Source organism: Xenopus laevis, chromosome 3L (genome assembly GCF_017654675.1).
Source record: "Xenopus laevis strain J_2021 chromosome 3L, Xenopus_laevis_v10.1, whole genome shotgun sequence".
NCBI lineage: Eukaryota > Metazoa > Chordata > Amphibia > Anura > Pipidae > Xenopus > Xenopus laevis.
Genome location: NC_054375.1, coordinates 141,613,945 through 141,682,212, shown reverse-complemented (window position 1 = coordinate 141,682,212; position 68,268 = coordinate 141,613,945). Strand labels below are relative to the sequence as shown.

Below are 68,268 nucleotides of genomic sequence, written 5' to 3'. Positions count from 1 at the left end.
TTGCTACACTGACCGTATCTCTATTGCTATTAAATTCCATAATAGACTCGGGGGTTTGTTTTTCCTGTTTTTCTACATTTAACGCTGCTATATATAGCCTGCCTGTAATCTCTTGTTTTGTACAGCCACAATAAGACTCTTCTGCCTGGAGTGTCTGATACCATATGAAGTGGTTTAGCTGGTTAACCTGGAAAAAGCTCACCTTTACTTTATCACTGGTCTGAACTGAAAATGTCTCCTGTTTGGCAAATGTATTTGTTTTAATGTTCCATTTCCTTTGTTTCAGTTTTGCAGAAACCGTTTGCAGGCCCTTCATCTAGTAAGAGATTAAGTCACATTTGCCCAAACGATCACCGCTCTTTTCAAGGAATAATTATAAAACCTCGGGTAGCTTGTTGTAAAACCCACCTGCATTATTTCTATTGGGAAGAATATGTGCATTTTAGCATTGTGATATCAATCTGTATTTTTATTGCCAGAAGACTGGCGTCTCAAAGTCGTACTAATACTTTATACTTAAAGGGATACTTATGGGAATTTATTTTTTTTTTCAAAATGAATCAGTTAATAGTGCTGCTCCAGCAGAATTCTACACTGAAATCCATTTCTCAAAAGAGCAAACAGATTTTTTTATATTCAATTTTGAAATCTGACATGGAGCTAGACATATTGTCATTTTACCAGCTGCCCCCAGTCATGTGCTCTGATAAACTTCAGTCACTCTTTACTGCTGTACTGCAAGTTGAAGTGATACCTCCCTTTCCCCCCAGCAGCCTAACAAGAGAACAATGGGAAGGTAACCAGATAGCAGCTCCCTAACACAAGATAACAGCTGCCTGGTAGATCTAAGAACAACACTCAATAGTAAAGACCAGGTCCCACTGAGACACATTCAGTTACATTGAGAAGGAGAAAAAACAGCCTGCCAGAAAGCAGTTCCATCCTAAAGTGCTGGCTCTTTCTGAAAGCACATGACCAGGCAAAATGACCTGAGATGCACCTACACACCAATATTACAACTAAAAAAAATACACTTGCTGGTTCAGGAATGACATTTTATATTGTAGAGTGAATTATTTGCAGTGTCTCATTTAGAAATAAAAAAATCATAAAAACCATGACAGAATCCCTTTGATTTAGATATGATGCCACAGGCACTTTTGTTATGCTTCTACAGAGGAGTTTTGCCAGGTCCTATTTTATGTATAACATAAGCAATTTTATCATGGGGAAAAAAAGACACCTGCCACTCTATCTTACTGACTATCTCTATTCCAAAGCTGGCTGTACATTATAAGCTGCTAAATCTTTTCCCGCGTTGGCCACCATATTGGGAGGATCCAGTTGTTTGACCTTCCTCAGGCCATTGATCACACCATAAGGGGCAGACTTGTTGGGAGAGGATCGTGTTCATTCTCGCCCAACAGGATTTTCGAACCTGTCTGGTATTTATAGTTTTGTGCCTGTATGGGGGTTAATAAGCTGTTGACTTGGTCTGGAGCAGTGATCCCCAACCAGAAGCTTGTCGGTAACATGTTGCTCTCCAACCTCTTGTTTGTTGCTCTCAGTGGCCTCCAAGCAGAAGCTTATTTTTTAATTCCAGACTTGGAGGCAAGTTTTGGTTGTATAAAAACCAGGTGGACTGCCAAACAGAGTCTCAATGTAGGTTGACAATCCACATAGAGGCTAAATGGCCAATCACAGCACTTATCTGGCACCACAAGAACATTTTTCATGCTGTTGTTGCTCCCCAACTCCTTTTACTTCTGAATGTTGCTCACGGGTTCAAAAGGTTGGGGATCCCTGGTCTGGAGGGACTAAATCCAGCCATGCATGGGCCAACAGAGTACACTCCCTGCCCAATCTGTCCATGACCCAATCCGATGGAGTGTGTATGAGAAGCCACATTAGGGCGGACTAATTTCTTTTATTCATACAAAGGGCACTGATAATCAGAATAACAGAAGGTGAAGAGGAGCAGCCACTCTTTTTCTTCTTCTGATGTACAGTTATCCAGAATGCTCTCACCTCCTCCCCCCAGCCTAGCAAATGTCCCTAACTTTTTACTTACCCCTCGGTGCAGATTCAGGAATTGGAGTTCACGGCAGCCATGTTCTGGGACTTTGGTAATCTGAGACTGAGACCGGCATGGTGGCGCATGTGCAGTTGGAGCAATTTCCAGCTTTGCGACAATTGCGCATGCGCCAAAATTGATGAAAGTGCAGAATCGCCGGAAGAAGACACGAAGACCCGGAAGATGACTGTCGTAAACTCCGATCCCTGACTCTGCACTGAGGGGTAAGTAAAAAGTTAGAGGCATTTGCCCGGAGTAGCAGTTAGGCTGGGGGGGAGGAGGGTCTATGTAGGGTAGGGGGTAGGGTTTTTTTTAAGAAGGGGTTTGTTTCTCCTTTAAGGCTAAAGCCACACAGGGCTGAAATCAGCTAGCAGAAATACACTGGTCAATTGAATCGCCTCCTACACAAACAGACAATGTATTTTAGCGGAAACCACAAATCTTTCCATTATGAGCCAAAATCTGGCGAAGTCTGTGTGCGCAGGAGCTGATACAACACTTCCGAGTGAGAAAAAGAGAGGAGGCTGCTGCGCACTGTAGGGGCTGAAACGAGGCAGCGTATTTCATCTAGCTGATTTCAGCCCTGTCTGGCCCTAGCCTAAACCTCAGTTGAGATGCAGCTGTGAAAGCAGTGAAATAGTAATGGTTTCTTTACAAATAGTCTCTTTCTGCTAATGCCGCAACTGCCTTTTTGTAAATCTTTAAAAATTTTGGTAAAGTCCGTAGCTAAGAAAATGTTATTAAAAGATTTCAGTTGTCATTAATATCCCACAATTGTCATGGCATTTTGGTGGTTTACAACCATGCATTAATGTGAATAAGAGACTGGGATATGAATAGGAGAGGCCTGAATAGAAAGAGGAGCAATAAAAAGTAGCAATAACAATAAATGTGTAGAGCATTTGTTTTTATATGGGGTCAGTGACCCCCATTAGAAAGCTGGAAAGTGTCAGAAGAAGGAGGCAAATATTTTATAATGATGACCAATTGCAAAGTTGCTTAGAATTGGCCATTCTAGACCATATTAAAAGTTAACTTAAAGGGGTGGTTCACCTTCAAGTTAACTATAGTATGTTATAGAATGGCCAATTCTAAGCAACTTTTCAATTGGTCTTCATTATTTGTTTTTGAATTATTCGATTCTTTCCAGCCTTCAAATGGGGAGTCACTGTCAACATCTAAAAACAAATACTCTGTAAGGGCTCTTACACACGGCCGCTCCGACCTGCGCTCCCCTGCGTTCCGTTTTTTGGCGTTCAGCCGCAGGGGAGCGCAGGAATAGACGCAAGTAATGATTTGAAATGGGGCTGTACTCACTCAGGCGCGTGTAGGCGCCGAACGCAGGTTCAGACGCAACATGCTGCATTTTTCCTGCGTTCGGCGCCTACACGCGCCTTCGTGAGTACAGCCCCATTTCAAATCATTACTTGCGTCTATTCCTGCGCTCCCCTGCGGCTGAACGCCAAAAAACGGAACGCAGGGGAGCGCAGGTCGGAACGGCCGTGTGTAAGAGCCCTTAGGCTACACTTATATTGTTACTGCTACTTTTTATTACTCCTCTTTCAATTCAGGCCTCTCCTATTCATATTCCAGTCTCTTGTTCCAATCAATGCATGGTTGCCTGGGTAATTTAGAACCTAGCAACCAGATTGCTGAAACTGCAAACTGGAGAGCTGCTGAATAAAAAAACTAAATAACTCAAAATCCAATAATAAAAAATGAAAACCAATTGCAAATTGTCTCAGAATATCAGTCTCCACATCATACTTAAAGTTAATTTAAAGGTGAACCACACCTTTAAAGCACTGGCAACACTGCAAAGGCCCCTATTATGATCCAGTCGTTCCACTCGATTGGGCCCATTACCTGGATGGATACATTGGGCAGATCTCATCCATCTACCCCAGAAGGGGAGGCTCATTCCACATAAGATTAGCTTAGACCATATGTGATGCACCAGCAGTTTAACTGATAAGTTCAGCTGCTGGCACCTCAGGACTTGCCTTCAGCTCACCTAAAAAGTAATTTAGATCATTTTAAGGATAAGCTAAACACGAACGACTGTAGCATGTGCGTAATAGGGCCGTGTGTTTACCCCTCTGGATGTAACTTGAGCTCACCTGATCTTCCTGTTATTTTGCAGGTGAACAGAGTGAGAATGTTTCATGCTTAACATATTTCTCTTTCCTACATAGAATGCCTGGCCCAATCTTCTCCTGGCATCACCTCTTTCCAAGGATTAGCTTCATTGCCTGATGTAAGCACTGTGTGTTTTTAAATCCACCCTGTATTATTCTGTTGATCTCTCTTTCCTTCTGCCTGGCCGAACTGAATCTGAATCCTAATTTGCATATGCAAATAAATTAGGGGCGGGGAGGGAAATCGCATAACTTTTTGTCAACAAGGAAGTAAAAAAATTTTCCGCTTCCCACCTCAAATTTACATATGTAAATTAGGATTCGGTTCGGTATTCGGTCGGGTCTTTCAAGAAGGGTTCGGGGGTTCGGCCGAATCCAAAATAGTGGATTCGGTGCATCCCTAGTTTTTCAGTTATTTGGATTTTTGTTCAGCAGCACTCCAGTTTGGTGTTTTACCAGCTATCTGGTTGTTACGGTCTTATTTACCCTAGCAACCAGAGAGAGAGAATATGAATAGGACAGGGTCTGCATAGTAAATAGTAGCCTCATAGAGCAATTGTTTTTGGCTGCTGGGGTCAGGGGCCTCCATCTAGAGCAGAAGAGGAAAGCAAATAATTTAAAAACTATAAAAATGAAATACTTGCTAGGAATAGGCCATTCTATAGCATACTAAACATTTACTTCAAGGTGAACAACCCCTTTAAAGCGATTCTGTCGTGATTTTTATTATGTCGTTTTTAATTTCTAAATGACACTGTTTACACTGCAAAAAAAATCACTCTACAATATAAAATGTAATTCCTAACCCAACATGTTTATTTTTTTAGTTGTAATATTGGTGTGTAGGTGCATCTCAGGTCATTTTGCCTGGTCATGTGCTTTCAGAAAGAGCCAGCACTTTAGGATGGAACTGCTTTCTGGCAGGCTGTTGTTTCTCCTACTCAATGTAACTGAATGTGTCGTAGTGGGACCTGGATTTTACTATTGAGTGCTGTTCTTAGATCTACCAGGGAGCTGTTATCCTATGTTAGGGTCAGGAGACACAGGCAGATTTGGGGAAATTAGACCAAAATTGCCTCACGAGGAAACTTCGCCGTGAGTGCCATCCCGCTGGCGATTTTTCATTATAGCCAGCGGGAAGGTAGGGGAAGGTAGTTCAGGGAGATTGTCACCTTGAAGAAGAATCTTCCCGTGTGCCCCAACCTTTAAGGAGCTGCTATCTGGTTACTTTCCCATTGTTCTGTTGTTAGGCTGCTGGGGGGGGGGAGGATGAAATCACTCAAATTTGCAGTACAGCAGTAAAGAGCACAAGTCACTTGACTGGGGGCAGCTGGGAAACTGACAATTTGTCTAGCCCCATGTAAGATTCCAACATTAAATATAAAAAAATCTGTTTGCTCTTTTGAAAAACAGATTTCAGTGCAGAAGTCTCCTGGAGCAGCACTATTAACTGATGTGTTTTGAAAAAACATGTGTTCCCATGACAGTATCCTTGAGACATATTTGCCACTGGTTCACATGTTTTACTACTTGTGTTTTTTTAGTTTTTTATTCAGCATCTCTCCAGTTTGCAATTTTAGCAAATCTGGTTGCTAGGACCCAAATTATGCAAGCAACCATGCACTGATTTTAATTAGACACTGGAATATAAACAGGAGAGACCCTGATTAGAAAGAGTCATACAAATTAGCAATAACACTAAAATTGGAGCCTAAGGGCTCTTACACATGAGCGTTCCGACCTGCGCTCCCCTGCGTTCCGTTTTTTGGTGTTCAGCCGCAGGGGAGCGCAGGAATAGACGCAAGTCATTATTTGAAATGGGGCTGTACTCACTCAGGCACGTGTGAGTGCAGCATGTTGCGTCTGAACCTGCGTTCGGCGCCTACACGCGCCTGAGTGAGTACAGCCCCATTTCAAATAATGACTTGCGTCTATTCCTGCGCTCCCCTGCGGCTGAACGCCAAAAAACGGAACGCAGGGGAGCGCAGGTCGGAACGCTCATGTGTAAGAGCCCTTACAGAGCATTTGTTTTTTTAGATGGGGTCAGTGACCCCCCATTTGAAAACTAGAAAATGTCAGAAGAAGAAGGCAAATAATATAAAAACAATAAAAAAGAAACTATGAAGTCCAGTTGAAAAGTTGCTTATAATTAGCCATTCTATAACAGACTTAAAGGGATCCTGTCATCAGAAAACATGTTTTTTTCAAAACACATCAGTTAATAGTGCTACTCCAGCAGAATTCTGCACTGAAATCCATTTCTCAAAAGAGCAAACAGATTTTTTTATATTCAATTTTGAAATCTGACATGGGGCTAGACATTTTGTCAATTTCCCAGCTGCCCCCAGTCATGTGACTTGTGCCTGCACTTTAGGAGGGAAATGCTTTCTGGCCGGCTGCTGTTTTTCCTTCTCAATGTAACTGAATGTGTCTCAGTGGGATATGGGTTTTTACTATTGAGTGTTGTTCTTAGATCTACCAGGCAGCTGGGGAAAAGGGAGGGGGATGATATCACTCTAACTTGCAGTAGAGCAGTAAAGAGTGATTGAAGTTTAGCAGAGCACAAGTCACATGACTTGGGGCAGCTGGGAAATTGACAATATGTCTAGCCCCATGTCATATTTCAAAATTGAATATAAAAAAATCTTTTTCCATTTTTGAGAAATGGATTTCAGTGCAGAATTCTGCTGGAGCAGCACTATTAACTGATTCATTTTGAAAAAAATGTTTTTCCCATGACAGTATCCCTTTAAAGCTAAATTAAAGGTGAACTACCCTTGTAATTGTCTTAAACCCAATATAATGCATCTGGGGATGGTACTTAGTTTTGTCAATGAACTTTACTTTTGAAGCTATTACAGACCTGAAATACAGAACTGACTGTACCATTACACTCAGTTTTAGTATCTAAAGGTGGCCATAGACGCAAAGATCCGCTCGTTTACCGACATCGCCAAATGAGCGGATCTTTCCCCGATATGCCATTAACGAGCATGGCTATATCGGGGGTAATCTGAACGTTCGGCCATATGGCCGAACGATCCGATTACGATATGCAATGGGCTCCGGCAAGATCAGTCGTGTCACAATCAAACCTGTCCGACCAAATAAACGACCGATCTCCGTCGGACGAAAGATGTCGGCACTCTCCACACACGATCCGAAAATTGTACGATCCTCGATTCGTACAATAGGATCTGTGCGTCTATGAAAGCAAAGTAAATTAAAAGCCTACACATTTCAGAGTTGAAATGTCCAACCTGTAATTACCAGCATCCCAGACTGACCAAAGGCTGTTAGAGAGTTACAGTTCAGCAAGAGAGGAAGCTCACATGTCCAGCTTTCTGTTCCAGGTAGAAAACATTGGGATGATGGTCGGAATTTGGATGATAAGCTCTCAGTACACGCTAGCCGTGCTGTTATTTCTTTGTGTGATTCTGAATCTTACACTGCTGAACCCAATGGAATACTGTGCCATATAGAAAAATAATAATTAGAGAGCTCATTAGAAAGCCTCTAGAGGACAGTTAAACCCATGGGTTGTACTTGGGTTGCAGGCAGTCGTGCGCAGTAATGAGCAAAAAAAAAATCACAGTTTAATTGCAATGAAATTTAAATTGAATACAAGATGTTCTCTGATGAAAGAATCTAATTTAGGACACAACAAAATATGTTTAGGGGGAAAACGATACCAAATTCAATAATAATAATCTTCTTTCATTTATTATTTTCCAAAGAGGTTGAAGCTCATCTTATTAGGGAGGCACTGAATCCAGAATTTGGTTCATGATTTAGGATTCAGCCTTTATCACTAGGATACGGATTTGGCTGAATCCAAGTGCCTGGACGAATCTGAATCCTTGAAATCTGATCACAACTTGATAATTGAAAATAGACATTTTTCCCATGTACTGCACGTAGTTTTTTTTTTTTATCCTTCCATGCCCTAATTTGCATATAGGGGTCCAATTTGGTTCACCCGAATCCTTCATGAAAGGTCCAGGAATTGTTTAAATCTTATGATTTGGTGCATCCCTATTTCTGCCTCCATTTAGTTTTTTTTTGTTTCTCTGATACAGTTATGGGACCTGTTATCAGGAATGCTCAGGACCTTGGGTCTTCCGGATAACGCATAATTTGGATCTTCATACCTTAAGTCTACTGGAAAATCACTTAAATATTAAATAAACCCAATAGGCTGGTTTTGCTTCCAATAAGGATTAATTATATCTTAGTTGGGATCAAGTACAAGCTACTGTTTTATTTTTACAGAGAAAAAGGAAGTAATTCTTTAAAATTTGGATTATTTGGATAAAATTTACTCTATGGGAGATCGCCATCCCATAATTCAAAGCTTTCTGGATAACGGGTTTCAGGATCACAGATCCCATAACTGTACTAGCATCTGAAATGCAGCTCCTTTAGGTATGTCCTTGTCTAGCATGAAGCTTCAACTATGAAGACCTCAAAGAGGTGCCTGCTGAGCATGCCCAGTAGGCACCTCTTTGAGGCTGTCATAATAGGAAGAAAGATTTGTTATTCTGGGGAGTAATTTTAGGGGATTTTAAAATAAAAGGTTTACTTATCCTTTAAATAAAAGAAATAAAAAAAAACGAACATGTGCAATGCAAAGTTTCAGAGTAAAGGGAGTGGAGTGGTGTAAAGGGGCCTTTGAACTATAATTCTACGGAAAAGTAATAAATGGCATATCTTTACCTGGCAGCCTCACAGAAAAGTCTGGGTTTGGCACATGCCAGGAGAACACTACCGTTCATGGTTTGGTCTAAGAATGCAATGAATCCCTATTTTGAGGGAAAAAAAACCCATGCACTGGAAAATGTTCTTAAATGTGTACAGGGTCGGACTGGAGCCTTCGGGGCCCTCCGGGGCTGCACAAAGAAGGGCCCACCTGGCAGTCCCCGGGGGCCCCCTCTGACCGTTAAATTCCTACCATGCGCAAAAAAAACGCGCCGACGTGCATGTGCAAAAAAACAGTGACGAAAGTGCAGTGCATGCGCATAAAAATGTTTGCGTAAGTGCACAAAAAGCCAAAACAAGCCCAAAAGCGAAAAAGCAGACCAGCTACGGCGGGGGCACATGAGGGCCGGGCCCACCGGGTTCTTTCCCAGTCCGACTGTACTAACTAAAAGTCACATGGTATTTAGGGTTTGGCCAGGCACTTTGACTGAATCCTGCTGAAAAAGGTGGACTTGGCGCATCCCTAGTTGGGTCTAGGCCTTTAAGTCCAGGGAAAAAACTCCTTAAAGGAACAATAACACCAAAAAATTAAAGTGTTTTTAAATTATTTAAAATATCATGTATTGTTGCCCTGCACTGGTAAAACTGATGTGTTTGCTTCAGAAACCCTACTATTGTTATATAAACAAGCTGCTGTGTAGCAATGGGGAAATTGAAAAAAGTCTATATGGCACAGGTTAAATAGTGGCTAAGAGATAACACCATTATGTTCTACAGAGTTTATATGCTGTGTAACCTGAGCCTTTTCTCCTTTAAATGGCTGCCCCATTGCTACACAGCAGCTTATATAAACAATAGTAGTGTTTCTGAAGCAAACACACCAGTTTTACCAGTGCAGGGCAACACTGCATTATATTTTTATTAGGGATGCACCGAATCCACTTTTTTGTATTCAGCCGAACGCCTGAATCCTTCGTGAAAGATTCAGCCGAATACCGAACTGAATCTGAATCCTGATTTGCATATGCAAATTAGGGGTGGGAAGGGGAAAACATTTTTTACTTCCTTGTTTTATGACAAAAAGTCACGCAACTTCCCTCCCGCCCTAATATGCATATGCAAATTAGGATTCGGATTTGGATCGGCCGGGCAGAAGGTTTCGGCCGAATCCTGGCTGAATCCTGAATCCCTAATTTTTATTACTTTAAAACACTTTGATTTTTTGATGTTACTATTAAGTAAGGTATATAGATCTTCTGGTTACTAATGTTCAGGTAAACCTCACTTCCAGCTTTGCTGAAGGATTCAAACAGCAAGTATCTGGTACATTTTTTTTCTTAAAAAACAAACAAACAGAGGTCTGCCCCCCCTAAAACTGCTGCCCTATCCCACCAACATTGTTCCAGTAATCCAGGGAGGATTTAAAGAGAGGAACAATAGAAAGACAAGTTTATAGAAAGACAAGGAGAGCGATATTCACTATGGGGTGTCAGGTTGTTATACACCCCCTAATGAATACAGTTACTTACTTTTTTTACTCCCGGCTAGTGCTGCTTTTGGGAAAAAAGGCCCAATTAAGTACATAAGGATGCTCTATCAGTGCTGCAGTTCTGTCTGGTACTGATTTGTTTTCTGCCTGGCTTCATATTAGCTATGATGTACTCTTTATTTTTAGTCCCTAATGGAGCAGTTTGGTGGGTCCTGCTCTCCCAATCTCAGTAGGCCCCCCATAATCATCCGATTGTAAGCCTGGTGGCTCAGCCATCAGATCATTCCAATATGGGCTGCTGTACTGGTGTCCAAATCAGGTAAAGGTCCACTAAAGGTGGCCATACACAATAAGATCCGCTCGCTTGCTGAGGTCGCCAAACAAGTGGATCTTTCCCCCATACTCCCACCAATGGGCGATATTGGGGTAATCCGAACGTTCAGCTCTAGGGCTAAACGATCTGATTATATCATGGAATTGGGTCGTAGAACTAGCTGGTGTGGTCCTCCATTGCAGGAAAAATCAAACCTGCCCAATTTTTGGCCTGATATCGATCTGGGAGACCCGTTGGGTGCCCCACACTGGCAGATAAACTGCCGAATCTGTCTAAAGAACCAATATGGCCACATTTAACTTGGCTATCTCTCCATACAAGTGTATATATTCGTAATAACAGAAAGGAAAGAACCCCTCTTCTATCCAATAATCCTATGGTTCATTTCTAAAAAATCAAATTCATCAACTTGCTTAATACATATAATTGAAAGTGATTACACCTTAACTGTAGGATTACGTGATCTTTAAAAAATATAAATAGTGGATATATCAATTCTCAAGAGAAAGCCTTACTTGCGAAACACGCGTTGGCGAACTCTGCTATTCTAAAGCTTTTTAAAAACACTTTTTTTAAAGCCTTAGCTTCAAGCCTTCTTTATTTAATTATTAGAATTGGTCAAGGGGGGAGGTTGTTTGGTGAAATTCGGCACTCAAACCCCACTCTTTTCTCTTCCCTTCCTATTGTATCCCGGAGAATCCCCCCCTGGGATTCTCAAGGGGGCCAGGAGTTGTGTAGACAGTTCTTTCAATAGATAGGGCCAGTTTAAAAACCGAGACCACAGTCCTGGTTTTCCTGCCTTTCTTTGCTTTGTGGTGCCCCAGGGATAGTAATTGCAATAGGTAGAAAGTTTTGGGACAACTCCACCTTCTTATATATCAATTTTCCTACTTCTATATCGGGTTGAGTTGCTGGGTAATTGATTTATCGTTAATTTATTTGGTTCATATATTAATTCTTCACATATTCTTCTAAGTCCTATGTTGGACTAATGCACTTGCACTTTAAGTACCTTAATTAATTTATTTTTTAACACCTATGCACTTTAGGCATGAATTAATTTTATTTAAATTGATTTAGTCTGCCCTTCTTAAAAAAAGTCAATAAATTAGCACTTTCATTTAAAAACTATAAATTCTGTAACTTACGAATGAAATTTTAATGAATTGATATATCCACTATTTATATGTTTAAGATCACGTAATCCTACAGTTAAGGTGTAATCACTTTCAATTATATGTATTAAGCAAGTTGATGAATTTGATTTTTAGAAATGAACCATAGGATTATTGGATAGAAGAGGGGTTCTTTTCTTTCCTTTCTGTTATTACAAAGCTGTACTGATTGAATCAGACCTCTCTGTCTACCGAAGCGATAAATTAGTATTAAGGGCATCTTCTCTTTCAATTAAGTGTATATATTCACCACTTTACTGTACGGCAGGCAGAATAATTAAAGCAATTTCACAAGTGAAAGGATAAATCATACAGCAACCCACAGTATAAGGGGTAACATGAGACTAGCACCCCAGAGGCAGTATTTGAGCCTTGCTTTGAGGACACTGTGGGAGGTCCTGAGACATGGACACGTGAAATAAACTCAGAGAACGAATCATTTCATCTTTAGGACCATGGGCTGTCCTGCCTGTAACTGTAACTGACTCGCATGTGTTTATAAAGCACTAGATGAAACTTACATTTTCTGTATCATCACTTGGTATTCATGTGTAGACTGTGCACTCCTGCTGGTGTAAGTCCCTCATCAGTGTGTTTACATTTCTATTGTTGCCAAGCTGTGCGCACTTTCAGTCCTATTGTGCTGGATGTTGATTCTTTTCTGAGCAAAGGAGAATGAAAGTGAGCAGGCGGTATCAGTCATTTCTATTTAATGGAAAGTCAATCTCCCTTAACCCCCTTAACACTACAGTAATACCAGACAAAATAATCACATCATTTCCCTTCTCTTTCAGGTTTTGATCCAGTAATCTCCTCTATGGGCACCTCTTTATAAAAGTCCTGAGACTTGGTCCCACCACTAGGATTGGCAGCTTTTCCAGAAAAAAATAACGGCCTTCCTATTTATGTATCTTACTTTGCTATAAAAGGGATTATTCAACACTTTTTTCAGTTCAGTTGGTTTCAGACAGTTCAATAGAAATAAAGACTTTTTCCAATTTTCTATGTGTGACTGTTTTTCTAATATTGAAGTCTAAAGCCGCTCTTGGAGGGGGTCGCCGACTCTTTAACTGTTCTAAATTGATACATTTACTCGATACATTTCTTATCTTTGTCCCTGCTGAACAATAACCCTGAGTTTCATTAAAGGCAGCTGTTAGAATTGATACAATAGTATCACAGATGCCGCTGAGAAATATATCAACTAATTGTATTAACTAAGGGGCCCATTCATTAAGTTCGAGTGAAGGAATAGAAGAAAAAAAAACTTCGAATTTCGAAGTGTTTTTTTGGCTACTTCGACCATCGAATGGGCTACTTCGACCTTTGAACGATTCGAACTAAAAATCGTTCGACTATTCGACCATTCGATAGTCGAAGTACTGTCTCTTTAAGAAAAAACTTCGACCCCCTAGTTCGCCACCTAAAAGCTACCGAGCTCAATGTTAGCCTATGGGGAAGGTCCCCATAGGCTTGCCTAACTTTTTTTGGTCGAAGGATAATCCTTCGATCGTTGGATTAAAATCCTTCGAATCGTTCGAAGGATTTTGCGTATTTGCCCAAAATCCTTCGACTTCGATATTCGAAGTCGAAAGATTTTCATTCCCCAGTCGAATATCGAGGGTTAATTAACCCTCGATATTCGACCCTTGATGAATTTGCCCCTAAATGAAGCAAATTGTAACAGTTGAAAATGTTCCTGGATCACTGAGCTGCCCGATTGAAACACTAGAGACATGAACAATAACTTTAAAGGAGACATATAGGATAAATTAAAAAACCCTAATTTTGTAGGCAATTGTAAGTAATATATGGTGCATGGTGCTAAAAATTAATATTATCTTTAAAAATGGCCCCTTTATTGGAGCTCCCTATAGATGTTCTCTAGTTCCTGTTTCAAATGAGGGGTGGGCGTGTCCTAACGGTCCCTGCCAGAAGCACAGTAGGAGGGGGACAGCCAATCACAGCCCTGCAGTCACACAAGCACAGACAGGCATCAGTTCCCTATCAGGTCCTGCTAGCTGCTGATTGGTTCCTGTCCTACAGTGTAGTGAGCTGAGAGCCGCCAGCTCCCCTGCACAGCCTGAGGTACAGACCTGCATCGGGTCAGGTACCTGCAAAAACCTGCGGTACCCTGCGGGTTGAAGTTCCGGGTGCGGGTATAGATGCGGGTCGGCACTGGTACATTCTTGTTTTTTATACAAAATCTCTCCTTTAAGCTTTTGGGAAAACTAAAAAATAAAAGATGGAAAGTAAAAAAAAAAAAATCTTTATTTCTGGTGAACAATCAGAAAACAACTGAACTGAAAAAGTGTTTGGAAGGTGAACAACCCCTTTAAATTGGTTCTTTATTGTTGAGTTAGCATTTCATATGATGTAGAGAGTGATGTTCTGAGACAATTTGCACTTGGTTTTCATTTTTTATCATGTGTGTTTTTTGCGTTATTTCCTTTTTTATTCAGCAGCTCTCCAGTTTGCAATTTCAGCAGTCTGGTTTGTTAGGGCCCACATTACCCAACATCTGATTTGAACAAGAGACTGGAATATGAATAGGAGAGGGACTGAATAGAAAGGTGAGTAATAAAAAGTAGCAATAACAATAAATGTGTAGCCTTATAGAGCATTTGGTTTTTAGATGGGGTCAGTGACCCCTCATTTGAAAGCTGGAAAGAATAAGGCAAATAATCTGAAAACTATAAACAAAAAATAATGAAGACCAATTGGAAAGTTGCTTAGAATTGGCCATTCTATAACCTGCTAAAATAACATTGGGATCAAGCATCATTCTATAGGCCAGGGGAGAAGCCTACCTACCCCAAGGCCCAGGTAAGAGCAGATGATGAAATGTAAGTTTTTCCCATACTTTACTTTCAGAACACAATTAAGAAAGAAGTCTGGGGGTCCCACTGGGACCCCAAATAATGAATAATAAAGTTCATAAGGAAAGCACATTTGCCGAGAGAGGGGATATGAAATCAGGGATAGCTAAACACATACAAATGGAACATTGTGATTTGAACAAGCGTCTTTTTTAGATTATATATATATCTTTTTTTTATAGCTTTCTTCTTTGATATCTCCTTTTTCTTGATATATTTTGTTTACAATTTTGAGTTTGAACTATTTGCTACATTGTGACATTATATGTATTATTTTTAGATGTCCAGTTAATTGATACATTGTATATGTTGATAACTCTGAATTTGAACTATTTGCAACATTGTGACACTATGGGGCAGATTTACTAAGGGTCGAATTTCGAATTACAAAAAACTTTGAAATTTGACCATCGAATTAAAAAGCTTCGAATTTGAATATCGAATTGAAAGTTTTTTCAACAAATTTGGCAATCCTGCGGTCGAATAAAAATCGTTCGATCAAACGATTCGATCGTCCGAATCGAACGATTTTAGCGATCGAATGGTTTTATTCGATGTGTAAAGACTTAGAAAAATGTTGTAGAAGGTCCCCATAGGCTAACATAGCACTTCAGCAGGTTTAATTTGGTGAAGTATTGAAGTCGAAGTTTTTTTTAAAGAGACAGTACTTCGATTACCGAATGGTTGAATATTCGAACGATTTTTACTTTGAATGGAAGTCGAAGTAAATTTGAAGTCGTAGTATCCTATTCGATGGTCGGGGTATCGAAAAAAGAACTTTGAATTTTTTTACTTTGAAAATTCCCTCGAATTCACTTCGACCCTTAGTAAATCTAAATTTATCTTTGGAAATGTTCAAATAATTGATTGTATACGCTTTCTTCATATGCATTAGTTAGACGCTTTTCTTCTTAGCCCTAATGGTATGTTGCAGTTGTTCAAGGGTTCATGTTTTTATGGGAGGGTACCTTTCAGGATTTAAAAAATCTTGGATTAATAGTAACCGTAAGGGTAGAACTACATGAACGCTTTTACCTGCGATTGCTTCTGTTCCTGAGATGAATCGCAGGCATCACATCAGATGTGTCGAATGTAAGGTAAGTAATAGGAATGTCGGATGTTGTCGCTGCATGTTGCGTCTTCATCCGACAGTCGCGTTGTGTCGGACCAGATGCACGCAGTGACAACTTCTGACATTCCTATTACTTACCTTAGATTCTGCGCATCTGACGCCTGCGATTCATCTCAGCGCATCGGAACTAGTGTTGCCATCTTTACTTGAAAAAAATACCGGCCTTCCTATATATTTATGTTTTTTCCCAATTAATAACATTGGGATCAACCATTGTTTTTACTAACCAGCAGGGCTGTATTTAGGTCTGATGCCGTCCTAGACATTAGACCTAAACACGCCCCTATGTTGTGTCAGGCGTTGTGTGCAATGATGTCACATGACGTATTCCGCGGAAGTGATAAAAAAAAAAAAAATTAAAAAAATTAGAAAAATATGCACCGAGAGAGCCGCCCCAAAACCATGCCACCCTAGGCACAGGCCCTCGGAGGCCTATATATAAATGCGGCCCTACGGCAACTAGTGATGCACCGAATCCACTATTTGTGATTCGGACTAATCTTCCGAATCCTTTTCGAAAGATTTGGCCAAATACCGAACCAAATCCTAATTTGTGTATGCAAATTAGGGGTGGGAAGGGAAAAAATGTTAACATTTTTTTCACTTCCATGTTTGTGATGAAAAGTCACGGGATTTCCCTCCCCGTCCCTAATTTACATATGCAAATTAGGATTTGGTTCGGCCAGACACAAGGATTCGGCTGAATCCTGCTGAAAAAGTCTGAATCCTGGATTTGGTGCATCCCTACTGGCAACCCTAATTGGAACGGATGCTATCGCAGGTAAAAGCGCTCGTGTAGTTCTTCTTAGGGCAAGGCCAGACATGGCGTTTTTACGTTGCGTTTTTAAAAAAGCTCAGTTGGGCACTGATACGTCCCAACTGAAAACCACACGCGACTGTCAACTTGCGTTTTTCAGCATGTAGGTTTCTTTTCCCAACATTCACTTCTCATTGTTCTCGTTTCCCATAATTCCACTGGCTGGCATTTGGTTTTTAGATGGGGTCAGTGACCCCTCATTTGAAAGCTGGAAAGAATGATAAGGCAAATAATCTGAAAACTATAAACAAAAAATAATAAAGACCAATTGAAAAGTTGCTTAGAATTGGCCATTCTATAACATGCTAAAATAACATTGGGATCAAGCATCATTCTATAGGCCAGGGGAGAAGCCTACCTACCCCAAGGCCCTGGTAAGAGCAGATGATGAAATGTGAGTTTTTCCCATACTTTACTTTCAGAACACAAGTAAGAAAGAAGTCTGGGGTTCCCGCTGGGACCCCAAATAATGAATAATAAAGTTTATAAGGAAAGCACACGTGCCGAGAGAGGGGATATGAAATCAGGGATAGCTACATACAAATGGAACATTGTGATTTGAACAAGCGTCGTTTTTAGATTATAGACAAACCGATTGGAAAATAGGAAGGGAGACATGAGTAGGAGATTGGATATATCACCTCAGAACAACAGAGGATTGATCGTAAATACACAACGTAATTACGTCACCGGCCGTAAAAACGTATATGCGTATTTATCTCGCGAGAATTTGGAGGCCATATTTAAAATATGCTGCGTATTTACGTAAAGTGTTGTTTCAAACTTGCAGATCCCATAGAGTCTATTGATTCGGTAGCTTCTTGACGTATTGACGTTTCTGCTAAAAAACACCAATACTGGCGTCCCGTTTGCGGATTTCATCTTGCAAGCGCCCTGTGAGAATTGCCATAGTGCGTTTTTCTTTAGTTTCAGTGGTAGTGACGTTTATGCGTATTTACGCCCGACGGAGCTTTTTTTTTAAAAACGCAATGTAAAAACGCCTTAAGCTTTTGAGAAAGTGGCCGGAGAGCTGCGAAACGCGTGAAGCGCAATGTTTCTAAAGTTTTGTAGTGATTTTAAAGGACAAATAAAGTATTGGAATGGTTCGACTTGATTGTACATGGGGCTCCAGGCTACACACAAGCAAAGGACAAGCCTGGGGTTCCCACATGAAATAAGGAAAGTTTTAGGTTGCAGAAGAATGTTTTTGTAGGATACACAGTAATATCAGTGGATACAGGATGTGCAGGAGGACAAAGGAATGACCAATTTACTAGACTGCACCCAAGCCTCTAATTAGTGCACAACTACCGGAAATCACTTTCATTCTTTCGTTTCACCAAGACCGGTCCTGCCGCTCCTTCCTCTGCTCCTCGAATGAATCAGCCGGCGAACCACAACTCCCAGAGGCGCATTGCGCGACCCGCGTGACGTCACGCCAATGTCCCCGCCCTCCTTCTATAGGGGGACGCTGCGTTTTCCAGCCCTTCTGATTCCCAAGACTCCGCCTCTTTTTAGAACGTTGTGTATCCTGCCCTCTAGTTCCATGTTACTTCCTGCTGTTGCTTCCCGAGGGCTGAACACGCGTGGGGGGGAACAAGCGGAGACATCCCCAGGGCCCGATACTATCACTGGGCTGCTCTGATCCTTTGGCCCTGCGAGGGATCGCCGACCCGCTCTGCTGCCTTTGGAGCCCATCTTGTCTGCTTGAGAGGGGCGAACATGTAACGGCCATCAGTCCTGTTCCTGCATCCCCTCCCCCTTATGGATGGATATGGAGGGTCCCAGCTTGTAGATACTCGTGCTCCAACCAGCAGTTTGGAAGCCTCTTAGATCCGAACCTCCCATAATATGCCAGTGAGCCAACACACCCCTTCTTGGGATTTGGGGAGAAGCTGTGAAGCCTTCCTATTTTAACTAACTCTATTTATTTCTATTGCTTTCCTTAAAACCCAAACTGATGAGTTTCTGGAATTCACACTGTTTTGGACCAGTATTTCCAGCCTCACACTATTTTATAGCATTTCATTTTATTAACCTTCAGTATTTAATAACTGTGAAATGAAAGGGAATCTTTTAGATGGAATTTAAGTATTTATATTTCGGTTGATCTACAGCCCCCGCTCTATTTCATTTAGTGGGAAAACTTGGATTTTATAATCGGATTATTTTTATATTGCCGGCCATCCCCTGTAAAGACTTGCATGTATATGGCATTACTAGTGCACCCCTGTATTTAGGCGAAGTCTTCTGAACCCGGATAATAATGGAACTTGAGAATATCGTAGCGAATACGGTTCTGCTAAAGGCAAGAGAAGGTAAGTAATCCGTTTTTATGTGTATGGTGATAAAAATGTTCATTTTGCCTTCTGGGGATTTTAATCAAATATACCTTTAGACCACGGCTGTCCGACTGGAGGCCTGTAGGTTTTCTGTAGGGTTGCCACCTTTTCTGGAAAAAAAATACCGGCCTTCCTATATATTTATCTTTTTTTCCCTATTAATAACATTGGGATCAACCACCATTTTTACCGACCAGGCCTGTAAAATACCAGCCAGATGGCAACCCTAGTTGTATGAGAAGTTTATGGTCCTCAAAATTCTTTGGGTGAATAAGAATGTGGTCCTCGAACATGTTTGTGGGTAGAACTCAACGGGCGTTTTTTAATTGCGATAGAATCTGTTCCGATGCGCCGAGATGAATCGCAGGTGACACGTTGGATGCGCTGAATCTGAAGTAAGTAATGGGAATGTCAGACGTTGTTACTGCGTGTAGCCGTCACGACACAACTGTCGGATGAAGACGCAACATGCAGTGTCCGTATCCGACAGTCGTGTCGGATGCATGCAGGGACAACCTCCAACGTTCCCATTACTTGACTTAGAATCGGCACATCCAACTTGTGATTCATCTCAGCGCGTCGGAACAGGAGCTATCGCACTTCAAATCGCCTGTGGAGTTCTACCCTTAGGGCTCTTACTCACGCGCGTTTTTACCTGCGCTCTGTTCCGTTTTTCGGCGTTCAGCCGCAGGGGGGAGCGCAGGAATAGACGCATTTAATTTTTTCAAATGTGGCTGTACTCACACAGGCGCATGTAGGCGCCGAATGCAGGAAAAATGCAGCATGTTGCGTCTCAACCTGCGTTCGGCGCCTACATGCGCCTGTGTGAGTACAGCTCCATTTGAAAAAATGAAATGCGTCTATTCCTGCGCTCCCCTGCGGCTGAACGCCGAGGGAGCGCAGGTAAAAACGCTCGTAAGAGCCCTAATAGTCAATAATAGGCCTACCCAGTTTCCACAGGTTTCGGCATTTAAGTAATTTTTTACTTCTAGGAAAGGAAGCAATCATTTACAATAACAACGTTTATTTGCATTGTCATGAGGAGTCACTTGGGACATTGTATGGTGGACAGTTTGTGTATAGTGAAAAGATTTGGTTGGAAATTTGGAATTTAATCGTGATTTAATTTTTTGTAAAATACTTGATACTTGGTCTGTGTCGGCTTTTATTCTAATTGGATTTTATTCCTGGGGGCTGTCAGATTTGGCTCAGGATATGTTCTTTAGAGTGGCCAGCTGCCATCATCTTGTCTGTTCCACTGCTCCAATTGAAGTTGGGCACATGCACTGTACCGAAATAACCGAAGACAATCTGTGTGACCAAGGGATGCCTGGGAATAGGCTAGAACAGGGGTGTCTTAAAGGAGATCGGGATCTACCAGTAGACCTTTAGTTGGTGATCAGTAGATCTCAAGGCAATGACAACAAACAGCTTGACTAAATCACCCTTCTGTTTTATTCTTTTCATTCAGATATTTATTATGTTAATATTTAAGGATTTTTTTCCATGGCACAGAATGCTAACAGTTATATTATGGATGTAGATCATAATGGAACAACATCGCTAAAAGTAGACCCCAGTAAAGTATGGGCACTCCTGGGCTAGAAGATGGCAGCTGCATACCCTGCAAACTGTGAAGGAAAGGTGAAATATCCGGGGGGGGGGGCAAAAGTTTTGCACCCCTACATGCAAAAATTTCTCCCCCCTCCCCTGTGTAGGCCCTTCTTCCCCCCGGCCTACCTGCCCCCGGGCAACTGCCCCTAACTTATTTACCTCTCCGCGCAGGTCCTCTCCTGCTGAGTTCACAGCAGCCATCTTCTCCTGAGCGCTCTTCTTCCTGGATTCAGCAGCGTTTTGTGGCACATGGGGAGTAGGAAAAAAATAAATCAGAATCTTCGTGACTTTCGGGTGAATGCGCAGTAGCTCCGTACCGGCAAATGCCTCCAATTGCGCATGCGTCCAAAAGTCACGAAGTTTCTGATTTATTTTTTTGAAACTTCGTGACTTGCGGCGCATGCGTGTGTGGCTCGAAACATGTTGTGTTTTGTAGTCTAAAATAAATCACTTTGTAGCAGTTATTCTGCTTTTGGACTGCTCTCCTCACTCCTTTGCATGTGTAATATGTGAGCAATATGTTGTTCCTGAGCCACTGGTTGGGAATCACAGGCTTAGAGAGAAAAATCTTAGGCCTGGAACGTCATTGTGGCTAGCAGTTGGACTTCTGTATGGGATATTCCCCCTTTTGTTAAGGGAAGGTGTTCTCTAAATGCCGATGTCTGAGGTTTCTGGCCTTCTCCTCGTGTATCCTTTGACATTTCCACAATCGCCTGTGAATAGATTCCGAGCAACCACCACACAGTGCTCCGTATTCCATTGTTTACATCAGTGTAGTAGTGTTACAGCACAGTGACTTCTAGAGACGTGAAAGAAATGACTATGCACCGCTCCAGGCAAACTTAGGCGTAACTGTATAAAACTTGCAGAAGTCTATGTACTGGGAATGCACCAAGGAATCTGCAGCAACTCCCTTTCTGCTTGCAAAACAGTTTCACATTTAAAGGGGTAAAAAGTGTTCAGTACTTGCATATGCTTGTATCTGTGCAGGCATTCTTGTCTTTTTTGGGCTGTTCTGACTTATAATGTTGTGGTGCTTTGTTAAAGTGCTTCCACGCTGATAGGCCAGAATAATCTGAATTCATAGAATAAAATAACCTTTATTGTTAAATATATAAAGGTCTCTCTAATATCCTTATAAATGCATAAGTAGCCTTGAATAATCCAAAATATATCCTGATAAGCACTGCTTGGTAATGGCATGCACGCCCCCACTTGTGGGACATTCTGCAAAATTGGTGAAAGGTCTGCTTGTTTGGCGACTTTACATGCATGGCTGCCTTTAAAAGGGTAGTTCACCTTTCCAATTCAGTTGTTTTTAGTTTATTCCCCAGAAATAAAGACTTTTTTCAATTACTTTCCATTATTAGTTTTGTACTGTTTTTCCAAAATCTAAGTTTAAAGTTGAATGTTCCCGTCTCTGGTGGTTCAGTCTGGCAGCTCAGTAATTCATGGTGCAGGCTCTAAACTGTAACAATTTTGCAGCATTTAGTTAATACATTTCTCAGCAGCATCTCTGGAGTATCAGCAACTATTGTATCAATTCTAACAGCTGCCTGTAATGAAACCCAGAGATTCTGCTCATCAGGGACAAAGATAAGAAATGTAACAACTAAATTTATCCATTTAGAACAGTTTACAGGGTCAGCGACCCCCCCTCCCAGGGCTGCTTCAGATGGTGAAAAATGACTCTTCAATATTAGAAAAACGGTCACACGTAGAAGATAGAAAGTCATTGGTAAAAGTAATTATTGCTGATGATCTATCTGAAAGCAACTAGTTTTTTGAAGGTAAACCACCTCTTTAAAGAAGAATTCAACCCTAAAGTTAAAAAAACCCTACCCTACATAGACCCTCCTCCCCCCAACTAAGGGTTACCCCGGGCAAATGCCCCTAACGTTTTACTTACCCCTTGGTGCAGATTTAGCCATCGTGTGTTCATGGGCACCATCTTCAGCCTATTTGGTAATTTTTGGAATGAGACTGGCGCTTCAGCAATTTTCGTGGGTTTCGTTGTATGTGCAGTTGTCACGATACAGAAAAATGCTCTAACTGCGCATGCGCCACCACGCCGGTCTCATTCAGAAGAGAAGAAGAAGGCGCCCGTGAACCTGATGCCTGAATCTGCACCCAGGGGTAAGTAAAACTTTGGGGGCATTTGCCTGGGGTAGCACTTAGGCTGGGGGTGGAGGGAGGGGGGTCTATGTAGGGTAGGGGTGTAGGTTTTTTTTTTTAACTTTAGGGTTGAATCTCCTTTAGAGGAGAACTAAACCCCTGTAAAGTGAGAACTCCATGCACTGAATTCCATTGTCCCCCCTCCTGCATAGTCCATTACTTGAAAAAGTGTCCCTAGATGTAACACTGACCTATCGATGCAGAGTTCATGGGCGCTGTTTTCTGTTTCTTCAGATCCTCATTTTTTTTTTTCCTATGGTGATTTATAGAGCTTTCTGGTGCATGCACAGTTGCTGCGATTACTGGATTGTGCATGCACTAAAAAGCTCAGTGTCAGAGGTCCCTTGGTGAAAATAATTGGTCAAATAGACTGAATGTGGACGGGAATAAATGGGACTCCATGCCAGTGTCGGACTGGTATGCCAGGGGCCCACCAGTAAACCTTAGGCTGAGGGCCCACTTTCCAAAATACTATACCTCCTCTCCTCACAGCCTCTTTAATCTCCTAGTCTCTTTTCTTTACATACTACACTCGATTCTTCCATTATTAAGCCTCTTTGTTCTCATAAAGAAATAGGGAATGACCATCAAATAGGCCAAATGTTTAGAAGCAAGAGGCCCACTGACACCTGGGCCCACCGGGAGTTTTCCTTGTATCCCGGTGGGCCAGTCCGACACTGCTCCATGCATAGGGCCTTTTCTGTTTACGGGGGTTTAGTTCTCCTTCAAGGGAGCCATAAATGTTTGGCGAAGCAAGTGGAAAAGTAGTTTGCCAATTTTTCCCACCTTCAGGCGATATTGGGCTAATCTGATTGTTTGGCAGCCGATCAACCATTTGATTACAGTTTCCAAATGCAGGCCTTTGAGTAGAGGACTGCACCAATGTGGCAATGCAGTCCTCTCCCTGATGGGAAAATCAGATGTGCCAAATACACATACATATATCCTATATAAAAATCACAGGTCCTTGGTGACTGATATACTTGTATTTTACCATAGAGGGTACATCATTCCCTATATAGGTTAAGGTTGGGGCACCTTATTTAAACACGTTTAAGTGACACCAGTGAAATCATTATGCTTTAGTTGCAGACAAGCCAGTGCTACCAGTTTTGTCGGGTAACTGCCTGCCATCTCTTTGATTTACATGTATCTCAGCAGCTTTCTCTTTTTTTATTTGCTGCTATCGTTTCTGTTGCCTGCACATCTCTTTGAAATGAGTTTGGTTCTGTTTGGATGTTTTTGCAAATTGGTCAAAGTGCCACTCACTTTTGTGGAAAGAGAATGCAGCATGCAGTGAGGAGATATGGGAAAATGGTGGTGGTGGCTAAAGCTGGCCATAGACGCAAAGATCCGATCATACGAATCATCGAACGATCGGACTTTCCCATCTCCCGACCTTCCACTGACCATTCAGATCAAAGTCTTACCATTCTGATCAAATAAAGTAGTAAAAGAACAGATCAGCCGATGTTCTGCCCCTGACAGCAATCGTACGATAATTATGTCCGACAAAACTAGTGACAGTCTCCCACTGAAAATCGTACGATCGGCAATACACGCAGAGATATTATCGGCAGGCGACAGAAATCTTCTAACCTGTCCGATCGACCAAACGACCGATCTCCACCGGACGAAAAATGTCGGGACGATCCACACACGGTCCGAAAATTGTGCCAATCCACGATTCGTACGATCACATCGTTGCGTCTATGGCCAGCTTTAGGAGGATACAGTGGGCGGTGGCTAAAGTGTGGGGTGATGGAAAGGTATGATAATATATTTTGGACTGCTGTGATTCCTTTTGGGGCCAAATTTGTGGTGTGTTTGAAACTGGTATATTGTGTCATTCATCACAGTACATCTAGTGACCCCTGTAAAACAACCGCCCTATTATCACAATCTGGCCTGTTTTTGTGGAGAGCCCTCCAAGGCCTGGGCCTAGGGCGGCAGGATTTTAGGGGGCTGCATGCGGCTCAACCACACCTACATTGATTCAGTCCCCATCTTTCTGGACCCTATGATGAAAATTTGTGCGAATAAAAAGGAGGGGGTTGGGACGACGATAGCCTCTTAAATGCCTCTTAAATTGTATTGCAGTGGCATCTTGTTACCACCGTGCCTAGGAACTATAACATTGCACAGATTTGTTGTCACTGGTTACTCCATGAAGGTATCAATGAGCACCTTGATAAATCACCCCCTGCTGTAAGATATAAGTCACCAAGGAGTTCCATGGCCATATAAAAGCACAATATAAAAGTCAAGTTTAATTAGTCGTGTGACAAAAATCATATCACTAAGATGACTAATTTACATTATATTCATGGCTTTTGTGTAGTATAAGCATATAATACACAAAAGCCATGAATATCCTGTAAATTATATCCTTATAAACGGTGAGTAGTGATGTCATCAGTTATAAACGGTGAGTAGTGATGTCATTTCTGTCACATGACTCACTAAAATTTGTGTATTATAATAAATAAAGTACCCCCAGTTGTAAAATATGAGGATATTAGAAGTTACCTCGGAGTTCCATGACCTGTATAAAAACACTCGGCCTTCGGCCTCGTGTTTTTATATGGTCATGAAACTCCTCGGTAACTAATAATATCCTTATATTTTACAAGAGGGGGTACTTTATTCACTATATAATACACAATATCCTATAAATTATATCCTTATAATACACAAAAGCCATAAATGTCTTGTAAATTATATCCTTATAAACGGTGAGTTCTGATGTCATCAGTTATAAACGGTGAGTTCTGATGTCATTTCTGTCACATTTTTGTGTATTATAATAAATAAAGTACCCCCAGTTGCAAAATATGAGGATATTAGAAGTTACCTTGGAGTTCCATGGCCTGTATAAAAGCACTCGGCCTTAGGCCTCATGTTTTTATATGGTCAGTAACTCCTCGGGTAATTTGTAATTAGGGATGCACCGAATCCACTATTTTGGATTCGGCTGAAGCCCTGAATCAGTCTTGAAAGGTTCGGCCGAATACCGAACCGAATCCTAATTTGCATATGTAAATTAGGGCTGGGAAAGGGAAAAAACGTTTTTACTTCCTTGTTTTTTGACAGTCACGCGATTTCCCTCCCGCCCCTAATTTGCATATGCAAATTAAGGTTCAGCCGGGTAGAAAGGATTCGGCCGAATCTGAATCCTGCTAAAAAAGGCCGAATTCTGGCCAAATCCCGAACTGAATCCTGGATTCGGTGCATCCCTACTTGTAATATCCTTATAATTTACAAGAGGGGATACTTTATTCACTATATAAACGGTTCTTAGTGATGTCATCCGTTATAAACACAGCTTACTGATAGCATTTTAATCACATGACTCACTGAAACTTGTGTATTAAAATAAATAAAGTACACCCTGTTGCAAAATATGAGAATATTAGAAGTCACCTTGGTGTTCCATGACCTGTATAAAACTGCTCGGCCTTGTGCTTTTATAAGGTCATGGAACTCCTCAGTAACTTATAATATCCTTATATTTTACTATAGGGGGTTCTTTATTCACTATACAATTTACAAGTGATTCATGTCACACAGTACATTTTTGAGCACCTGCTCGAGGGTTAAAAATTACTGAAAAACTTGATTTTTAAGCTCTGTCTTTACACCAATAGCATGCAGCTATTTATGGAAGGCTGTGAGTCGGATGTTAATGGGTCAGGTGAACTTCCTAAGCCCTGGTATTCAGATAACAATAAGGCAGAGCTACTAAAGGGATTTGTTGAGTAGTTAACTTGGGTTTGAAACGAGACAAATTGTCCATGAAGCTGAACACTAGCGTGAGTGAATCTTGCCAGCTTTGCACATTATCTGTACAAGGGGCCCCCAACTCCGTTCTGTTTAGTGTATAGCAAGCATTCCTTGTTTCTAGACTTCCAGGATTCTAAACTGTGTATGGGAGCAAGTTGACTGCCCCCTTGATCATTCAGTAATTGACCTGGCTGGATGGAAAATCCTGTTGGTTATGGATCACATTGGACTGTGTATGAGACATCTGGCCCCTTTAGTGATGCAGGCGATGGCCTGTTATCCATGCATTTGAATCGGCCAAATTCTTTTGTGTAAATACCAACCAAAAGAAACGGCATTTCTTTCCTTCTATTGTGTACACGTGGGCTTCTGTATCAGACTTCCTGCCTTCAGCTTAAACCTCCAGGGCTTGGGTTTGAGCATGCTCAGTTTGTTCCTCTTCCCCCTTCTCTGCTCTATCTGAGCCCAGAGCTATAAGTGAGCATGGATGGACTCAGGCAGGTAGTGCTGCGACACCTAGATAATACTGCAGCTGCTATCCTAAACAGAGAGCTTCTAGAGCTTTTTACTCTGTATGGTATAACATTCTACAGAATGACTATAGCATTCTAGCTTGCACTATTGCAGCTAATCTATTGACAATAAAATGCCTCGTAGCTTTCCTTCTCCTTTAAGCAACCTGATGAATTGTGAGTTCCGTTTGTGCCATTATGATTCAGCCAGTTGGTACACAGATAAAACACCATTGTATTGGACAGGGCTTATCATTAATGTGCAATGTATCCTGTGCCTTTTTTCCTGCTTGCATGGCTGCCCCCATGGCTACACAGCAGCTTGTTTTATAAACTATAGTAGTTTTTCTGGATCAAACTTACCGCCTTTACCAGTGCAGGGCAACAGCATATTAAATTCTAATTACTTTAATATACTTTCATTTTTTGGTGTTACTGTTCCTTTGATATACTAATGTGTCCATGTTAAACTACATAACACAAACCTAAAACTAGTATATAAATAGAACCTGGCCTATAGCTGTAGAATATCTGTTAAATACAATCCAAAACTAAAGTATTGTTCTTAGAAACAGAATTGCTTTTGGCATATCCTTCTTCATTTTTGGCAACCGACTCGAGATATTTAAAATTGTGTTGATTTCACGACTCTTGACTCCACGGCTCTGCCTTATATAATTGGAAACACCCGACCGTTGAACTTCAGGTATTGGTGTCTTCACTTATGAATTTGACTACAACTTCAAGCTTCCCCCCCTGAAAGTCACGGGCTTCTTAAAGCTGTAGTTTAAGATTTGGTGGACTTTGTCCTCCTCCGCCAACCTTGGTTCTACCATTTATTTTACACAGCTTTTTGCACTGTTTTTTTTTTTTTTAAATTTTTTAAAGCAAATTTTGTTTAACACAGCATAATAAATAGGCCTCATGGTGCGCACTGCCCCAGTCCAGCATGGAGGACGAATGATAGGATGGGAAGATGAGGTTAGGCTGCACTGTGTAGAGCTTTCCCATTTTATCTCATTAAATCTGTCAGCCGTTATTTCCTAGAATACGATCATGCATTCCTTATGATTAATGGCGCTCTCAGAACGTCTGGCTTGTCTTATCATAGGTGCGCTCATGTAATAAAAGGTACAAAGTTTAATACAGGTATAGTCCTCTACAGCCACCAATGAGCAATTATTTATCACCTGGTTGCTATGGGTTACTAGATCTTTAGCAAACTTTGTGCATAACATTACCCCATGCTAAAAACTGCTAATAAAAAAACAAAAAAAACCCTTTCTGCAGTGGGAACTTAGAATCCCATCCTTCTTAACTAGGGCTGGCATGCAGGCCAAAGGTTAGCTGCTGAATATGGATTGTGTCCCGTGCTATGGAAGAGGGAGGTAATGACGTACATAGGGTGAAAGGGCAATCCATGTAGGAGCTTAAAGAATTAATTCCACGGTCATATTTTAATCAAAACTATTCTGCCCCTAATCTTTTGTAACCAAGGCAGTTTAAACTCTAGTATAAACACTTGCCATACTTTCTTTTTTTTTTTAATTTATTTTTTCCTGCTGTCTGTAACCCTAGAACAGCGCCCGTATAGATTCTTCATTCTTCTTTTTTTTTAGCTGTTTTGATATGTTAGGAATGTTGTTTAAAGGTGGCCATAGGCGTAGAGATTCGCTCGTTTGTCGATGCCGCCCAACGATTGGATCATAATGCATCCGATACAAGCGGATAAACGCACCGATGCAGACGGGATTTTTTAACCTGCCCGATCGAGATCAGGCCGACTTTCGTCCAGATATCGATTGGGAAAACTTGTTTGATGGCCCCACACACGGGCCAATGAGCTGCCGACACGGTGCCCCCATGGCTACACAGCAGCTTGTCGGCAGATTTTATCAGACTGTATATGGGGACCTTAAGTCAAAAATGAATATGCTGTCTGTTTGCCAGGGACCATGCATTTTATGTTTTTCAGTCAATCAATGGTAAATAATTTAGAGATTAACATGGCCTTTAAGCATAGATTCTGTACAGGGCTGACACATTATTCCACTAGTTCCCAAACTGTGGGCTTGGCCATGAGCAGTTAAGATATGGGGTTCTTATTTGCAGACCTGCATACTGATAACATGCAGTAGTGGAAGGGTGTATTGGATCATTTGCTTTGGTTATTAAAATATTTGCTGCAAAACACTGAAACCGGACAATTTGACATTTTTCCATTAGGGAATGTGGGGAAGCTAGTGAAGGTGCTGGGGAAAAATGGGATCGTATGAACTGCATTCCGGAGAGGCGGATGCAGGGAAAAGGGTTTTGAAAGGGAAAGCAGCTACTAGGATGTTGCAATCTTTTGGGTGAAGAATGATAAGGAAATGAACAAAAAGCAGTATGTGCGTCACTGGAAGTCACCGTTCATTCCGCATGGCTGATGATAGAAATTCTACGTTCCTAATTTTAATTAAAAACTCCTGGTTCATATTGCTTGTTGGCCAAGGTTTGAGATATGTGTCTATTAAAGGATAAGTAAACCTTTAAAATAAGGATATATAAAACGTAAGAGAGTACTATTCTAAGCACTTTTGCAATTTACATTCATTATTTATTTTTCTTTAATTTCAAGAAATTAAGGGGTACATGTGCTGTTAATATGAATGAATTTTGTTGCAACAATGCCAAGGAAATTGTCAGGAGAAAGATAGAAGCTGCTCTGATGTTCTTCTGCATAGGAAAAAGATTTAAACCCTTTCTCAAAACTTTCCTAATCAGAAGAACATCAGAGCAGCCTATTACTTTCTCCTGACAACTTCCTGGACTACTTGGTGGTCAGACTGGTCAGAAACAGACCAGCAGGTGGGGCTGTTGGAAAAAAATAATTCATATTAACCGTACATGTATCGCTTAAAGTGGACCTGTCACCCAGACACAAAAAGCTGTAAAATAAAAGTACATTTCAAATTAAACATGAAATCCAATTTAAATTTTTATTAAAGCATTCATAGCTGTTGTAAGCTCATTTAAAAATCTCAGCTGTCAATCAAATTTTGTCTGCCCTTCTTCAGAAAATTACTTTCACTTTCCATTCAGCACTTCCTAGATGTCACTGCTCTCCCCACATTCCCCAGTTCTCTTCACCATTTAATTGTGTAACCAGTCCGGGCCTGACATCAGGTCCCCCATTCTGGTGCACAAACAAGATTCTGAGATGATACAAGACTTGTCTTAATAACAGTGTCCACAAAATGGCTCCTGCCTGCTTGTTATAATTATGAATTCCCAGACTGAAAGAAACATGATTCAAATAATTTATATAGTGTAATTCAAGTTCATTTCGATTGACTAATGTGATAAAATAGGATTTTGAATTTTTTTTGGGTGACGGGTCCCCTTTAATATATTCGAATAAAGTAAAAAGAAAATAAGGAATGTAAATTGCAAAAGTGCTTAGACTCGCTCTCATCAATTTTATATTCACTTATTTTAAAGGTTTCCTTTAATGCACACTCGATGCACTTTTACACGACCGCTATATAATCATAAGTTGAAAGCCTGAAATTAATATTTAGGTTTATATAACAAACAGCGGACTTGAATGTTAAGTATATATTTAGTATATAGTTTATTTTTCTTGTTGCCCCTCCTTTTTTTTTTGTATAACAGGGCAGTTCCAACTTACATATTTAAACATAGCTTGTAAAGGCAGTAAGCGTTTAAACTGGCCATAGACGCAAAGATCGGATCATACGAATCGAGGATTCGTACGATTTTCGGACCACGTGTGGAGAGTCCCGACATTTTTCGTCCGGCGGAGATTGGTCATTTGGTCGATCGGACGGGTTAAAAGATTTCTGATAATATCTCTGCGTGTATTGCCGATCGTACGATTTTCAGTGGGAGACTGTCACTAGCTTTGGTCGGACATAACTATCCTACGATTGCTGTCAGGGGCAAAACATCGTCTGATCTGTTCTTTTACTACTTTATTTGATCTGAATGGTTAGTGGCAGGTCGGGAGATGGGAAAGTCCGATCGTTCGATGATTCGTACGATCAGATCTTTGCGTCTATGGCCAGCTTAAGAAATTCTATTTGGGGCACCCAGACGCCTAATATTGCGGTTGCTGAACACAGCATTGAGTATTTACCCCACTATAAAGCTGGCCATAGACGCGAAGATCCGATCGTACGAATCGAGGCTTTGTATGATTTTCAGACAGTGTGTGGACCGTCCAGCAGAGATCAGTCATTTGGTCGATCGGACAAGTTAAAAATTACGATTTTCAGTAGGAGACTGTCACCAGCTTTTGTCGGACATCACTTTCGTATGATTGCTGTCAGGGGCAGAACATCGGCTGATCTGTTCTTTTTCTACTTTATTTGATCTAAAAGGTTAGTGGCAGGTCGGGAGATGGGAAAGTCCGATAGTTCGAGAATTTGAATGATAGGATCTTTGCGTCTATGGCCAGTTTTACTTTGAAATTTCAGGGGGAAACCCTGAACTTCCTAGGTAAGGGCAACATCCATTAAATTTGGCACTTCATACATTTTTATGGTTTAACCAAGAAAAATATAACTATCACACAGGCTTTTAAAATAAAATTGGCATATTAACTTATACTAGATTACTACTGAATAATAAAAAAAAAAACTTCAGCCTAACATTTGTTGATGTGCAAATGATTCTGTTTAAGAAGTGATCAAGGCAGGCAGTTTGTAAGCAGCAGTTGAGTGGGCAGACAGCAGTGGGAATCTTGTACAATGGGATGGAGTGGGCATATAATAGTAAAACTTGGCATAATAAACATAAAACGGTGAGGGGGCAATCCAGATAAGAGACTGCCAACCCCAAAAGCTGCTCTGTTTTTAGCGCACGGTATAAATGCTGTATTTTGTGCTGGAACATTGTCCTCATATATTTTTGATGTTACTGTTCCTTTAAGTCTTTAGGGGAGGGGCATCTCCTAAATAAATAAAAATGTAGAATTTTAAAAAGTATAAGCCTAGGGAAACTAAAGGAGTTCCCAGTAGCTTGATATTTTCACCTTTTACCAATACTTTTCTGCCCAGTCAAACGCTGTTTTACTGTATGGACTGTTTAGAACCCAGAGGCTGCCGAGCTCTAATACCCTTTTCATATTTTATACTTTTTTCCTCATATATCCTTTTCTTCTTTGGAGAAAGTAGTGTTGTGTGGCCAGACATTTCCCTTAAATGCCTATTGTAAAAATGTTCATGCAATGCAAAAAAATGTTTGATTTAAAAGTCAAATTCATTAAAGGGATACTGTGGGGGGAAAAAAAAAATATTTCAAAATGAATCAGTTAATAGTGCTGTTCCAGCAGAATTCTGCACTGAAATCCATTTCTCAAAAGAGCAAACAGATTTTTTTTTTTATATTCAATTTTGAAATCTGACATGGGGCTAGACAAATTGTCAATTTCCCAGTTGCCCCAAGTCATGTAACTTGTGCTCTGATAAACTTCAATCACTCTTTACTGCTGTACTGCAATTTGGAGTAATATCACCCCTCCCTTTTTTCCCCCAGTAGCCAAACAAAAGAACAATGGGAAGGAAACCAGATAACAGCTCCCTAACACAAGATAACAGCTGCCTGGTAGATCTAAGAACAACACTCAATAGTAAAAACCCATGTCCCACTGAGACACATTCAGTTAGATTGAGAAAGAAAAACAGCAGCCTGCCAGAAAGTATTTCTCTCCTAAAGTGCTGGAACAAGTCACATGACTGGGGGCAGCTGGGAAATTGACAAAAGTCTAGCCCCATGTCAGATTTTTTAAATTCAATTTTGAAATCTCTTTTGAGAAATGGATTTCAGTGCAGAATTCTGCTGGAGTAGCACTATTAACTGATGCGTTTTGAAAAAAAAAAACATGTTTTCAGATGACAGGATCCCTAAGGTATCTGGATTCTGTTAAACTTGCGCCAATACTGGCCCTTTTTGAAAACCTTTTTTTTTTTGTGTTTTCCAAGGTGTATTTATTGAAAGTTGGAAAAATAAATGCGAAATTTAAAAAAAAAAAAAAAAACGAACTGCTTTTCAAGAATGGGGAAAATTTATGCAAGTAGTAGGAGAAGATCTATTTTTCAATGAACTTGAGTAAGGGAAAGCTTGCGGGTGTGGGGACTATAGAAATTGAAGATGTTCAGGGCCACTACAATGATAGGTCTCACTAGAGATGGAGATCTTTGGCTGGATTCCTGTTGATTTAAATGGGGATGCCATTGCAGGATTGACCAGATCAGACCAAAGTGGCAGTTTCAACACATGTTTGGGTGCAGTCAAGAAAACAAGCTGGTTGGATCAGAGTTACAGATGTGCCACCCTTGGGAGATGCAATAATTGTGTTTACTTTGCTCTCAATGATATGAAAAGAAAATTCTTTCTGAAGGAAGTCTCCTTGACCCAGCACCCAGAGTACGGCGATTTTGTTTTCTTTTCAGATCTTTTTTATCGGGAACCATAGTGCAGAGCCAGTTACTTTTTATTACTCCTTTCTCAGGGTTCCTATACTTATATTCCAAGTCTGGTTCATGTCGGTGTCCTGTCTCAATATCAAACTTGGTCAAGTCTGACCCCAAAGCCAAATACAAACTGTTTTAAAGCCAATTGTTTAAATGTTTTGGTTATGCAGCTCTCAGTATGGGCATGCAGTTTTGGAATATTAAACTGTTATATGGTTGCAAAAAAAAAAAAAAAAAAAAAAAAACAAGACTAACAATGACATTGAAGCCTCATAGGGATGCTGTTTTTGGGTGCTGAGCTGGCAGTTGTGATCTGTGCAGCAATTAGGGATCAAAATGATTGCTAATTGTTCCAAAACCGCAACTTATTTCAGCAGCAGCATTAATATTCCCTAAGAATCCTTAACTTTGCTCGGGATTTTGTCAGAATCCAAGAGCCTGGCCAAACTAAATTGGAACCCTAAAATCATATGACTTCTTATGTGTGAATTATGTGATTTAGGGGATTAATATTTTTTTTCCCTCTTCCATTCCCTAACTTGCATACGCAAATAAGGGTTCATATTCAGTTCAGGATTTGGCCAAATCCTTCCTGAAAGATTTGGGGTTTGGCCAAATCCCAAAAACAATGCCAATAGGGAGGGTTCGCCAGTCGATAACAGCAAAGGTAAGTTGCAGGAGCTCAAGGTGGCAGGTCTTGCAATACCAAAAGCACCCAAAATGTCACCAGCAAACCCCCCCCCCATGCACAAATGTGGAGTATTAATATTACCAGTGGCTGGGATGTCATGGATGTTGTGTTGGGTCTTCTAGAAGGTCTGTTTCCAGTGGGAAGCACTATGGCAGCTTAAATATCTGTATAAAAGACAATAAGGACTTTTTGGGTTGTTCTTTGGCTATTTAAATGAAATTAATAAGACCATAAGGTCTAAGGATATATTAGCTAGATATACACCTAGATATCTCTATTACCTGTGTCCGGATATTGCTACTCCATCCAGTGCAATGTTCTCCTGACACCTTTGGCCCATTTCCAGCTCCGTATCAAGAGCCCTGAGCGTGTTCCAGCGGGAATGTTTATGTTCCGATAACACTGCCTGACTTTCCACCCTCTGTTAAATTAGATTTTTATTGTACAATGTTTACCTTTTGATAGGCAATTAAATGCCCTGCCTGACAGACTTACCACAAAGGGTGGCAGCATTTTGGCCGCCTGCCTGATTTCCCATTGAAACCAAGGCTGCTCGCAGTAATGTGCCATTGCGCAAAGGGAGGCTGAGATAAGAGATTGACAGCAGTGAAATATGGCCATGGCATGTACATTGTGGACTGGCTTAATACTGTTGCAGCGAGTTTATTTCAAATTTGTACCAAAAACAAACAAACAAACAAAAAAAACAAAACCCCTCACCCGGAATATATCCTTGTCCTTAAAAGTACCTTCTGATATACCTTCTGCCTATTTGCAAATGAGTTCGTTAAATAGGGTTAATTAATGCTACTTTTCTTTTTACCCATACTTCCTCCCTCCCAATGGAATCGGCAGGGTGATAAAGAACAACTTTATTATATTCCCCTCCCTTCCCTGATTTACCAGGCTTAGAGATAAGGAGCTCATTCTATAGACGTTGATGAAATCCCTTCATCCCCTCCAACAAATGCTCCAAAGAACCAAAATGGTGGGATCAAGGGATAAATTATAAGTAATTTTTATTTCATGGTTCTGCACGGTTTAGCACAACTCAAACTCTACCTGGATAGGTAGCATGGATCTCCAATACTCGTCTGTTTACTGAGCTCATCTGTGTATACAGTAATCGTGAAAAAAAGGAGGGCAAACAAATAAAACAAAATATAGTCGCAGGAGCAAAAGTTAAAGGAGAACTAAACTCTAAAAACAAATTTGGCTTAACAAGCTTTGAGCTTCATGCACCAGCCTAAAGGTTCATCATCTACAAAAACAGTTCTCATTCAGGCTTTAAAATTTGTCACAGGAGCTCGCCATCTTGGATTTTGTTGGGAGTGGTAGTGACACTCACATGCTCAGTGTGCTTTAAGCAGTTGCTGTAAAGCTAAGCTTAGGGGTCGTTGCAAATCATGAAGCAGAAAATTAGGTTTACCTGTCATTTAACCTGATGCTACAGGGATAATTATTAAATTCTGATGCAAAGATAGGGAGTTTAGACTGTAAGCTCCACCAGGGCAGGGGCTAATTTGAAAGGAGTTCTCTGTAAAGCGCAGCAGAATATATCAGCACTATATAAATAAAGAATAATATTATTACTCTTAAGTGGGACTCAAGAAACCAGATAACCACAATGTAACCTGAACCCCATTTAAAATTGTCCGGAAGTCCCTTCCCCGGCTGAGGACATGCGTCATTGTGGTGAGAGGGTCGATAGCATCAAACAAACATAAGGCCCTTAAGCACTTTTACCCCACACTTGTTAAAAACGAGCTTCATAAATATAGTTTCTAGAATGGGGAGTGCTCTGACGTCACCGGCCACCAAATTCTCATGCCGGTGGTGGCTCAGTTTCAGGCACACAAACACTGATTTTGCTGTGAGAATGGAAACGCTCACATTTCCTTGTCGAATTCAGCCACCAGGAGAGGATACTAATGCCTGCGTAGGAGCTGATTGCACCCCTTCGGGCATTAGCCTAAATATGGAATGATACAGCGCTCTTAAGGTCGCCATAGATGTAACAATTACGATCTTTCTTGAAAAAGATCTTTCCAAGAAAGAACGTACGTTCAGTACACAAGTGTACAGCTAAATCGCCAGATAGAAACTAAGGATGCACCGAATCCACTATTTTGAATTGGGCCGAATCTTTTGTTAAAGATTTGGCCGAATACCAATCTGAATCCTAATCCTAATTTGCAAATGCAAATTAGTGGTGTGAACGGGAAAGCATTTTTTACCGCCTTGTTTTGTGACTAAGTCACTTGATTTCCCTCCCCGCCTCTAATTTGCATATGCAAATTAGAATTCAGATTCGGTTCAGCCAGGGGGAAAAGGATTTGGCCGAATCTGAATCCTGCTGAAAAAGGCCGAATCCCGAACAGTATCCTGCATTCGGTGTATCCCTAGTAGCAACAATAGAATTCTACCTGGATCTGACGATTCAGCACTAACAATGGCCGATGTTCAATTGCGTTCAAAGGCGCCGGATCAAAATTTTCCGTCCAGTCCAATCGACGAGCCAACTGATATCCAAGTCTTGTGCCGATATCGGTCGGCTCGGTTCCCACCATACAAGCATCGAATATCGTACGAAAATTTGTTTTGTAAGATATTATCTGTGCGTCTATGGCCACCTTTAAAGGGGTTGGTCACCTTCGAGTTTACTTCTGATGTAGAGAGTGATATTCTGATAAAAAAAAACGAAGACCAATTGCAAATTTTATTACTTGCCGCTTTTGAGTTTAGCTTTTTATCTATAGAAATAAGTCAAATCAACTGGACTTGCTGTGTCCTTTTTCCTTGAAGACGTTTCACCAGTCATCCAACTGGCTTTCTCAATTCAGAATAACTTGTTAATCTTCCTTCGAGAATATATGTCTTCTGGAATGTTGCTCCTTATGATAAACCGATTATGCTGATTGGAGCAACTTGCGGCTGGCAGATAATTGGTCCTTTTTGGCCAACCATCTGTTGGCCTGGAGTCCTGTTGGGGAAAAAAAAAACCTATAAAAAAACTAGAATTGATTAGTGATGAGAAATAGTTACCATAATACTATAACCATGCTGGATTATTACTCTAGGATGCCTGCTGGGAGTTATAGTTTTGCCAGGGATTGAACTTGTCTGTCTTAGAGAGCAGTTGCCCTTTAAAAGGAACCGGTCACCCAAAATAAATATTCAAAATCCTATTTTATCAGATTAGTCAAGCAAAATGAACTTTAATTACACTATATAAATTATTTGAATCTTGTTTCCTTCAGTCTGGGAATTCATAATTATAGCAAGCAGGCAGCAGCCATTTTGTGGACACTGTTATTAAGACAAGCCTTGTATCATCTCAGAATCTTGTTTGTGCACCAGAATGGGGGACCTGATGTCCATCCCCATGTCCTGGCTACACAATTAAATGGTAAAGAAAACAGGGTATTGTGGGAAGAGCAGTGACATTTAGGAAGTGCTGAATGGAAAGTGAAAGTAATTGTCTGAGGAAGGACAGACAATATTTGATTGACAGCTGAGATTTTTTAAACTACTAGATTATAACAGCTATGAATGCTTTAATACAAAACAGAAAATGGATTTCATGTTTTATTTCAAAAGGACTTTTTTTTATTTTTTATAAAGCTTTTTGTGTCTGGGTGACAGGTCCACTTTAAGAATCTGCGTTGTGGATCATTATTGCCCATAGGTGTTTTTTTTAGCATTTACGTCTGTCATGAGCGGCCCTGATACATGATTATGAAAACATGAGTGGGTATAAGTGGCTTATTGTGATGCCTAATACGGATATGGGACCTGTTATCCATATGCTCCGAACCTTGAGTTGTGCAGATCTTAAAGGATCTTAAAGGAAAACGTTAACCCCAAAATGAATATTTAAGCAACAGATTATATCATATTAAGTGGCATATTCAAGAATCTTAACAAGCTGGTATATATATTTAAGTAAATATTGCCCTTTTACAGCTCTTGCCTTGAACCACCATTTTGTGATGGTCTGTGTGCTGCCTCAGAGATCACCTGACCAGAAATACTGCAGCTCTAACTGTACCAGGAAGAAGTGTGGAAGCAAAAGACAGAACTCTGTCTGTTAATTGGCTCATGTGACCTAACATGTATGGTTTGTTTGTGTGCACCGTGAATAATATGATCCCAGGGGGCAGCCCTTATTTTTTTGAAATGGCAATTTTCTATTTATGATTACCCAATGGCACTTACTACTAAAAATGTATAATATTAGGAAAATGGTTTATTTACATGAAGCAGGGTTTTATATATGAACTGTTTTATGAAATATCTCTTTATAGAGACCTACATTGTTCAGGGGTATAGTTTTCCTTTTAATGTCATTTGGATCTTCATACCTTAAAGCAGGGGTCCCCAACCTTTTTTACTCGTGAGCCACATTTAAATGTAAAAAGAGTTGGAGAGCAACTCAAGCATGAGAAAGTCCATGGGGATGTCAAATAAGGGTTGTGATTGGCTGTTTGGTACCCCCTATGTGAACTGGTAGCCTACAGGAGGCTCTGTTTGGCTGTACACCTGGTTTTTATACAACCAAAACTTGCCTCCAAGCCTGGAATTCAAAAATAAGCTCCTGCTTTGAGGCCACTGGGAGCAACATCTATGGGGTTGGAGAGCAACATGTTGCTCGCGAGCTACTGGTTGGGGACCACTGCCTTAAAGTCTACTAGAAAATCAATTAAACATTCAAATTACTAATAGGCTGGTTTAAGGATTAACTATATCTTAGTTGGGATCAAGTGCAAGCTACTGTTTTATTATTACAGAGAAAAAGGAAATCCTGTTTAAAAATTTGGATTATATAAATAAAATGGAATATATTGGGAGATTGCCTTTCTGTAATTTGGAGCTTTCTGGATAACTGGTTTTCGGATAATGATTACCTTACCTGTACGAGGGTTGACTTGTATTTAGGATACAGAGGCTCGCTCCTATTTTCCTTTAATAGTGTTTAATATGGTTAGAGGGGTATATTTGCTGCATTTTATCTCCCAGTGCAAGAATATTTGAATAACGGGTAACCTATATAACCAGCCCTGGTGTAGTAACTGCTTTCCAGTAAATGGCCTTAGTTTCTTTAAACAGATTGGTGCATGGCAGGACAAAGGCTTACACTTTGGTGTTGGGGGTTTTGCCTGCTGCCAAAATCACTGCTTTATTTTTTTTATTCACACAAGTTCAATTTCAGGTAAGAATTAGAGGAAATCGGCTATGCTGCCACTTAAGTGTGATTCATTTAGGCTCCAGTGGGGTGGTTGTGGGTTTAAAATGTGGAGTAATCCTGCATAATGTGAAAGGTCTAATAAGACTGGTGACGAAAACTGTATGGTTCCGGCAATTCATTTTAAATCTCATTTTTAACCTTTCAGGTGGAGGTGGAAAACGAAAAGGGAGAAGCAAGAAATGGAAAGAAATCCTGAAATTTCCCCATATCAGCCAGTGTGAAGACTTGCGCAAGCAGCTCGGTGAGTCCTACTATGTTCTATGGAACATTTAATGAGTTCTCTAATGCTGAAGGAACCCCTTCTTGTCCTTCTCTACAACTTATTCTTCAATGAGTTCCTTTTCTACGTGGAGGCCTTAATCATTTCTAGGAACTTATTGCAATGCAGGAAATATACTTCATATTTAAATTATTATACACACCTTCATGTACGTTTTACAGTTTTTGACATCAGATGGGCCAGCTAATATATACATGGCAAGTGCTACCTTTGAAACCGGGTTGAGTCCTGGGTCAGGTGCTTGCAGAAAAAGCCATGTGTTTCGAGTAAGACTTATGCCGGTATGAGTGTGGACGAGTTTTACTGCCTTATACTAGAAGGAAAGCTACCGAAGCAGTTTATTGCCAATAGATTAGCCACAATAGTGCAAACTAGAATGCTTTTATTCTGTAGAATGCTTTACCATACCTGACTAAACCGCTCTAGAGGCTCTCTGTTTGTTTAGAAAAGCAGCTGCCATATTCGCTTGGTGTGACATCACTTCCTGCCTGAGTCTCCCTGCTCACTTATAGCTCTGAGTTCAGATTACAGCAGTAAGAGGGAGAGGAGCAAACTGAGCATGCTCAAGCCCAAGCCCTGGAGGTTTATACTGATAACAGGAAGTCTGATACAGAAGCCCATGTGTACACAATAGAAGGATAGAAATGCTGTGTTTCTTTTGACAGAGGACTCAGAGGGGTTTACTGGTGTATTTATATAGACATTTCTGATACAACTCTAAGTTCTAACCTTTCTTTCTCCTTCAAATGTTTTCCTGTTTTCTTTTTCATTACCACGTTTGGTTTCATGGTGGTCAGCGGTAGAGGGTCAGGTTTGAGTCCTGCTGCAGGTCGGGTACCTGCAGGTTACCCACAATAAAAGCAGGTACCATGCAGGCTGATGGTAGGATTTTCGGGTGTGAAATTTTTTCTTATGTTATATTGTCTATATTTTACTCCCTTTTTAAAAAAATTTTTACAAAACTTTTTTCTTTCCCTGCCCACTTTTGAGGATGTCACTTCCAGTTTGCAGCAACATCACTTCCTGTTTAATGGTGGTTGCGGGTTTGGGATAAGGCAGTTGTAGGTCGGGTAGCGGATCAAACTGGGTGAATATGGGGATTGTGGTTTGGGTTGCTGGCTGTTGGTTTGGGTCGGTCCGGGTCTTATAAATTGGTTCCGTGCAGGACTCTAGGTCAGGTTACAGGTAGCTGGTAAAAATGCAGTGAGGCTCTGGGTAGGGCCAGGTATCAAAAATTGGACCCGCTCAGGACTCTATGCTGGGCCTCATCTGATCCAAATATTTGTTCCCTTCAGGCTGACATTCATATTCTAATGGAAGCCTATGCAGGTATCGGAAAATGCAGGTATCGGAAATTGGGCAATAAGCTGCTGTTTATAGTAACTAAGTTGGCAGTTAATATCAACCCATGTATAGCCAAATAATGGCACACGGGAAGATTTACAGCTGCTTTTTGTATTGGGCTTGTTAGGTTTCATACTTACTGTAGGTGGCTTAGTGATACTGACATCAGAAAATAACCTTTTTTTATTATCTATCATAACATTGTTACATTACCTTTCTTACCCCCATGTTCCTCTGAGGGGGCAGCCATATTTGTGCAGCAGGAGTCCGTTAGCATTAGAAACTCTGACAGGTTGAGTAGGGACCGTCTGGTTGGCAAAACAGTCAGGTTTAGGAACTTCAAGTAACAATTACTTACAAAAGCAGATCTATCAGCGAAAAACGATCAACATGACCTATAGGTAACTTTTAATGTAGATTAATATTTTGGAAAGAAAATTTTTAGCGTTAGTATCACTTTAAGACACGGGCCACAGCAAACTATTATGGGCAGCAAGATACAAGTAGCCGCTACTAATCTCAAGGTATTTGCGGTATAACAACCCTGCTTTGGTTATCTTTGTGTTTTACTAAATACCGTGTTCCGACTTCAGCTCCCCCTTTGGCTACAGTGACACCTAGTGGGTCCAGGTTTGGTTTCACTTCACCGATTCAGTTGTTTGGTGCCTTGCAACACCCTCGTTATGGTCGGTGGAGCCTTAGTAAGTGAATACGGGCAGACAGTTTGAATAACTGATGATCCTTCTGGACGGCGTACACTTAATGAGAAACAAACCCTTAATAAAAAAATAAAAAAACCCTACCCCCTACCTTACATAGACTCCCCCCCGGGCAAATGCTCCTAACTCTTTACTTACCTCTCCATGCAGATTCTGTCCAGCGGAGTTCACGGGCCCCATTTTCTCCTCTTCGGTAAGCTTTGGAATGAGGCCGACGTATCGACACATGCGCAGCTGGAGCAATTTTCAAAAAAACTCCAGAAAATTGCCAAAGTGCCAGTCTCATTTCGAAGATTACTGAAGAGAAGAAAATGGCGCCCGTGAACTCCGCTGGACAGAATCTGCATGGAGGGGTAAGTAAAGAGTTAGGGGCATTTGCCCCGGGGGGGGGGGCAGCTAGGCTGGGGGGAGGGGGGCCTATGTAGGGTAGGGTTTTTTGTTTGTTTCTCCTTTAAGATCACATAATGCCCTTGCAAGACAATTATTATGAAGGTATAAAGGTGTAGCGCTTGTTCCAGCCAATCACCTACAACCATTTATTGGGCTGCAGTGTAAAAGCAAACCTCTGATTGGTCGGCATGAGGTATTAGTTGTAAATTAGACTGCACTTGATAATTGCTCTTCATTAGTCCTGTTGAAGTATGAGAACCACTGCTGGAAAGCTGCGTCCGTCAACCTCCCACCCCCCTTGTATTCCTGCTAGCACTTAATATATTATTTAGTAGAAAGTGCCCTGGCTAATGGCACACAGTGTGGCACAGAGCCCTACTGCTATTGGTTTTAATACAATTATTGGTCATTAGAAATTCATTTGTGCTGACGCCTTAAAGTCTTGAGTGAACTGGATAACTCATGAATTCCTTATAGGCTATTGTCACCCTGTGCAGAGAGGGACGCACAACTGGCAGTTTGATTGCATTATTCCTTTTTCTGTTTCCAACCTTCAGAAAGGGACTATACAAGCTTGTGTGAGAAGCAGCCGATTGGCCGCCGCCTTTTTCGCCAGTTCTGTGATACCAGGGAGCATTTCATTCGATGCATTAATTTCCTCGATTCGGTGGTAAGAAATGGGCACTTGCTGATATATATATATATATATATATATATGTGTGTGTGTGTGTTGCTTAGACCTGTAAGAGGGATGTACCGGTTATAACTTCTCTCTGTCTCCCTCAGGTAGATTATGAAGTTTCTCCTGATGAGAAGAGAAAGGAGACTGGGGAAGAGATTATTTCCAGGTTTTTTGCCCCACAGGTGAGTCTCTGCTTTGTTTTATGATGTAGCATTAACCATGTATGGAGAGGAAACATGTATTTCAAAGGGGTGGTTCAGCTTTAAGTTAACTTTTAGTACGGTATAGACTGGACAATTCTAAGCAACTTTTAATTGGTCTTCATTATTTATTTATTTTTTAATTATTTGCCTCTTTCTAGCTTTCAAATGGGGGTCACTGACCCTATCTAACAACAAATGCTCTGTCAAGCATGACGGATGTGTTATTGATGCTTTGTATTACTCCTCTTTCCATTCAGGCCTCTCCTATTCAAATTCCAGACTCTTATTCAAATCTATGGAAAGTTGCTAGGCTAGTTAGGACCCTAGCAACCAGATTGCTGAAATTGCAAATCTGTTGAATAAAAAGCGAAATAATTCAAAAACCACAAATAATAATAAATGAAAATCAATTGCAAATTGACTCTCTACGTCATACTAGAAGTTTATTCAAAAGTGAACAACCCCTTTAAGGAAAGGTCCTGGCGGATGCCACCCTTCATTTTTTTAACTTGATGGTGCGAGGTCCACAGGTTGACTTTCTGACTCTTTACTGTGTTATGTAAAACTCCTCTTAAAGGGGTGGGTCACCTTTAAGTCAACTTTTAGTATGTACTAGAATGACCAATTCTAAGCAACTTTCCCATTGGTTTTCATTATTTATTTTTTATAGTTTTGTTTTTATTTGCCTTTTTCTCCTACTCTTTCCAGCTTTAAAATGGGCGTTGCTGACCCTATCTATAAAACAAATGCTCTGTAAAGCTACAAATGTATTGTTATTGCTAATTTTTTTTTCTCTCATCTTTCTAGTAAGGTCCTCTCCTATTCACATTCCAGTTTCTTATTCAAATCAATGCATGGTTGCTAGGGAGATTTAGACCCTAGCTACCAGATTATTTATAATGGAGACGGAAGAGCTGCTAAATAAAAAGCTAAATAACTCGAAAACTACAAATAATAAAAAATGAAAACCAATTGCAAATTGTCTCAGAATATCACTCTCTACATCATACTAAACGTTAACTCAAAGGTGAAAACCCCCTTTAAAAGCCCCCCACCATCCCCTCTGGCAAGAGCTCGCTGTAATGAAGCTACTCAGGGGAATGCTTAAACAGAGCGAGCCTAGGGTTATGTGGCCCCCTGCTTCTCCTTTCCGTCATACTGGTGTAGCTGCTATCTAATGAATATATTGTGGAAGCTTCTCTCGCTGCGAGAGAGTAGGCTCTGACTGCATGCATGCAATTGAGTTCTTCTACATGTCATCATTGCCAAGCAAATCCACTGTCACCATTGAAAGCCAAAATGGCGGCTGTAAATGCAGTAATGGCAGTCCACCTGGAGAGCAGCCACCTGTAAAAATTACTCTAAACATCTCCCAGAATAACATACCTTTGTCCCTGTATTATTTGGCTTCAAAATTACATGCAGCTTAACGTTCTACTCTTTTAGCTACTTCCTTGTCTAACGTGAAGCTCCACCCCCGAGCTCTGCTTTTCTCTCTCCAACAATAAAGACCTCAAACAGGTGCCTACTATACACGTCTAAATGCATTCTATTGGAACAGAGGCAGTGAGCATGCCCAGCAGGCACCTCTTTCATAGTCATAGTCAAAGTGGGAAAGAAAGGAAAGAGGGAGGAGCTTCACTCTATGCAAGGAAGTACCTAAAAGAGCTGAAGAAGCTGCTTATAATTTAGAAATTAACAAGAATCAATGCAGGGAGAAACAATATGTAGTTCAGGGTGATGTTTAGAGTAATCTTAGGGGATTCTGCAATAAAGACTTACTTATCCTTTAAATAAGGATACTAATCTATTTAAAATGGGGTACACTGGTATCGTAACATTATACTTCAGCTTAAAGGGCATTTTAATGTGCACGCTAATCAAGCCCACACTCGAGTTTTGTTTTTTTTAAATTGCCACCTGCCAGCACTAGGACACTTTAGTAGCCATGTTGAGGAGCACACATGCGAGTAATGAGCAAATGCCGGACTTGATCTTTATGTTTCTATGTTACTATGAGTGTCCTAGCCCTGGCGGGGGGGGGAATATTTTTTTTAAAGGAAAACTATACTCCCAAAATGAATACTTGAGTACCAGTTTATATCAAATTAAGTGACGTATTAAAGAATCTTACCAAACTGGAATATATATTAAAGTAAATCTTGCCCTTTTACATCTCTTGACTTGAATCACCATTTTGTGATGGTCTGTGTGCTGCCTCAGAGATCACCTGACCAGACATACTGCAGCTCTAACTGTAACAGGAAGAAGTGTGGGAGCAAAAGACACAACTGCACCGTGAATTGTAGGATCCCAGGGGGCGGCACTTATTTTTTAAAATGGCAATTTTCTATTTGTGATTACCCAATGGCACATATTACTACTGTTTTATGCAATATATTTTTATAGAGATCTACATTGTTTGGGGGGTATAGATTTCCTTTAAGAAACTACTGTTACCTCCAACCTCTGTTACCCCACATATTTGGTTGGGGAAAATATTTTTTCACCCAACAGGTGCTCTTTAAAGAGGTCAGAAATAAAAGAGCTCTATATCAGAATATGTTGGGTGAATGTCTTATATAACTGCTCTAATCTGCATTTTTAAAGGACAGGCAGGGGCCAAGGAAGGACTGCATTGCTCTTATTGCCGTTCTCTCATCACTGTTCTATACCTGCCTTTCCTTTCAGTCGTCGGACTACATGCCAGAGATCCCGGATGCTTACATGGAGGAATGCATTGAGAATATTGGAAAAAATCCCAGCAAGGAAATCTTCACTAAATGCATTAGGTGAGAAGAGGCACATCTTACAGATTGTCCGTTTATTTAATTCCATTTGTTTACTTTGTCTGTGAATGTTTAATTGGACACACAGGGGCTCATTTATAAACTTTGCGCAGGGCAGATTGGTTGGCACAGTGAATATATTTGCCCTGCGCATGGATACATCAATAATGCTGAATACGAGTGTGCAAACAGAATTGCAATTTTTTTTTCACACTGCGAATGTCTATAAGAGCTTTTGAAATTTGGCAAAAATCACAAATTGCGAATATTATCTGCACACTCTGCGTTTGAATTAAGCCACAACTTTGGCGGTGGAGAAAATATTCACCAAAAAAAAATTAGCGAATTGCGATTTTAAGTTACTGTCAACGAGATTTTCGCGCACGACAACCTCACACAGTGGGCGCACTCACACAAACACCCGTCTCATTCGCGAGTCATTTGCCAAGATTTGTTCTCAATGCGAATTCGCAAAAACCCAGAAAGATGGCCACAGCAGTGCAATATTTTAGCGTTCAATGGGCAATACAACCATTTACAAATAAATATGCGATGCGCGGACCTTATAAATGACCCCCACTGTCTATTCTTCATTGAAAGTCCCATTTATTTTTTTACTTTACAAATCAATTAACCTTCTTCCGTGGAAGGAAATCTGAGCTTAGATTCGGGGAGATTAGTTGCCCAGCGACAAATCTCTTCTTCAGGGGCGACTAATCTCCCTGAACTGCCTCCCGCCAGCGATTTACATTCTATCCGGCGGAGGGTAGTTCGGGTAGTTTAGTCGCCCCATGAAGAATGTCAACTGGTGCACTTCGTTTTCCGAAGTCGTCCGAATTTGCCTCAAAAGGAAGCGCTCCAAGTGCCATCCCGCTGACGATTTAGATTGTAGTCAGCAGGACACAGTACAGGGTGATTAGTCGCCCTGGAAAAGAGGCGATTTATCGACGGGGGTCTAAATCTCCCCAAATCTGAGCGTTTGTCTCTGCCCTGATGAGGTAGCCAGAAAGGAAGCCACAGGGCCCTTTGGTGGCAAGACCATCAGATATTGGAGAACCCTTCAGTTTCTGAAAAAATAAGACATTGAAAGTATGTATTATCTACTAAATCAGTAACTGGTCTCTAGAGTTTCCCTTTAATAAAGCGACCCATTAATGACCTAATCATTAATCACCTAATTTAGTGGAGGAGCAATTTCATTGTTGCCGTGCAAGCCTCTGACATGGGACCTTGTCTCTGTGTCAGCAACGGGAGGTCTCTGCTCTAAGAAACATCTGGCAGTTTGATACACAGGCATTGACCGATGCTCCCAATAGACGCAAATGTGTGTGTTATAGTGACTGGCCCTCGTTGAGAAGCACACAATCAGTATATGTCCATTTCAGTGAGAATGAATATCCCCCATTGTCTTGAATGAAGAGTTTGCTGTAAGGCTTGCTTCAGACTTCACAGGAACTCTCGTTCTTTATTGGGAGCACTATATATATTAACAGACCCTTCTCTCTCTTTGAGAGACAGAGGGATTCTTTAATTGCGCTGGAGAAGACCCTTGGTGAGCGATTTACAATAAATCGGGACATTTTGCAAAATAAGAGAAGGCACAATGTTCCCTACCATAAAAAAAAGGCAATAGATCTGATCTGAACGATAATTTTTTTTTTTTTTTTTTTTAGGTTTCTATTAAACAGCAGTCTTATTGGATGCTTTAAGTAAACTTTAGTATGTTATAGAATGACCCCTTTCTGAGCAACTATTCAATTGGTCTTCATTATTTATTTTTATAGTCTTATTAGTCTTTATAGTCTTGCTCTTTCAAATGAGGGTCACTGACCCCCCATCTAAAAACAAATGCTCTTTAAGGCTAAAAATGTATAGTTATTTCTACTTTTTATTATTCATTTTTATATTCAGGTCTTTCCTATTCATATTCCAGTTTCTAATTCAAATCAGTGCATGGTTGTTAGGGTAATTTGGACCCTAGCAATCAGATTGCTGAAATTGGAAACTGGAGAGCTGCTGAATAAAAAGATAATTAAGTCAAAAACCACAAATAATAATACATGCAAACCAACTGCAGATTGTATCTGGACAACGCTTTCTACATCATTCTAAAAGTTAATTTAAAGATGAACAACCTATTTAATTACACCCCTCTATTTCATACATTGCTAAAGTCTCATTACCTGACCCAAGGGGGGTGGGGCGACATCAATATAACTGCATTCTTTCATCTAGGAGCCACATATAATCCCATGTAGGGCCACTTAGCAAGTACAATTTATAATTTATGAAATGTATACTGTACTGGAAAGCTTAATATGCCCATCTTTTCGCCACCAGCCAACTGCATGAGTTCCTTAGTGGGTCCCCATTCCGAGAGTACCAGGAAAGTATGTACTTTGACCGCTTCTTGCAGTGGAAGAGCCTAGAAAGGTAACACAGGTTTTTTTTTTTTTTTTAACCATTTTGAATGTGGACTGCGCCTAAAATATGTACGTAACTTATAATAATAATAAATATCATAATAATGACTGGGTTGTTTTACTCTTTCAGGCAGCAGGTTACAAAAGACACTTTCCGGCAGTACAGGGTATTAGGCAAAGGCGGCTTTGGGGAGGTGAGTGAGTCCTGTAATTAACACTGATTCACAAACAAATCGGTAAACGTTCAACCTGTATTCTCTGCTTCACATTACTATTACATGCTGCAGTTGTAACTGTATACAGTATATCTGCTCTGTATGTTATACGGATAAGCTATATATAATCTATATCCTTTTATTACTCCATATAACAACTTCTTTATTCTTCTAACTAACTTTATATTCTTCCTTGTAACCCCTCCTTATATCTTGTCTTTATAACCCATTTGTCTCTTAATATTACTCAATAACTTCCTATTCCTTTAAATATCCTCCCTATAACTCCCCCCTATTGCTCCATATAAGCCTCCCTATTGCTCCATATAACCCTCCCTATAACTCCTCCTATTGCTCCATATAACCCTCCCTATAACTCCTCCTATTGTTCCATATAATTCTTCCTATTTCTCCATATAGCCATCCCTATTGATCATATAACCCTCCCTATAACTCCGCCTATTGCTCTACATAACACTCCCTATAACTCCTCCTATTGCTCTATATAACCCTCCCTATAACTCCTCCTATTGCTCTATATAACCCTCCCTATAACTCCTCCTATTACTCTATATAACCCTCCCTATAACTCCTCCTATTGCTCCATATAACCCTCCCTATAACTCCTCCTATTGCTCCATATAACCCTCCCTATAACTCCTCCTATTGCTCCATATAACCCTCCCTATAACTCCTTATACTGGACACTTATAACTCCTCTATTTTTCCATAGAACACTTTCTTATAACACCCTTTAATTCTACTTATTGTTTTCTTCTATTTATCCTAGAAACCTTGCTCCAAATAACCCTCCCCCTTTAGCTCTTCCTATTGCTCCATAAGCACCCATATAATTCCATATATTGCTCTATATAACTTCTGTTTATCATCTAACCCTGTAGCTTCATATAACCTCCCTTTAACATCTTCTAATGTGCCATACAGCCCCTCCCTATATCTCCTCATACTGCTCACATTCTCCCTCTACAGCTCCTCATATTGTTCTTATAAACTAATTCTGATCTTTGTTGAAGGTGTGTGCGTGCCAGGTCCGTGCCACAGGGAAGATGTATGCTTGTAAAAAACTGGAGAAGAAGAGGATCAAGAAGAGAAAGGGAGAATCAATGGCTCTGAATGAGAAGCAGATCCTGGAGAAAGTGAACAGCCGATTCGTGGTACTGACCTTGTAGTGTGTATCTGGAGCTTGTATGTATAGTGTACCAATAGACTAGTCGTGTGCAAGTGGCAGCATACCTGACTATCTAATAGAAAGAAAATGAAGAAATATGTCACTAAGTTACATTTAGGTTATTTATATACAGAAAGCAGAGCTGGAGACGTGGGAAACCTATAGGACAGGTCAGTTGGCCAATAATCTTCTCTTTTGCATCAGGTTAATCTGGCTTACGCCTATGAAACAAAAGATGCCCTGTGTCTGGTGCTGACAATCATGAACGGTGGTGACCTCAAGTTCCATATCTACAATATGGGAAATCCTGGCTTTGAGGAGGAGCGTGTGGTCTTTTATGCTGCTGAGCTCTGCTGTGGCCTAGAACATCTACACCAGGAGGGAATTGTTTACAGGTGAGGAGAAATCTTCTGGGAATTTCAGTCATGCCATCAATTTCCAAATACTGCCGTATTTTATACTGACCTAGGACTTCAAGGGGTCGCTAATCTTTAAATTACCTTTTAGTATGACGCAGAGAGTGATATTCTGAGACAATTTGAAATTGGTTTTCTTTTATTATTATTTGTGGTATTTGAGTTATTTAGCTTTTTATTCAGCAGCTCTCCAGTTTTCAATTTCAGCGATCTGGTTGCTAGGGTCCAAATTACCCTAGCAACAATGCATTGGTATGAATACGAGACTGGAATATGAATAGGAGAGGCCTGAATAGAAAGAGGAGTAATAAAAAGTAGCAATAACAATACATTTCTAGCCTTACAAAGCATTTGTTTTTAGCTGTAAAGAAAAAGAAGAAGAAAACTATAAAAAAAAAAAAAAAATAGACTAATTGAAAAGTTGCTTAGAATTGGTCATTCTATAACATACTAAAAGTTAACTTAAAGGTGAATCACCCCTTTAAGGGCAAACATCCCTTTATGGTGGACTAATTTATATCTGTCACATTCGATAGTTGGCCATACATGTCCCTATTACAGGTTGTCCTAAAACTCTTATTTGTGAAGCACATCTGTCTCCATGACTTCCTTGGGTAAGGTCACACCTGGAGATTCTGGGAGATTTAGTCGCAGCACTTCGTTTTCTGAAGTCGGCCAAAGTTTCCTCTTGAGGCAACTTCGGCGTCTTCGGAAAACAAAGCACCATGAGTACCATACAGCAGGCATTTTTTCATTATAACAGGCGGAAGACGGGGAAGCCGTTCGGGGAGATTAGACTAAATCTTCCTGAATATCCAGGTGTGACCTTACCCTTAAAAGTTCATGATAATCACGGTAACACTTCAAAACAAAAAGGTGAAATTTGAATAAATCATCAGTTGGACTTTTGTTCAGCAAATCATTAGAGCCTGCTACAACTAGGGGGCAGTAAAGAGAGACAAGTATGGTCTACGCTAAGGAATTGGCGCTACTATGCTCTAGAACTTATATCTTCTTTTTTTCTTTTAGGGATTTAAAACCAGAAAATATCCTCTTGGATGATGACGGTTAGTATTTTCCAGGAGTGTTAATCACTAATGGGGGAATGAACTAAAAGGGGCACAGGTCCAGTAAAATACAGCGACCAATCAACATTTGATCGGCTGTTTTGTTGTTGTCGGTTCCTAGACCTGGACAGTTTTTCCCTCTTGTTGTATTCCTGGTCTAGATCGTGAGATTTTTCTTAGGGGTTCAAATGTTCCTTGTACTATTGAACAGGAATTGGTCTTCAGACAGTTATGCACTAACATGGCCATACACGAAGAGATCCGCTCGTCTGGCGACATCGCCAGATGAGCAGATCTTTCCCTGATGTGCCCACTAACGGCAGGGCTATATCGGACTAATCCAAACATTCGGCCCTAAAGCCAGACGATCGGATTACAACGAGGAGCAACGGGCTCCGACCTGTCTGTCACACGAAATATGAAACCTTCCCGATCTATATCGTGGCCAGATATCGATCGGGAAGACTCGTCGGAAGCCTCTATACATGGGAAGATAAACTGCCGAATTGGTCTAAAGCAGGGGTCCCCAACCGATGGGCAGCGGCCCACTACCGGGCCACGGACATAATTGAACTGGGCTGCCCAGTCCGAATTTGACGCTGCATGCCTGAATTTGATGCTGGCGTGTCTGAATTTGACGCAAAACGTGTGAAATTTAAGCACAGTTGGCGCCCCTCTGGTCCTTGAAAAAAATTAGGGCTTTACACCTGTTCCTGGGGCAAAAAAGGTTGGGGACCGTTGGTCTAAGGGACCGATATCGGCATCTTTATCTGCCCTTCTATGGCCACCTTTAGTATCTGGTTGGTCATTCAGATACTGTAGAGTCCTCCGCGGAATCAATTTTTAAGACCCGAACCCTTATTATTTACCCACTTGGGTATCTTCTACCTGACCCGGCTCACAACTGCCTTATCTGCCACCCGATCGGCGATTTGTCCTGCTTTCTATTATAATACGGACTGTATCAATTTGGGTGTGGACACAGGACACCTTGCAGGAGAATCCACCTACATATACTAAAGGTGAGCTACAGCCTATTTATAATTGATTTACCCGATCGGCAGCCCACTGACCACCATTAAACAGGAAGTGCTGCCGCTGCAAAACAGAAGTGACCATCAAAAGTGGGCGTAGACAGAAAAAAGTTTTGTAAAATATAGACCATATAACCTTAGATAAGAAATATAAATGAGACTCAGTGACCCGCATCTATACCTGCACCCGAAAATCCTACAGTCATTCTCGCTGCAGGATCCATACGAGTGGCCAAACACAGCTACTGTCAGCTGAAGAGACACATGGTGGTTCTGAAACAGGGGTGATTCTTTTGGAGTCTTGAACTCCCTGGAGTCTGGAGTTTTGAAACAATTGCACACGGGTGTCCATGAGGGCCCTGATTATATACTGAGATTAGTAGTCATGTAATGCACTTCTTCTCTGGATGTTTCTCTGAGTGCAGCTTCATCTAAACTGAACAACTTCTTCTCTTCTTTCAGGTCACATCAGGATCTCAGATCTTGGCTTGGCCATCAAGATACCAGAAGGGGAGGGTATCCGGGGCAGAGTAGGCACAGTGGGTTATATGGGTGAGTTCATGTTCTTAATTTGGTCCTCCAGGTGTTGCAGTTGGATCTTGGGACTGCTCTTCCTTCTAATACCATTATCATATGATAGCTGTCAAGGTGTTTTCTTGCAATATTAAAATACTATATACAGGTATGGGACCTGTTATCCAGAATGATTGGGACCTGGGGTTTTCCGGATAACGGATCTTTCCGTAATTTGGGTCTTCATGCCTTAAGTCTACTAGATATTCAATTAAACATTAAATAAACCCAATAGGCTGGTTCTCCTTCCAATAAGGATTAATTATATCTTAGTTGGGAGCAAGTACAAGGTATTCTTTTATTATTACAGAGAAAAAGGAAATCTGTTTTAAAAATCGAAATTATTTGATTATATTGGAGTCTATGGGAGATGGCATTCCTGTAATTCGGAGCTTTTTGAATAATGGGTTTCCCGATAACAGATCCCATAACTGTATTTCCATGTTCTGTAACACACCCTAAGGTTTCTTCTTTATCTGTTATACCCTAATGTTGAGTCTTGATGATGGGGCCTTCAAAATTCTTTACCCTAGTCTGCGTAGAGGACTACAAGTCCCATGATGCACTGTGTCAGAGCAACTGAAAACAACGTGCGTGCTATAGTCCCTACAACTCCCCCCCCGAGTTGTAGGGACTATAGCACGCACGTTGTTTTCAGGGAGAACCTCATTGGTCTACATGGCCCTACGGAAAATACTGACAAAGAAAATCCTTGGTTTGACTGATCATCACCTGTCTAGTGTGTCCTAGTCCTAAGAGTATTACACAATTCAACATGTGTGTGTGTTCTCTTCCATTAGCCCCAGAAGTGATAAAGAACGAACGCTACACTTTTAGCCCGGACTGGTGGGGTTTGGGTTGTCTCATTTATGAGATGATCGAGGGCCAGTCTCCCTTTCGGGCACGGAAAGAGCGTGTGAAGAGGGAAGAGGTCGAGAAGAGAGTGCAGGAAGAACAGGAGTCCTATTCTGCTAAATTTACAGAGGACGCTAAATCTGTTTGTAGAATGGTAAGATTTGTATTCCTGGAATAAAATTGGATATTATGCAGATCATAATGCCTTAAGCACTTCTACTACTTATCTGTATTTCTGTGAATTGTCCATGTTAGGGGTAATGGTATTCCTGTCTATAGCACTAGGGTGGGATTTATTTGGGGAATTTCACCACTGCATTTTTACTAGGGATGCACTGAATCCACTATCTGGAATTCGGCCGAATCCTTCATGAAAGATTTGGCCAAATTCGAACCCTAATTTGCGTATGCAAATGAAAATTAGGGACGCAAAGGGAAAAAAAATATTTACTTCCTTGTTTTGTGACACAAAGTTAAGTGGTTTCCCTTTCCACTTCTCATTTGCATATGCAAATGATGGTCTGGTTCTGCCAGGCACAAGGATTTGGTGCATCCCTAATTTTTACAGTAAAAACACCCCAAATCACTGTGTTATGACATTAACCCTGACATCTGTATGAGGAGGTTAGTCATTGCTATGCCAAATAATGGAATGCTTGCAGCTCAATGTTACAGTTTAATAGTACACACAAATGGTCTGTTTTTAGTCACTATAAGGATATTAGAAGTCACTGAGGGGTTGTTCTGTGACCATATAAAGGCACAAGGCTGCAGGCTGAGTTATACAGGGAACTCTGAGTATCACTCATGTATTATAAGGGATAATGTACCCCCGACTGTAAATGATAAGGATATTGGAAGTCACTGAGGGGTTGTTCTGTGACCATATAAAGGCACAAGGCTGCAGGCTGAGTTATACAGGTCAGGGAACTGCTGTAAGATAAACAGGAATTAAAGGGATCCTGTCATCGGAAAACATGTTTTTTTCAAAACGCATCAGTTAATAGTGCTACTCCAGCAGAATTCTGCACTGAAATCTATTTCTCAAAAGAGCAAACAGAATTTTTTATATTCAATTTTGACATCTGACATGGGGCTAGACATTTTGTCAATTTCCCTGGAGCCCCCAGTCATGTGACTTGTGCCTGCACTTTAGGAGAGAAATGCTTTCTGGCAGGCTGCTGTTTTTCCTTCTCAATGTAACTGAAGGAGTCTCAGTGGGACCTGGATTTTACTATTGAGTGCTATTCTTAGATCTACCAGGCAGCTGTTATCTTGTGTTAGGGAGCTGTTATCTGGTTACCTTCCCATTGTTCTTTTGTTTGGTGGGGGGGGGTAAGGGAGGGGGGTGATATCACTCCAACTTGCAGTACAGCAGTAAAGAGTGACTGAAGTTTATCAGAGCACAAGTCACATGACTTGGGGCAGCTGGGAAATTGACAATATGTCTAGCCCCATGTCAGATTTCAAAATTGAATATAAAAAAAATCTGTTTGCTCTTTTGAGAAATGGATTTCAGTGGCGAATTCTGCTGGAGCAGCACTATTAACTGATTACTTTTGAAAAAAAATGTTTTTTCCTATGACAGTATCCCTTTAAGGACTGCACAGAATGTGTCTTGCCCTTTGCTGCTTGCCCTGTTAACCCTGTCCTATATTTAACGTCTGTCCTTCATCCTCCTCTACGTTGCTTTCTTGTTGGCAGCTGTTGACCAAAGACCCGAAGCAGAGGATTGGCTGTAAGGAACAGGGTGCCGACGAGGTGAAACATCATCCTTTTCTCAGGAACATTAACTTCAAAAGGCTGGAGGCCGGGATAATGAAGCCGCCCTTTTTTCCAGATGTAAGGACAAATTGTTGGACTTTCTTTCCTTTGTGTTTGTATAGACACATGTAATTGAGTAAGCCTATAGTTATTGCTCTCTGTACATGAGGTCCATGTATGTTTACTCCATTTTGGTCGGTGGGCTGCTGTAGAGGCCACAAGCCAGGTCATAGGGACTTTCTACTCTCTTACCACAACTCTCTGATGGTATTATAACCCCATCGTAAGTAGCTTGGTATCCCAAGGGATTATTCATATCACTGGGATTATTGTGTTCTAGAGATTTTACAATCTAAGGTCCCTATCACATTCACACACAGTTGGCTCAGCTTTATCAGGAGCCACTTAAAGGAATTGTTCAGTATAAAAATAAAAACTGGGTAAATAGATAGGCTGTGCAAAATAAAAAATGTTTCTAATATAGTTAGTTAGCCAAAAATGTAATGTATAAAGGCTGGAGTGACTGGATGTGTAACATAATAGCCAGAACACTACTTCCTGCTTTTCAGCTCTCTAACTCTTGAGTTAGTCAGCAACTTTAAGGGAAGTCACTTGGGACATAACTGTTCAGTGAGTTTGCAATTGATCCTCAGCATTCAGCTCAGATTCAAAAGCAACAGATATGACCCATGTGGCCCCCCTTCAAGTCACTGACTAACTCAAGAGTTAGAGAGCTGAAAAGCAGGAAGTAGTGTTCTGGCTATTATGTTAGACATCCAGTCACTCCAGCCGTTATACATCACATTTTTGGCTAAGTAACTATATTAGAAACATTTTTTGTTTTGCACAGTCTATCTATTTACATCTGAATGTTGCTCACAGGGAAAAAAAGCTTGTGGAACCCTGGCCTAGATAATCTCTAGTATTGTGCTTGTGTAACTGCAGTCCTCTGTGTAGTCTCACTCCACTCTTTCTGCTTTCCAAAGCCCCGCGCTGTGTACTGTAAAGATGTCCTGGACATTGAGCAGTTTTCAACCGTCAAAGGAGTTAATTTGGACCAGACCGATAATGATTTTTATGTCAAGTTTGCAACCGGCTGTGTGTCCATCCCCTGGCAGAATGAGGTGAGTGGGGCTTTGTGGTTGTGTCTCCAAGCAGTCTGAGACCAGAACGGGCTACATACAGGGGCAGATATATTAAGGGTCAAGTTGTGTTTTCCACAAAAAATTCAAGTTTTCTTATTTTTTTGGAGTTTTTTTTTTTTGTTTTGTTTTTTGAGTTTAAAAAAAAAACGAATTTTGGGGATTTTGTAAAAAAAAAAAAACTTGAATTTTTCGAGATTTATTATACCTTGAAGCTGGAAATAGCTCATAGCCGAAAATACACCATCTAAAACTTGTGGAGGTCATGTAGAAGTCAATGGCAGAGATCGCTTGAACTAATTGAAGATGTTAATAGCCTTAATTCTTTTTTCTGGCAGGTTTTGCTCAAAGACTAGATTTGAAAGACTTGAGTTTTTCCTGCAGAAAACTCTCTTACTTAGAGTTCTCAGGTTTTTAACCCCAAACGTGCTGATTAGAGGTTTTTTTCCATATCAAGTTTTTTCCATTCCCAGTTTTTCCCATTCCCAGTTTTTTTTTTCCATTTGAGTTTTTCCCTAAATAATAAACCATTGGCGTTGTGAGTTCATTCGAGTTTATAAAAAGCTCACATAACTCTAGTATTCAACCTTAAGCACTGGGCATGTTCATTCAAATTCATCCAAAGCTCAAATGCAAAATGTGCAGGTTTCTGCTGAATGCATTACTCTGGAGCATATACCCTGGAACTAAATGGCTTTGGCCTCCTTTCATCCCACAGATGATCGAGACGGAGTGCTTTAAGGACCTCAACATCTTCGGACTAAATGGAACTCGCTCTCCTGATCTAGACTGGAGACAGCTCCCAGAACCGCCCAAGCGTAGTTTGCTGCAGAGGCTTTTTCGGAGACACGTATGTACTACCCCTCTGTTTAAATCCTGATACAGGGAACGGTGACTTATTGGGGCTTGTTTATAAACACAGGGCAAATTTGCACCTGGGCAGTTACCCATAGCAACCAATCAGTGACTGCCATTTTTAAGTCCCCTGCAGGTTGCGCAAGGAAAGCAAACCATTGATTGGTTGCCATGGGCTACTGCCCAGGTGTAAATTTGCCCGTGTTGATAAATGAGCCCCACTGTATTTTAAGACCGCTTTCATTCCCAGGTGATGTCACAGACAGAAAGGGAGATTGGACAGCTTGTTAGATAGTCTTGACTTAAATGAACAGTTCAGTGCATAAATAAAAACCGGGTAAAAATAAAAAAATAAAAAAATTATGTAATATATAGTCATTTAGCCAAAAATGTAATGCATAAAGGCTGGAGTGACTGGATGTGTAACATAATAGCCAGAACACTACTTCCTGCTTCTCAGCTCTCTAACTCTTGAGTTAGTCAGCGATTTCATTATGGGGGCCCGCATGGGACACAACTGTTCAGTGAGTTTGCAATTGATCCTCGGCATTCAGCTCAGATTCAAAAGCAACAGATATGACCCATGTGGCCCCCCTTCAAGTCACTGATTAGTTACTGTCAGTGACTGTAACCAATCAGTGGAAACCAAGAGATCTGAAAAGCAGGAAGTAGTGTTCTGGCTATTATGTTAGACATCCAGTCACTCCAGCCTTTATACATTAAATTTTTGGCTAACTAACTATATTAGAAACATTTTTTTATTTTGCTTTGCACAGCCCATCTATTTACCCAGTTTTTATTTTTTTGAACAATTCCTTTAATAGCACTAAAATGGTAAGGTAAAATTGGGAAGCAGCAATGCATGGATTTGGGAATTTCCCCGGCCTGCTCCTGACTGTATTCAGCCTAAACCCAACTGGGGCAGATAGTGCTTATAAAAAGAACACACACACACTCTCACACACTCACACACACACCTTCAATTACCCAATCCCTAAAGCTCCTGTAACATAAAGGGCATTTTTCCTCCACTGTCCTCTGTTTCAGCTCTTTAAAGGGATATGGTCATGGGAAAACATGTTTTTTTTTCAAAACACATCAGTTAATAGTGCTGCTCCAGCAGAATTCTGCACTGAAATCCAATTCTCAAAAGAGCAAATAAATTCTTTTTTGGTTATATTTAATTTTGAAAATCTGACTTTGGGCTAGACATATTGTCAGTTTCCCAGCTGCCCCCAGTCATGTGACTTGTGCCAGCACTTTAGGATGGAACTGCTTTCTGACAGGCTGTTATTTCTCCTACTTAATGTAACTGAATGTGTCTCAGTGGGACTTGGATTTTACTATTGAGTGTTGTTCTTAGATCTACCAGGCAGCTGTTATCTTGTGTTAGGGAGCTGTTATCTGTTTACCTTCCCATTGTTCTGTTGTTAGGCTGCTGGGGGGGGGGAAGGGAGGGTGTGATATCACTTCAAATTGCAGTACAGCACGTAAGAGTGACTGAGGTTTATCACAGCACAAAGCACATGACTGGGGGCAGCTGGGAAACTGACAATATGTCTTGCCCCATATCAGATTTCAAGATTGAATATAAAAAAAATCTGTTTGCTCTTTTGAGAAACTGATTTCAGTGTAGAATTCTGCCGGAGCAGCACTATTAACTGATGCGTTTTGAAAAAAAAAACTTTTTACCATGACAGGATCCCTTTAACCCTATTTTAAACTCACTGATTCTAACCATTATTTCTCCTCCTCCTTGTTGCTCTAGAACGCTGACATAGCCATTAACGCTAATGACCCCACCATCTCCAACGCCAACACCACAAACCACCACTTCCAAGAAAGGACACCCACAGCCAATGCTTCCCTCTCGTCTTGATGGAAAAAATTACGGGGAACTTTAAGGACTGATGACGGTGACATCAGTCATGACTTTTTATTTTATTTTTTATCCCAGAATCCTTTGCTGCCCTCTCCCCTTTTTTTCTCAGGTTTAACCTTGAACTCTACGTGAGTACAAACTGGCTTTTTACAGAATATATAAATACATATATATGTATACACACATTTTTGGGCTGTTAAAGTCCAAGGACACATGGAAAATTCGCGTTCCTGCTCAAGGGACACACTATTGTCATTGCTCCTGAATGGGGAGAAAATATCCAACTGATTTGACATCTCAAGGAAACTCAGTCCTGCGAATGTTAAGCTAATGGAAATATACATGTCATGGTTTTTTTATGCTTATTTTTTATCACTTGGTAAGGCTTCATGTTATAAAAAAAAAAATTGGGTTAAAATTGGACACCATTTTATTATATTTCACTTTGACTTTTTAATGGTATTTTTAATATAATAACACATATTCACGGAGTAACGGGATTGTCCCCTGAATGGAGGATCCGCGCAGAGCAGCTCCTCTGAAACTTCTTAAACTGGTGCTCAGAGTTAATGTGACGGTGGGTTGGCCCCTCCGCTTCTATGAAACGACATCTCCCAGAATCCAAAAGGCTGTGAATGGGCCGCTGAGAGTTGTAGTTCACAAGGCTGTAGGCTGATGTGCCTCAATGTTAATATCTGCGCCAGCAGGTTACACTGAAAGGAAACAGTACCAAGTGTATACGTATGGAGTGTCTTCCATTTATGTATCTTAAAGAGACTTGTATAAAGGAGTCAAACATAATCCATCCGAAATTATTTACAAGAACATCACTTTAAGATTCATCAAATCTAGGATTCAGTTTGGGATGCGGCCTTTTTCTGCAACAAATCTAACAAATCCTTTTGCCTGACTAAACCAAATCCTAATTTGCATATACAACTTTTGGGAGGCAAATCACGTAACTTTTTGTCACAAAACAAGGAAGTAAAAACATTTTTTTTCCTGTTCCTTATTTGCATATTTAGGAATGGGAAGGGAACAAGTGGAAAAGACTTTTTGCTTCCTTGTTTGTGACAAAATGTTTGCATATGCAAACTCGGATTCGGTATTCGGCCGAATCTTTCATAGTAAAATAACATAGAAAGTTAGGTTAAAAAAAGACACATCCATCAAGTTCAACCTTAAAGGAGAACTAAACCCTAAAGTTAAAAAACCCCTCCCTCCTCCCCCCCCAGCCCGAGTGTTACCCCAGGCAAATGCCCCCAACTCTTTACTTACCCCTCAATGCAGATTCTGTCCAGCGGAGTTGACGGGCGCCATCTTCTTCTCTTTGGGAAGTAAGTGCCATATTGGTTCATGAGCAGTTGGAGCAATTTCTGTTTTGTTACAACTGCACGTGTGCCGAAACTCACAAAAAATTGCTGGAGCGACGGTCTCACTCTGAAGATCATCGAAGCGGCTGAAGATGGCGCCCGTGAACTCCGCTGAACAGAATCTGCACAGAGGAATAAGTAAAGACTTGGGGGCATTTGCTTGGGGTAACACTTAGGCTGGGGGGAGGAGGGGGGGGGTCTATGTAGGGTAAAGGTTTTTAACTTTAGTGCTTAGTTCTCCTTTAAGTCTATATATAACCTGCCTAACTGCCAGTTGATCCAGAGGAAGGCACAAAAAACCATCTGAATCCTCATCAATTTGCCTCAGAGGGGGAACAAAATTCCTTCCTGACTCCAAAATGGCAATGGGACCAGTCCCTGGATCAACTTGTACTATGAGCTATCTCCCATAACCCTGTATTCCCTCACTTACTAAACACCATCCAACCCCTTCTTAAAGCTATCTAATGTATCAGCCTGTACCACTGATTCAGGGAGACAATTCCACAACTTCTCAGCTCTCACTGTAAAAGGATATAAATGGAAGAAAACCATACTCAACTGTGGTACGTTTCCCTTTCTATTTCATGTGTTCTTATTCCAGGGTAGGCGTGTTCAGGATTACAAAGATGATGCTCTATATTAATATTTAAGTTGCTGTTACTGAACAGCTTGGGTATAGCGACACTATCTTGTTTGTTTATCAAGGTTAAATATTTTTTTGCATCGTTGATTTAAGGGCGTCTTGCCAAAAACAGCTCCTTGCTGATGAAATCCAAGAGCCATGGTCAAAATATTGTTTTTTTTGCCAAACTTCATAAAAAAAACCTGTGTCCTTTTGTTGAGAATTCCGTGGCCATATTTATTGTGTTTTGAAAACAAGCCTATATATCACTTGCCAAAAACAAAAGGGCACACAGACCCATTTAAGATTCACTGTGAAATGTACACGTGCGGCCAAGTTGGCTTTATTACATATATATTGTTTAAAGGGAAAATAGGCTAAAAAGGGCAAGTGAAACCATTTCCTGTGCACCAGTTTCCTGTTTTGTGTATGAAACCGCAGGAAGTGCCCTTCGCACGGGAAAGGGAAGTAACTGTATGTGCTCAAAATGGCCTAAATGTATCGGCTGCCCAGCTGTTGGGGGTCTCTTAACTCCCAGCATCCTCTGTTGGGACCTTCGCTATAGTTGAGGGTGACCAGGAGTTTTGCATCCCGGCCATTGACGATGTAGGTTTAAAGGGATATCCACAATGAGTAATAAAAATGACGGTTATTTAAAAGTGCTTGTGTCGTGTCTCTCTCTTTAAATAGTGGGTCATATGTTGAATGTTTGTTTTTGAAGAATTATCAGTAGTCCGTTTCCTTGTCTCTTCCTGGATTATATTGATCTAAAGGACAGCTAAACATTATTGCAGTTTACTTTTTTTTTTCTTCTGGTTTTCACAATGTTAGCCGTTTTTACACTGCAAATATAATAAAACAAACATCAGTGCCACCTGCTGGTCAGTTCTGTTGACAGTCAGGCGAAAGAGAGAAAAAAGTCTTCTGATATTGCGCTGCTTAGAAAAAAAGGGAAGAGAATCATTATAAGAGCCATCTCTGCTCTTTATTTAGGTGAGCAACATCCAAAGACTTTCTTCTAAAATTAGCTGCCAACTGCTAGTCGGCAAAACTGACTGGCAGGTGGGGTGGTGTCAGTTTCATTATGTATGTATAAGTGATGCCTGGGCTGACCTGAAGCCTGCGGGTTTACCTGTGGGTCGAACGGGTTCGGGTCGACTGCCGCACAAAGTTTGCAACCTTCTAGTGCCCCACTTCCGCTGGACACTCTCCTTTTTATATGCTCACGTGCCGGCTTGCCCCGCCCCTTCTGCAATGTCACAGTGGGGCGGGTATATAAGTAGGACCTCATGGCGGGTTAGGATTGGGTGTGGGTTAGAGGTTTTTTCAACATCACGAGTATGCATGCGTTATAGTGAATAAAGTACCCCCTCTTGTAAAATATAAGGATATTATAAGTTCCTGAGGAGTTACGTGACCATAAAAAACTGGGGATGCACTGAATCCAGGATTCAGTTCGGGATTTGGACAGAATTTGGCTTTTTTCAGCAGGATTCAGAATCGGCGAATCCTTTGTCCGGGCCGAATCCAAATCCTAATTTACATGTGCTAATTAGGGGCTGGAGGGAAATCACATGACTTTTTTTCCACAAATAAGGAACTAAATTTTTTCCCCTTTTCACCCCACATGCATATGCAAATTAGGATTCGGTATTCGGCCAAATCTTTCACGAAGGATTTGGGGGTTTGGCCGAATCCAAAAAGTGGATTTGGTGCCTCCCTAAAAAAAAAAAAAACACATGAGGCCGAATGCAGAGTATTTTTACACAGGTCATAGAACTCTAAGGGGATTTCTAATATCCTCATATTTTGTAAAAGTGGGTGCGTTATTTATTTATACTTTATTATAATACACACGTTTCAGTGAGTTGTGACAAATGACATCACTAAGCTCCGATTATAACCAATGACATCACTAAGCACCGTTTATAAGGATATTCATGGCTCTTGTGTATTATAAAGCTCTACTAATTGTACACGGCGCTGTACAGTTTTACAATATAGAAAAGTACCTGCAGTGAGGACATTATAATAAATAAAACATAAGTCTAAATATTAGGGATGCACCGAATCCAGGATTCGGTTCGGGATTCGGCCTTTTTCAGCAGGATTGTGCTGAATCCTCTGGCCGAACCGAATCCTAATTTGCATATGCAAATTAGGGGAGAGAGGGAAATTGCGTGCCTTTTTGTCACAAAACAAGGAAGTAAAAAATGTTTTCCTCTTCCCACCCCTAATTTGCATATGCAAATTAGGGTTCGGTTCGGTATTGGGCCGAATCTTTCACGAAGGATTCGGGGGTTCGGCCGAATCCCAAAAAGTGGATTTGGTGCATCCCTACTAAATATACAGCGATTGTGTCATGTAAAAGAAGACATATGAGAAATGAATCCCTGCTTGTAGAGTATACAATCGAAGTAGAAAAAATGCTCATTAGTTCACTCTCCCGTTTTGACGCTTTCTCCATAGACTTGTACAGAAGGTGAACCATCTCTCAGATGTGCGTCAAGTCAAAATGAGGACATGGATTCGGTTAATTCGACCCATTAACCACGGCTTCCGTCCATTGAAGCCAGTAATCGGCAATAAGAAATGTGGTAATAGATGGTCAGAGGCAGGTCGTTACTGCAGAAATTAAAGTGCTTTTATGCTGAACACGACTTGTATCGAGCTGAGCTCTTTCTCAAGTGTTACCAAATACAAAGTATGCACACATTATTAACCCAATAGGCTCCACCCACAGTTTGTGTAGGAATGCCCCACCCTCGCCCCATTCAATAGTGAGATATGATATGTGCACTTATTATCCTTTATATGGTTCCAACAAAGCTCTTCTATCCATATCATTATTTTTGAAACCACAATTAGGCTACCCTGCTGTCTATATGGGTATTACCCCCCACCAGGCGTAGTTTGGTATTGATGATCAATGTTCTGATTTAGACATATCCGGAAGAAGACACTCTTGTGTAATAAAGTCTGAATTGGTTTATTGGAGAATGTTAATGCTGTGCTAATACACAGACCACCTTAATGAACAGGACCACCTTCAGTAATGAAGTAACAAAGGTTACCTCCACCATCGATTATACACGGAGTACGTTTAAAAAATAAATTCATATTAAATCATGTAGGCGTGAAAACAATCGAAGCATAAAAATGGGCATTCAGCCACTTGCCCGAGTCTTGTGCCCTTACACATAGGGGCGTGTTTATTAACATTGGAGATAAATTGCCCTCTGGACATGTTGCCCATGGCAACCAATCGGTTATTTGATTTTAAAGGAGAATTCAACCCTTAAGTTAAAAACCCCTACCCTACATAGACCCCCCCAGCCTCAGTGTTACCCGGGCAGATGCCGCTAACGTTTTACTTACCCCTCGGTCTAAATTCAGGCATCGGAGTTCACAGCTGCCGTCTTCTTCTGTTCGGAATGAGACTGATTGCGGTTTGGAGCAATTTTTTGTTTCGCGACAACTGCGCATGCGACGAAATTCGGTAAAATTGCAGGTGCGCGGTCTCATTACGAAAATTACCGAAGCGGCTGAAGATGGCGCCCATGAACTCCGCTGGACAGAATCTGCACTGAGGGGTAAGTAAAGCGTTAGGGGCATTTGCCCGGGGTAGCAGCTAGGCTGGGGGAAAGGAAGGAGGGGGGTCTATGTAGTGTAGGGTTTTTTAATTTTAGGGTTTAGTTCTCCATTAACAGTCACCTACAAGTTAGAAAACAAAAGCAAAGATCAGATTGGTTGCTATGGGCAAGAGATATTTATTGGTAATGTTCATATGCCCCATAATATAAATCTAGTCTCTACCCACATTTTTTTACTTCCAGATACTTTATATAATACAATGTTAATGACATTAGTCCTTTGCTGGAACTGCACAGAACCATGATAGCAATATTGTTAGTGGTTTAAAGGAAGGACAATATAATGCAGTGTTGCCCTGCATTGGTAAAACTGTTGTGTTTGCTTTAGAAACACTACTATAGTTTATATAAACAAGCTGCTGTGTAGCCATGGGGGCAGCCATTCAAGCACAGGATACACAGTAGATAACTGATAAGTACTACTATAGTTTATATAAACAAGCTGCTGTGTAGCCATGGGGGCAGCCATTCAAGCACAGGATACACAGTAGATAACAGATAAGTACTACTATAGTTTATATAAACAAGCTGCTGTGTAGCCATGGGGGCAGCCATTCAAGCACAGGATACACAGTAGCTAACAGATAAGTACTACTATAGTTTATATAAACAAGCTGCTGTGTAGCCATGGGGGCAGCCATTCAAGCACAGGATACACAGTAGATAACTGATAAGTACTACTATAGTTTATATAAACAAGCTGCTGTGTAGCCATGGGGGCAGCCATTCAAGCACAGGATACACAGTAGATAACAGATAAGTACTACTATAGTTTATATAAACAAGCTGCTGTGTAGCCATGGGGGCAGCCATTCAAGCACAGGATACACAGTAGATAACAGATAAGTACTACTATAGTTTATATAAACAAGCTGCTGTGTAGCCATGGGGGCAGCCATTCAAGCACAGGATACACAGTAGCTAACAGATAAGTACTACTATAGTTTATATAAACAAGCTGCTGTGTAGCCATGGGGGCAGCCATTCAAGCACAGGATACACAGTAGCTAACTGATAAGTACTACTATAGTTTATATAAACAAGCTGCTGTGTAGCCATGGGGGCAGCCATTCAAGCACAGGATACACAGTAGATAACAGATAAGTACTACTATAGTTTATATAAACAAGCTGCTGTGTAGCCATGGGGGCAGCCATTCAAGCACAGGATACACAGTAGATAACAGATAAGTACTACTATAGTTTATATAAACAAGCTGCTGTGTAGCCATGGGGGCAGCCATTCAAGCACAGGATACACAGTAGCTAACAGATAAGTACTACTATAGTTTATATAAACAAGCTGCTGTGTAGCCATGGGGGCAGCCATTCAAGCACAGGATACACAGTAGATAACAGATAAGCCATGTAGTACACAATGGGATTCTTTAGAATGTATCTGTTATCTACTGTGATATCAGCTTGTTTATATAAACTATAGTAGTACTTATCTGTTATCTACTGTGTATCCTGTGCTTGAATGGCTGCCCCCATGGCTACAGAGCAGCTTGTTTATATAAACTATAGTAGTGTTTTTAAAGCAAACACACCAGTTGTACGGGTGCAGGGCAACAGTAAGTTTTAATGTCATTCCTTTAAAACACTTTCAGTTTTTGGTGTTACTTTGGGCTAAAGGCAATTTATTTTGTTCCAGTTGTAAATATCTTTATACATTTAATGCATTTCAAGCACTGCTGTATACTTTAGGCATGTTCATTAAATGCTTACGCCTCCCAACACAAACCAGCTTACTGCACTTACCGGGTTAAATCCGTTTTTACCGCCAGCAAGTTCCTATAAGAACCGACTCGGAGAGACTGACTAGCTGAGCAGATGATCAGGTTTCTCAAGGTGTCATGAAGGAAACCACATGCACTGAACATACATAAACGCAATATACTGAAATAATAATTTGATAATTAGTTGAAAATGTTTAATTCGATATAAACAAGGATCAGCCAGGGCAGGTTTAAAAAAAAATAAAAACTATTTGTTTTTTAGATGAAAGCTGGAAGAAGGGAAATACTTTCGAAAACTATAAAAAAAGAAAACATGAAGGCCGATTGAAAATGAGCTGTTCTACAGCATACCAAAAGTTAACTTAAAGGTGAACCAACCCTTTAATGAGCATTAAATCCTAAAAAACAATAAGGCTAGAAATGCGGCATTTTATAGACTGAACTTGCTGTGCCACTCCAGGGATGTAGTAGCCCTGTAACCGCACAGATTGAAGCCTTCAAAGTTCTACAGAGCAATTCTCCATTTTGAATCCTGTTAGGCCTTCCTTTGAGTCAGTGGCACTACACATGCTCAGTGTGCTCTGGGCATGGGGCAATTCTGCATCCCCGGCCACACTGAAGCAGACTTTCCTATGCCCCATACTTACCATTTGGAATGGGTTATGGGGGGGGGGGTGAGCATCACTAGTGCAGAGAGGGCAATTGCACTGAAATTCCAATTTACAAATTGGAATTTTTGCTCTTGAAATTACCAGGAGCTGATTTTTGCTGCCCGTGATGCTTTGCTGCTGCTTGAGGCAAAATTCTCAAGGTGCCCCATAGCAGCAGCACCCCTGACTCTGCAGCAGAATGCACTGGTTGTGACCTTTATATATTATATAAATATGGTTGCCACCCAGCCAGTATTTGACCGGCGGGGTCGGTAAATCACCAGCTTGGGGATGAATTAAAAATTCACCAGCAATTTAATAGCCCCTGATAAATCCCTCCTTCCCTGACCCTCTCCGCTGAAAATAACCCCCTGTATGGTTAGGCTCCCCTATTCCCCAGCAGACTCTGACTCCACCCTGTTCACTGCACAATTATGTCATCACACCACTCCTGTGTGTGACATCACCACCCTCTATCCGACACAGAGGCTGGTTTTATTACAGCAAATAGGTGGCAAACATATATATAAACAGTCATCGGTCCCTAAGCTCCAGGAAATGACAGCAGCCGAGAGCATGTGCTAGGGATCAGTGGAAAAGATGAGAGCTACAGGAGGCATAGTTTTTCCCTGCTATATGGTTTTTGGGCTAGACAGAAACCCAAAACATAAGATGTAGTCTAACTCTATATTCATACCTCCCAACTGTCCTGTTTTTCGTGGGACAGTCCTGATTTTGACAGCTCAACCCGCACTGAAATGTCCAGACTTTCTCTTTCATCTCCTGCACTGAACAGCCAGAGAAAGATACAAAGTTTCTAATTGAAT

General features: G+C 40.8%; 1 protein-coding gene across 1 annotated transcript; it reads left to right on the top strand.

Moving 5' to 3' along the window:
- The first annotated feature begins 18,175 nt into the window (after nucleotides 1-18,175).
- Nucleotides 18,176-59,820, top strand: grk5l.L (G protein-coupled receptor kinase 5 like L homeolog). The gene is made up of 16 exons (XM_018253594.2): nucleotides 18,176-19,054; nucleotides 39,726-39,821; nucleotides 42,871-42,983; nucleotides 43,100-43,177; nucleotides 45,890-45,990; nucleotides 48,328-48,420; nucleotides 48,541-48,604; nucleotides 49,660-49,800; nucleotides 50,019-50,209; nucleotides 51,260-51,297; nucleotides 52,794-52,883; nucleotides 53,705-53,913; nucleotides 55,464-55,601; nucleotides 56,510-56,647; nucleotides 57,384-57,515; nucleotides 59,289-59,820. Exons 1-16 carry the CDS (start codon nucleotides 19,003-19,005, stop codon nucleotides 59,397-59,399), a joined length of 1,785 nt encoding a protein of 594 aa, XP_018109083.1. The 5' UTR covers nucleotides 18,176-19,002; the 3' UTR covers nucleotides 59,400-59,820.
- The last annotated feature ends 8,448 nt before the right edge of the window (nucleotides 59,821-68,268 follow it).

What these genes read in the sequence shown, in the direction of transcription:
- grk5l.L (XM_018253594.2), top strand. Translation starts at nt 19,003, where the DNA reads ATGGAACTTGAGAATATCGTAGCGAATACGGTTCTGCTAAAGGCAAGA. An exon ending in CCAGGTTTTTTGCCCCACAG is followed by an intron (nt 43,178 to 45,889) that starts GTGAGTCTCTGC and finishes CTTTCCTTTCAG; the next exon opens with TCGTCGGACTACATGCCAGA. An exon ending in GCAAAGGCGGCTTTGGGGAG is followed by an intron (nt 48,605 to 49,659) that starts GTGAGTGAGTCC and finishes TCTTTGTTGAAG; the next exon opens with GTGTGTGCGTGCCAGGTCCG.